General features: G+C 34.9%; 5 protein-coding genes across 15 annotated transcripts in view; all 5 read left to right on the top strand.

Annotated features, from left to right (window-relative positions):
- Positions 1–40652: 40652 nt before the first annotated feature.
- LOC107773719 (SNF1-related protein kinase regulatory subunit beta-2-like) lies at positions 40653–44842 on the top strand. Of its 3 annotated transcripts, none has more exons than XM_016593133.1 (5): positions 40653–40991; positions 41162–41346; positions 42884–43068; positions 43169–43331; positions 44204–44842. In XM_016593133.1, the coding sequence occupies exons 1-5, from the start codon at positions 40988–40990 to the stop codon at positions 44537–44539; spliced, it is 873 nt and encodes a 290-aa protein (XP_016448619.1). In that variant the 5' UTR covers positions 40653–40987; the 3' UTR covers positions 44540–44842. The 3 variants fall into 3 exon arrangements, with proteins under 3 accessions (XP_016448619.1, XP_075080302.1, NP_001312094.1); XM_075224201.1 differs by lacking the exon at positions 40653–40991 and adding an exon at positions 41021–41060; NM_001325165.1 differs by lacking the exon at positions 40653–40991 and having other exon boundaries at positions 41164–41346; positions 44204–44539.
- Positions 44843–46799: 1957 nt separating this feature from the next.
- On the top strand, positions 46800–51260 carry LOC107773720 (mediator of RNA polymerase II transcription subunit 11). Of its 9 annotated transcripts, none has more exons than XM_016593140.2 (6): positions 46800–46984; positions 49559–49581; positions 49684–49753; positions 49916–50032; positions 50416–50612; positions 50822–51260. In XM_016593140.2, the coding sequence occupies exons 3-6, from the start codon at positions 49700–49702 to the stop codon at positions 50823–50825; spliced, it is 372 nt and encodes a 123-aa protein (XP_016448626.1). In that variant the 5' UTR covers positions 46800–46984; positions 49559–49581; positions 49684–49699; the 3' UTR covers positions 50826–51260. The 9 variants fall into 9 exon arrangements, with proteins under 9 accessions (XP_016448626.1, XP_016448624.1, XP_016448627.1 ...); XM_016593138.2 differs by having other exon boundaries at positions 49559–49599; XM_016593142.2 differs by having other exon boundaries at positions 46802–46920; positions 49559–49599.
- A 1836-nt stretch (positions 51261–53096) lies between these two features.
- Positions 53097–55152, top strand: LOC107773722 (alpha-1,6-mannosyl-glycoprotein 2-beta-N-acetylglucosaminyltransferase-like). Its single transcript, XM_016593146.2, has one exon. The coding sequence runs from the start codon at positions 53634–53636 to the stop codon at positions 54918–54920; it is 1287 nt and encodes a 428-aa protein (XP_016448632.1). The 5' UTR covers positions 53097–53633; the 3' UTR covers positions 54921–55152.
- Positions 55153–61699: 6547 nt separating this feature from the next.
- LOC107773723 (phytochrome C) lies at positions 61700–70258 on the top strand. Its single transcript, XM_016593147.2, has 4 exons — positions 61700–64171; positions 64691–65507; positions 66802–67098; positions 68674–70258. Exons 1-4 carry the CDS (start codon positions 62131–62133, stop codon positions 68882–68884), a joined length of 3366 nt encoding a protein of 1121 aa, XP_016448633.1. The 5' UTR covers positions 61700–62130; the 3' UTR covers positions 68885–70258.
- Positions 70259–71274: 1016 nt separating this feature from the next.
- Positions 71275–72089, top strand: part of LOC107773724 (putative pentatricopeptide repeat-containing protein At5g09950) — a 4862-nt gene continuing 4047 nt past the window's right edge. The window contains exon 1 of the mRNA XM_016593148.2: positions 71275–72089. This exon is cut by the window's right edge and continues 3660 nt beyond it. Within this exon, the coding sequence (XP_016448634.1) occupies positions 71361–72089 (729 nt within the window). The 5' untranslated portion in view covers positions 71275–71360.

Raw genomic sequence — 72089 nt, 5'->3', positions numbered from 1 at the left:
CTAGGCATAAGATAATTTAATAAGTTAGAGATAACAACAAGTTATCTCGTGGTCACGTAAGGTACGGTAGGGTACGGGAAGAGCAGCATTACAAAGGGTACGACGCAGACCGTCAATACTAATGCAAGTATTAATGACTACTTTCACGATTTGAACACGTGGATTATAGGTCACACGGAGAACGACTTAATCGTTGATTTCCCTTAAACTTATGCTGGAATTTCAAATCCTGAACATTTGATGGATCCAATGGATATATCAATCTCAATCAAATTGTCTTCTTCATACACATCACTAATATCTGCCAAGAAATCCATTAGGCAATGTTGCTGAAAGATGGATTTTGGGGTTAAATCTGCAAATACCTTTTGGTTATATTGCTGAAAAGATAACTTAGGTGGATCTTTTACAAATTGGCCACTTGGTAATGCTATTTCAATTAGGCTTTCCTCATCAGAAATTGAACCATCTGAACATAATGGACTTTGTTCTAGCTCACCTGAGAATGGCCAATCAATATCAGAATCTTCACTTGAAGATGAATGCCTACCAAGACTTGAACCTTCTGAATATAAATCATGAATTTGAGCAACCCCATTTTCAAGTTCAGTTTTTTGGACTGCTAAAACTTCCTCAACCTGTCCAAAGTTTGCATTTTGAGGTTGTTGGTCTGATACAATTTGCTCAACTTGAGATGTTTGTTCCTCTAGCTGACTGTTGGGAACTGCTTCTTGTTCTTCTTTTTCTTGGACTGATTTCTTTTGGAGACAATGCCTTTGTTTTGAGAATGTGAAAGCTAAAGTAGATACAATTAAAACTGAAGTTGTGATAGAAATAGAAAGAACCCCATATCCTGAAAAACTGGCAAATAACAAGTATGGTGGAACCAGAATAGAAATCAAAGGTATTGAGTTTCTGAGTAGAGACATAGAAGAAGACATTTGTTCTGTAGTTCTCAAGATTTTGCAAAAGAAATAAGGGGGAAAAAAGGAAAAGTAGGAAAGTTATATATCCAATAAGGTGGCACTTGTAAAAGTTTATTGGATAAAGGCAAAGGGAAATATAGGAACTTTCTTCTCTTTACTTGAAAAAACTGTGATTTTTATGAATGTACTAATGGATAGAAGAAGCTTAGACATTAACAAAATGATTGACACTTTCAATCTTGATTGAAAAGAGTAGAGATTGCAAGAGAAAGAGATATTCAATACATTTTTCAACAGTCAGAGAGAGTGCAACTTAGATCAAGAAAGCAAATACAGCATATCTTTTTCAGCTGTGAAGTGCAAAAAAACTTAGTAAAAAAGGCAGTAAATGAAGTGAAAACTGCCAAAAGAAGAAGATTAAAAATGGAAGAAGAGAATAGACTATGGAGGTTTAAATAATGAGAATTTTTGCAAACAAGGAATTGAATTGCTGGGCTGTTTCCCTCTTCATTGACTCACATTTCCCAATCTCTTTTTTTACTGTACCTAGAAAAATGTTATTTTTGTTTTTTTAAAACACTAATCTGGTGGTCTTCCTCTGTAACTGATTCTCTTGAAATCCTCACTCTCCTACTACTGTTTCAAAAACTTAGAAATTTGAGAAAGCCATGTGCTTACCTCTGAGCTTACCACATGGCATTTCCCCCCTCCAATTTCCATGAAAAAGAGTCACTAAAAACAACCCCCTTAAATATAAGCAGTATAAAGAAATGGTTATTCTATTCTATGATTCAAAACTTTGCAACTTCAAGAAAACCTTTATATATCTCACAGCCATATATACCTGAAAGTCTTAGCAAGATTCAGATGGATAAGCTTCAATTGTGATATCCACTTTCTTTTTAGCCTTAAACTAAATGATGAAAAGCAGCTACTTTTGTTGTTTCACAACCAAAGAACCTTCCTTTCTCACTTATCTGTGCCATTGACTGAGTTTAAGTACCACCAGTTACTTTTTCTTTTTTCTCTTTGCAATTGTACCTAACTTTAGTAGTACAAAGAAAGCAGTTATACATATATATAAAATCCATTAAAATATGGGTTGAATGATTGAATTTTTAAAAAACGAGTCAAATATAAATAAGAATCATATTATCTATTTAGATAATGAATAACTAATGTGTTTAACTTTTACACTTACAAAGTTTCAAATTGGGTGTTCCTCAAAGTTTGGGTGACTAAGAATTCTCCCAAAAGTGATCATATTCAAGAAAACATTCATATTATCTGCCAGTTAACCCGTTTTTTTCCGTATTAAATATGGGTCGGATCGAATAATTTATCCGTTTTTATAATATCCGTTTTCGATCCGACCGGTCCGTTTGCCACCTTTGCCGCCTTATAAGCTAGTGAGGTCTAGCTTTCTCAGTGAGGAGCTGACAAAATTTTGGTCAAAATTTAAAGAAAATTTTGCCTTAGTGACATCAAAACATTATATTGACTAGGACTTGTAAGAAACCAAAGTGATACTGAATTGTGTTCACGGAAACATTATAACTTGGAACGGATTGTAGATATAGTGTCAGGTGATTTAAAATTTCTAGATGATAGGTGCACCATTGAAAAAAAAAAAAAAAAAGTGGGGATTGATCTTTATTTTTATGGGTAAATAATTCAGTATTCAACTAAGTGCATCATTCAACCTTTTGGAGTATAAAATTATTATACTAGTTCAAAAAAATATGTACATAAAATAACTAGTTTGGGAGAGACCATAAGATCACGTCCCTCATAATTTGGGATATAAATCCACTCGTGGATATAGTACAAAAAAACAAGGTTGATTCTCTTATATAAGTATTCTTGCTGCCAAGCCTTATATTTGTTACTTTAACTAGTTAAGTAAGGAGAGAGAGGAGGGAAATAAAATGAAAGTAGATGAATTCAAAATCTTTAGTGCCTACCATTTCTCAAGTCATTACTAAACCTCAAATTTTTATTTTTATTCTTAAATTACTATTTTTTTAAGGAGATCGTGGGAGCTATGTTCAAGTTGTGTCCGTGAGACTTTTATGTCACGAGTTCGAACAATAAAATTAATCATTAATATTTATATTAGGATAGACGGCTTATATCAAACTTTCTTGATACACTATCATACATACATAAAAAGACTGCAAATTAACCAAGAATGCATCTTTTTTTCCCTACTAATAATGATGTAGCTTTTTCTTTGTGCCTTTAATGATGGCTTTTTGCAGGCTTTTTAACATGTGGGACATTGTAATTTAGCATTTCTCCACCTAAAGCAATTTGGCTCTCCCATCGTCCAAGTAGTACCAACTTGCAAATTTAGAGAATAAAATTTTATTTTTCCTATCCCAAGGCACATAGTTGATAATTGGGTTATTCTTTTGTTTTGTTACCTAAAAGCAAAGTGGCTTGCCAATGTCTATGATTATACTAGCAAATCATTTGTAATTCAAATGGAAAATCTCCTTAGAACTTATTTCATATTGCATTGGCTTTTATATGAAGGAGAAAAGATTATATGCATTTGTTACGAAGGAGAAAAGATTATATGCATTTGTTACGAAGGAGAAAAGGTTATATGCATTTGTTTTTTAGTTCGCGCAGCTTAGGTGGAAGGTGAAGAAGGCTTCCTTTGGGAGGAGGGGGGAGCGAGGGGAGCCCGAGTCATCAATGAGATATCCCTTTAAAAGGACTAGAGTTATAACCTCGTGTCATGATAGGTAGATAGTTTCTATGGAACTTGTTAGTTATTTGTTCTGATTTTCTTACATCTCCAAATCTTCATCGCAAAATTTGTTTCAACGTGAGTAGTATTCCGATTAAATTTCTCAAACAAAAATTATGATTACCGTCAAATATGTTGCGGTTAGAAGCGTGTCCTCCCAAAAGGTAATGGAGGCATGAAAAAAAAAATTCGGACCGGATCGAGAGGGGTTCTCGAGTGTAAAGGAAGAAAGGAGCTTGAATTGACACTTAATGCGTCTTTGACATACTAACATAGAAAGCAACAACAACAATAACAATAACAACAATAACAACAACAACAATAATAATAATAATAATAATAATAATAATAATAATAATAATAATAATAATAATGATAATAATAATAATAATAATAATAATAATTCAATCGTTTAAACTAAAAATAGTGGGGGGTATAATATATGCATAATTTATGCATTATATGTGTATAATTATGTATAATCAATGTATAAACTATGTATATGAATAAAACAAATAAATAATGAATATGACCGGCTATTTATGTAAGGATCCCTAATAATAATTACGCCTCACTCGCAAGTAAATTGGGTTGAACATCGTGAATTGTCATGTTCATGTTGCTCCATTGGAGCGTATCACTGTTTCATATTAAAAGAAAAAAAATAAATTTTTACTTTTAATATATTATACTTCTACCAATTAGAGGTACTAATTACTAGAGTAAAATACAATCTAATAATCCAGTTAAAGTACAGCCAAAAATTACCACCAAAGTTATTGCTAAAACAGTATAACTTGAAAAGAAATGAAATCCACCTGTCGCCAAATTGCAAGTGCTACTTGTCGCAAACCGAAAGGAAGTTCACATGAAGTTGTAAACTTCAGCAACTCTTTTGCACAAGATTATGCCTACAACATCCTTAAAAGAGTCTTAAAATTCCTTAAATAACATTATTTACTCGGCTAATTGTCTTGAAAAAAGCAAGATAGACAAAGAAAACCGACCAGTATTTGGGATTTGTAGTGTAGCTTAAGTAGTGATTTTGGTTGACAAAACATCGATTAAGGAGAATTGGAGGGGACCATATCTTAATGTTGGTGAATGCTCTCATTATAATGGTAAAAATGTGGATAAAAGCAGTCTATGCTTAGAATAGAGAGCTTAGAGATTTTGTCCTATACTCTTTTTTATTTCTCTTTAATACTCCCTCCTTCTCAAATTATCTATAGTGATTTCTAAAAATACTTGTCTTAAATTATTTATTATTTTAGAAGTTCAAGAGTAAATTAATTATTTTATTCTCTATTCTTACCTTAATATTAATTATTCTTGAAGATTACAAATACATTCATTAGGTGTAAGTATTAAATGAAGAGAGATTATATCTTAAGACATAAATAAGGGTAAGATAGTCAAAAATATTTCTTATTTAATATTTTCTTAAGAGGCGTGTAAAAATGAAATACGACAGATAATTTGAGACGGAAGAAGTAGTTACTCTCTTTGTCCCATTGTATGTGGTGGTTTTGATTAGACTCGAAATTTAAGAAAGAAAAGAACTTTTTTTGAAACTTATGGTATTTGTTACGAAGATTTCTACGGCTATAAAATTATGTCACTAAGAATAAAATAAAAATTTAAATTTAAATTACTATTAAATATAAAATAAATTATTTTTGGGAGTGAAAAACTAAAAATGAAAGCGTGTCATGCAAAATGGGCTTGATGGAAGGTGTAAGCTAAAAAGCTTGCTTTAGGCAAATCACGTAACGGACTAGGAAGGAAAAATTAGCGGCCATATAAGCATAATTTTAAAATTAACTATGGGACATTTGCATCTATACCCAGTTTTTGGGTCAACTTTTAATTTATACTTGCTTTGCAAAAAAAAATTGCAAGCGTACCCACTTTTCGGGTAACTTCAGACATACGCACCTGAAGTAGCAAAAATTTATGTATGAAGTTTGAACTTCAGAATATTTTGCCTGAAGTGTAGCAAAACTTCAGTTATTTTTACCTGAAGTTTAGCGTGATTTGCAAAGGCAATCACGCAAACTTCAGTTCATAGTGCAATGGCAAATTTCAGCTCAATAAAACTACAACATGTTTTAACTGAAATTTTTATTTTGTAATTGCTGAACTTCAGCATTCTAGGAGCTAAAGTTTGTTTTGTAATTGCTAAACTTCAGCATTCTAGGAGCTGAAGTTTATTTTGTAATTGCTGAAATTCAGCATTCTAGGACTGAAGTTTGTTTTGTATTTGCTGAACTTCAACATTCTAGGAGTTGAAGTTTTTGTTTATATTTGCTGAACTTCAACATTCTTAGAGCTGAAGTTCTAAGTCTGCACACGAAAATAAGGAAGATAATCTTTCAAAAAAAAAAACTCAACAAAAGAACATATTGTACATAAACGAAATAGTACTAAACAACAATGAATTTAATAAATCATGATTAGCAGCGATTGATGTTGTTCATTTCAAGATTAAAGAATGAAAAATATTTTGACATGAAAACAAGTTACTACAGATAAATTAGATCAAAAACCAATGTGCATGTAAAGCTAAAATATCTAAGAGGTTAAATTATTGTGAATAAGACCAAACTAAACATAATGGTACAAACAAATATATATGAATCATCAGGCTAGAATGCATAACAATATCTCAAGTTTCAGCATTGAGAAAACGAAGGGGAGAAGAAAGAGGCCTGAAATTATTTAAAAAGTATGTACAAATTAAAAAAAAAAAATTAAAACGTGATATGTTAAATGGGGGCGACCAAATAGGGCGCCCCGTGCAATTTTTACTTTAACTATTGAGGCGTCTTTTGTAGTAAAGTCCAAAGACACAAAACGGTGATGCCTAAAAGCTCCGTATACACAAAAAAGTCAGGTCAAATCAGACAATACCTTTATTATTTGGCCTGGGTCGTTACATATAGTTAGCTGAACTAAATTTTTTAAAACTAAAATTAATAAAGTCTTACTTGTGGTCAACAATGATTAAATAAATTGTCTAATATCAATTGAAAAAAAATATTAGAATAAATTTATTATAAACTATTGTTAGTCCTAATGTGATGTAACAATCACATTAGTATTAAAAAATTCAATAAGGGCGTTCAAAATTTAAACATCCTTTGTTAGTGGTCTATGCAAGGGTGTTCAAAGGTCTATTTTTTAATCACTAACAAGTACTAATATTTTATCTTATACGTAGTATAATTTTTCGACGAAGGATGTTCAGTTGACCATCCTTGGGTCAACATAGCTTGCCCTGCATATATATATATATATATATATATATATATATATATATATATATATATATATATATATATATATATATATATATTGTCACGACCAGCCAACAATCAAATAAAAGAGTTTCACTGAAAATTTCAGGATAGAGTAAATTTCCTCGGCACAAGATGGTCCAACCTTTAAAAAAGTTAAAACAAAACTAACGTTCGTAGTTAAAACATTCTTGTTCCCTTTTTTACATTTTAAAGAATCCTATTCAGTAAAGCACTATATAAGGGGGCTCAAATATATATGTTTTTTAATTTTGTTATGGTCATATATAAAATATAAAAAAAAAATCAAGATAGTTTAGCAAAGTTACTCATGAATCTATTTGGGCTAAAAATCAGCTCAACTTTAGATGCGCTGAAATGAACGGGGGATTTACACTCGTACCCTATATTTGTGCCACCTTTTAACCTGTACCCTATTTTTAAAAATTATTAATTTAGTAGCCAGTTGATAAAAAATCCGTAATAATATGACAATTACACCCCTGATAGTAATAGCATTAGCATGCTACTTTGGAGATGACCTCATTCACATTAGCATACTCTAAAACAAGCCCCGATAAACGCAGCAACATGCTAACGTTTGGACTTTGGAGATGACGTTGTTTTACACTACCAGGGGTTATTCATTAGCATGCGAGATGATGTAAAACTTCAGCCAATTACAGTAGCAGCTGAAGTTGTTTTACATTGAAGCTAAAACTTTATGCTAATGCATGGTGAAGTTATTTATCCAGCAGTCAATAGTTTTGTCATAAGTTTTATCCAAAATTTCAGTCTAAATATGCTGAACTTATTTAGTTCATTTGCTAAAATTTCAGACTAAACGTGCTGAAATTATTTAGTTCAATTACTAAAACTACAGTTTAAACATGCTGAAGTTATTTAGTTCATTTGCGAAAACTTCAAACTAAACATGCTTAAGTTTTTGTCTTGCAATATGTAATTTTCTAATGAGTTTTTGCCAATGCATGCTTAAGTTATTTAGTTCATTTGCTAAAACTTCAGACTAAACATGCTTAAGTTATTTAGTTCATTTGCTAAAATTTTAGGCTAAACATGCTTAAGTTATTTAGTTCATTTGCTAAAATTTCAGACAAAACATGCTTAAGTTATTTAGTTCATTTGCGAAAACTTCAGACTAAACATGCTTAAGTTATTTAGTTCATTTGCTAAAATTTCAGACTAAATATACTGAAGTTATTTAGTTTATTTACGAAAATTTCAGACTAAACATGCTTAAATTTTTGTCTTGCAATATGTAATTTTCTAATGAGTTTTTGCTAGTGCATACTAAAGTTATTTAGTTCATTTGCTAAAACTTCAGACTAAACATGCTTAAGTTATTTAGTTCATTTGCTAAAACTCCAGACTTATCATGCTTAAAATATTTAGTTCATTTGCTAAAATTTCATACTAAATATGCTTAAGTTATTTAGTTCATTTGTTAAAACTTCATGTCAAAATATGTTGAAGTGTTGTCCTGCAATCTACAGTTTTGTCAATAGTCCTGAAGGGCAAAATCGTCTTTTTAAAATGCTTTTAACAAAAAATGGGTACGGATGCAAACGGAAAAATAAAACGGGTATAAGTTAAAAGGGAGCGACCAAATAGGGTGCCCCATGCAATTTTTACGAAATGAACTCTGTCAAGATGGGCTGAGCTCAACAAATAGACGGATCAATAAACCACCCAACCTTAGACGGGTCATATGAGTTTGGGCTCAAATTGCCATGCCTAGCCAGTATATATAGATTATACACGGTCATATATATATATATATATATATATATATATTATACATAAATTTTACATATATCATATATCCGTTGGTTATTTTTTTTAAGTGGCCGAGTGAGAAGCTATTTAAGTTAAAAGATTGCATGCAAAAAACAACAGATATTATCGCGATTCACTAAAAGCTCTATCAATATTGGATTATATGTCGGGTAAGATCCAATTAGTTGGGCTAATTTCTTTAGAAGATAAGATATAAGGTTAATTCTTCAATATATAATGCTTTAAACGTAGTCCAAGAGAGCAAGTTGGACTTTGAATCAGCCCATCTCAAGAAAGTGCATATTTCTATGGCATGAGTTCTGCTCTTACTGCAAAGTTAAATTAGTCTATCTTTTTTTCTTCTTTCTGAAAAACTAAATTTAATATATTTTTATCCAAAACTTGGAGGAAGAGTTTTTTTTTCTCCAAAACAACATATTTTACATATATAAAATAGTCGTTGTAAGAAGTCAACCATTTCGTCTCCTTAGAACATGATGTGAAGGATTATTAACATAAACGTCATATATAAATATATATATATATATATATATATATATATATATATATATATATATATATATATATATATATATATATATAAAATCAAACATTTTTATAACAGTTTCATTTGTTCTTATATTTTTCGGCTGCTATAAAGAAGTGTCGTTATAGAGTATAACATAACATAATATAAAAATTGATTCGAAAATAATTTAGTTTTTACAGTATATTGATTGTTAAATAAGGATATTATTATAAGTATAGCATAGTGCATACTACGTGAGATTTGCAATTGAGGTAAAGAGTTAACTATTTTCTTGTTTTATACACTTTGTTTCTTTTCCTACAAAACAGGCATATATCACCTAAATTCAGGAATATGACCTTGAATTTGACAATGGTCATAGCAAATTAAAATGTACTGCTATAAATTATTGACTCGTCTAAATCAGTGATTAAAACCTACGAAGAAACTAATGACAGAACACCAACTATCATTTGACTTTCAATAGTAGTAATTTCCTTAAAATTAAATGAGCCGTCAAACATCAGTGACCTTTAACTTTAATTTGTCGGCAATTTGAGATGAAAGCTAGCTTCACCTCGTGCGTTCATTTTAGGGTTACGTGAACCAAAGTTGTTCTCAAAAATATTTTAATTATTGTGCTTTTTTTCATAATGATGGAGACCATTAAGGATGATAATGTCCATAATTAAACATAATTAGCTTTTGTACTACTCACAATAAAAATTAAAAATGGCGGTGCTCATAATAGTTAAATATTTTTAAGTAGGGGGAGTGGTTTTAATGATGGCTTTCATTATGTAATCATACTTTTACTGCATGATTAAAAGGGCAGTCCGATCGCGTGTACGTGCATGATTCAGGGAAGGACCATATCCCAAGTGTGATGTCAACCTTAATGTAAGTGGTTGTTTCTATGAGTTAAACTACAAAACGAGAATTCTACCGTTGCTCCAATACTCTCCTTCAAACTTTTACGGTAGGATTTCCCTTGTTATTCCATGAACTAATACATTAGTTTATGCGCGGTATCCAAGAAGAGCCGGATCAAAAGAGTCTATTGTACGCCGCCTTAGCATATATTTCAGCAAGAGACTGTTTTTACAGCTTGAATCCGTGAACTCCTGGTCATATAACAACAACTTTGTCAGTTACGCCAAGCCTCCCCTTTTTTCAAAATGACTCGACTATTTGTTTATAATCATCAAATTAATCAATTAGGTTTAGCAACGTAATTAGCCAATAAACACTCAATTAAGTAATTTGCTATGAGTCTACCGTACAATATGTAAGATTTTGTCTTCTGATGTTCTATTTTCCCTTTTTTCATCTAACAAAAAATAATCATATGCTTATGAAATTAACCACTCGCTAACATTAATTAGGAAATTCTTAAAAAAGGTTTCGGCTCATAAATATAACTTGTACTAAAATTGACGTTCGTCTCCAATATTTCAAGAGCATTGTTTTTTTATCCTTTTCCGTTTTATTTACTATAATTCTTTTTTTTATTATATCATATCTATAATAATTGTATGACTAATCTATTCTGACTTGGTGACTAATAAATCCTAAAGTAATTGATAAATTAGTGCTTTGGGCCTTTATAATAAAACCATCTGTAAAATTTTCTACACCCTTTTGGTTGTTCCCCAAAAGAGAAGCAAGAAAACTGAGTCTTCTTTAATATGCCATTTTAAAAGCAGTGACGGAAAAAATTAAGAAAAATTGGCTATTTGATTAAATAAGAAATATTAGGTTCTGAACTTTCCTTTTCGGGATTCTTTCAGCTTTTAATATATTTCGAGTGTGGGGTAGTTAGTAGTTATATAGTAGTACAAATATATAAACAAAAAGTATGACCTGAAATTATTAATTAAACAGATTCACATGCATTGGAACCCTAGATATGGCCCATTTTATTTGAATTAAATGTGAAACTTTACCATAAATCAACCTTTGATTGCGCAACAAAGTTTTGTACTTCTACCCCTTCTGGCCCCAACAATGCCATTTTTCTGTATTTTGTACTACTTATATTAGATTAAGACAGTGTATAATATTTGGAAAGTAACCATGAAATCTCTTCTTAAATGAGTAGGTCTCACACACACACAGAGTGCACGGGGGGGGGGGGGGGGTTTGTTGTGGAGGTAGGGTGATATTCAAAGGAATATACCTAGCATATATGAAAGTTGAGTGTTTTGACATGAATTTTATTTGGAAAAAATATTGAAGGTTTGAGTATCAAAATTATTTCTCCTATTTCATGTGAGATTTTCTTTTACAGATTTTTCAATATTTCATCGGTATTTTAAATACTGAAGTTAGTTAATTGTAACAGTCTTATCCGCTAATGATATTATTCGTTTTGGGTTTAGGTCCGCACAACTGTAAAACATGTTACTAGGGTTAAGGTTTGTTTACTTATACACTAGACCGCCTGAGGTTTGCCATGCCATTATTCAAGGTTGCACGCGGAGTGGCTCTAATACCATATGTAATAGCTCAATCTACTAGTGATATTGTCCGCTTTGGACCTTGGCACGCACGACTTTAAAATGCATCACTAGAGTTTAAGGCTTGTTCACTTGTATACCAATATTTTTTTTGTGTTTTGTCGATGTGAAATTCGACTAAAATATCGCATAAATATTGACAATCAAATGAATATATACAAATATTGAATTATTATTTATGGCCAAAAATAATTATAACAGCTAGGAAACACACCCTTGGTCCAATTTCATAATTATAACAAGAATATAAAATCAAGACAAATTAGTCCAAACTCATGAACACATCCACCTGAGTTAACTTGATAGACTTGGATGCTTTAGAATTCCTAGTACATCAAATCTTGACATCATAATATACAGCAATAATTTGTTTTAAGATGCTTGATTTGAAAGCTCTAGAATGGTTGTATCCGAACCTAGAACTCTAATTCATTTTGGAAATTGATTTTAGTAGTATATTGATGTTCGGCCAAAATGCTATACTTTTAGAACATTACTCGCCCTATATTTTGTTGGTTTAGTGATTAATTATGCGACATTTTAACTAAATTGTGTTGTTTTATATGTAGGAGTATCGGAAGAAAGAGTCGAATGAATGTTGCACAAAAAGAGGACAAAAATACAACAAAATAGCACAAAAGTATCAAGTACCCAAACCGTGCTACAGACCAAGTAAAGCCAGCTCTATAACCAGCTTGACCGCGCTACAGGCCAGGCGGAGCCAGCTCTGTAGCCAGGCTGACCGCACTATACGCCTGGCTTCACGAGGTCTATAGCCTGGTAATTAAAAGTCGCGGGTTAAAAGACTCCAACCCGGATTTGGACTGAGGGATTTTGGCCCTAACATATAAATACTCCCCAAACGAGTTGAGGGAGGGTTGAACATTATTGGAGAGGCAAGAAGGCTACAAGAACACTTGGAAGCAACGAATCACAAGAGTTTTCTCTTCCTTTCTTTCTTAATATGTATTTTAATGCTTTCAATTATTATCATGATTGTAGTATGGCTATGAATAGCTAAACTTTCCCGTCTAGGGTTTGATGGAACCTTTTGAAGGATGATTTTTCTATTGCATTTAATAAAATTTTGCCGTTGGATTTTCTCTTCTTGTTCAACTACGTGATTATTTTATTTGATTAAAGAGCCCTCAATTGACTGTGCATTTAGTGTGTATTGCTTGAAAAAGAGTACATATTTAGGTAGTTATTGAACAACATCACTCCTAACGTATGTGAGGAATCAATACGGAGGGTTTAAAAGTGGGATTAGGAATAACGAAACCTTGGTGCGATCTTAGTGAGCGGTGAATTAGTGTCAGCTAGCGTTGTTCAGAAAAATATGTCTAGTAAATTGTAGTAGTTGCTCGGAAGAGGATTACGACACCCGAAGTACTCACGATCGGTAGAGAATACTTAGGCGAAATTATAGAAGGCGTATTGGGAAAGATTACGACAATTGGAGAAATCATAACTCTAGGCCTCCTTAGTCTTGTCTCCAATTTCATCCTTGTTAGTTGATAATTTTACTGCTTCATAATATTTATTTGTTAATTAGTAGAAATAAAAATTAAATTTTTATAACTAGAAAATTGTTTGAACTTGTGTTTCTTTACGACATTGAACAAATGTAGCTAAGCCTTAGTTCTCTATGAGATTCAACTCCGGATCTTTATACCGGATTATATTTACAGCGACCGCTTATCCTTTTTAGGACTAGAGTTGGACATGATCATATATCTTACAAAAATGTTTAGTTACAACATTTTTTTACGATCAAACTCTTTTATAATAGTCATTTTTTATAATAACACTTTATTATAATAGTCAATTTTTTTTTTGTAAATATCATTAATTAGTAGAAATAAAAATTAAATCTTTATAACTAGAAAATTGTTTGAACTTGTGTTTCTTTGCGATATTGAACAACTATAGGTAAGCTTTAGTTCTCGGTGGGATTTGACTCTGAACTTTTAGACCAAAGTATATATGCAGCGACCGCTTATCCATTTTAGGAATAGAGTTGGGCATGATCATATTTCTTACAAAAAATTCTAGTTACGACATTCTTTTACGGTCAAACTCTTTTAAAATAGTCATTTTTTTTACAATAACACTTTATATAACAATCATTTTTTTTTTTTAATATTTTCATATTATGTTATAATATTTGTTCTCTAGAACAGTACTGCACTATCGCAACAAAAAATACAGGAATAAACGAGGCTATTATAGAAAGAATTGACTGTATTTTTAAAGTTGGGACTGGCCACATATAATTGAGGTTGATCATATTCACTGAAAATACGTTTATCCCTCAGAAGAAAATGATTCCCATAGAACAACAATTTAATGGTGCGGAATATCGTGTGTCTTAATTTACCCTTGTCTTCAACTAATTAACTAAGTACTGTACTGCTGAATTTGACAAGATTAATGTGAACTAGTGTGAATATTTGAAGCCTCCTTTTAGGAAGAAATTGGTAGATATATTTTTTATGTATTTATATTGCATGATCACACTTAATATGATACCATGCATGACATTATTAAGGCCATTTCCCTTCTATAAATGGTAAGAGTTTTGTTCATTTGGAAAACATCTCTCACTTGCCTTCTTATCTCCTAAGGCACTTGAATCTTCTTTCTCTCTTGTAGTATTTCGCTTTATTTTTTGAGTGAAATAAATTTGAGTTGATTGTGTCCGAGGACCAGGCAAAAATCAAATTTTATCGAACCTCGTTAATTTCTAATGTTCTTTTTATTATTGTCTCATTTACTATTTATTAGCTATCTTTAGATATAGTAGTTATGATTTAATCACTCTCTATATATTCGGCTTCCGCAACAATTGGTATCAGAGCCAAGGTTCTAACTGAGTATGCCCTGTGGTTGCAACATAGTCTGAACTTCCACATCAGAAAAGAATTACTTTGGTGTTTTATACTGTCAGCAAGTAAATGGTATATGTAGCAAAAATGGGAGATAATAAAAATAAAGAGTCCACATCGGGTGTAAGTAATACGTCGTTGACATCTTCACTTATCACACGAATTATGTCAAATGCGAAATTTGCCGTTAAAATTTTTTACGGGTCGGGACATTTTAGGATGTGGCAAGTTAAGGTTGTTGATGTCTTTTTTCCACAAGGGCTAGATATTGCCATAGAAAAGAAACGAGACAATAGTGGAGAAGAAGAAGCATTGGTCGTCAGAGGTCGTTCTCAAAATCATATGAGAACAAAGAAAGGAAGATTCAAATCAAGATCCAGACCCAGCAAAGATGAATGCGCCTTTTGCCGAGAAAAGGGGCACTAAAAGAAAGACTGTCCAAAGTTGAAAAACAAGGCCAAACCTAATAATGAGAAGGTTGCCATGGATTCAAGTATAGCTGATTGTGACTACTCTGATTTCTCACTAGTTACAACTAATCCATTCAAACCATGTGACATATGGTTGATGGATTCAGCTTGTAACTATCATATGTGTCCCATCAGGGACTGGTTACGTTGATTTTTAAGAAGGAGAATGTGGAGTTATTCACACCATAAATAACAATCCTCTCACCGCATATGGTATTGGTTCAATCCGATTAAGGAACCATGATGGATTGATCATAATATTAACAGATATTTGATACGTACTGGAATTGAAGAAAATCTCATTTTTGTAGGAGCCCTAGAGTCAAAGGGACTCAAAGTCGTTGCAAAAAATGGGGTAATGAGAATATGCTCTGGTGCACTAGTGGTAATGAAGGTAATTCGGCGAAATAATAATATGTACCACTATCACGGTAGTACAATTTTTGGGAAAGCAACAGTGACATCCAGTGATGACAAGGAGGCAGAAGCAACCAAGCTATGGCACATGCGCTTGGGACATGCTGGAGGAAGATCCTTGAAGATTTTATCAGATCAAGGATTGTTCAAAGGAGTAAAGACTTACAATTTGGAGTTTTGTGAGCATTGTGTCAAGAAAAAACTTATAAGGGTTAAATTTGGAACATTTATCCAAAATACTAAAGTATTTTGGATTATGTTCACTCTGATGTTTGGGGTGCTTTCAAAGCACCTTTATTAGGTGGGAAACACTATTTTGTAACCTTATTCATGACTTTTTCCGGAGAGTATGGGTGTATACTATAAAAATCAAAGATGAGGTATTGGGAATTTTTCTCAAATGGAAGGTGATGATAGAGACTCAAACAGGGAGAAAGATAAAGTGTCTCCGCACAGATAACGGTGGAGAATATAAAAATAATCTTTACAATAAGATTTGTGAAGATGATGGCATTTTGAGACATTCCACCGTCATAAATACACCACAACAAAATGGAGTGGCAGAACGCACGAACCGGACTTTGCTAGAAAAGGTTCGGTGTATATTTTCCAATACTGGCTTGGGCAAAGAATTTGAGCTGAGGCAATAACATATCCATGCCACCTCATTAATTATCTACCATATGCTGCTATTGGAGGCAAGATACCATTTGAAAAATGGTACGAAAAACCTGCTGAAGATTATAATTTTTTGCATGTATTTGGTTCAATTGCATACTATCATGTGAAAGAGTCAAAATTGGATCTGAGAGCAAAGAAATCTATATTTATGGGGATTACTTCTGGAGTCAAAGGATATCGCTTGTGGTGTCCAGAGACAAGAAAAATTATATTCAGCTGAGATGTTACCTTTGATGAATCTGTCATAACAGATAAGGTGACAATTGAATATGTCAAACAAACTAATGGTGCTTCAAAGCAGGTGGAGTTTGAGGGAAAATTATTTTTCCCAACACAGGGAGAAAACGAGAAAACAATAGAAGATTTTCCCTTGGAAGAAGAGTCAGTAGAGAGGGAGATTCCAACTCAGGAACCTCAACAACAATTTGAACCAATAGCAACCACCAAGCCAAAAAGAACAATAAAGAAACATGTTCATCTCATAGAGACAGTGGCTTGTGCAGCCTCAATTGTAGCTGATGGTGTTCCTACCACTTATAAAGCCGCAGTCCAAAGTTCAGAAGAAGATAAGTGGAGGATTGCCATAAATGAAGAAATGCAGTCCCTTCATCAGAATCGTACATGGAAATTGGCCAATCTCCCGAAGGGCAAGAAAGCAATTGGGTGCAAATGGGTATTTGCAAAGAAAGAAGGATTTCCTAACCAAGAAGATGTTCGCTACAAAGCAAGATTGGTGGCCAAAGGGTACGCTCAAAAGGAGAAAATCTATTACAATGAGGTATTTTCTCCAGTCATGAAACACTCATCCATTAGAGTTTTATTGGCTTAGGTAGCACAGTTGGATTTGGAACTAGTTCAGTTAGATGTAAAAACTGTATTTTTACATGGAGACTTGGAAGAGAAAATCTATATGACTCAGCCAGAAGGATTCAAAGTTGCTGAAAAGGAAAATATAGTGTGCAAATTTGAAAAATCGTTGTACAGATTAAAACAATCTTCTTGACAATGGTACAAACGATTTGATAAGTTTAAGTTGCGTTAGAAGTACAGAAGAAGCAAATACGATCATTGTGTGTATTTACGCAAGCTTGAAGATGGATCCTTCATATATCTTCTCATATACGTTGATGATATGTTGATAGCTTCCAAAAGTCAAGAGGAAATTGAAAAGTTGAAGATTCAACTAAGAAAGGAGTTTGAGATGAAGGATTTTGGTGAGGCGAAGAAAACTCTTGGCATGGAGATAAAAAGAGATAGACATTCAAAGAAACTCTATCTATCTCAGAAAGAATATTTGAAGAGAGTAATAGATCTATTTGGCATGAATGAGAACACGAAGTCGATTAGCACTCATCTTGCTCCTCACTTTAAGCTTAGTGCTACTATATCGCCGAAGAATGAAGATGAACGAGAGTATATGTCAAAAGTGCCATATGTGAATGCCATTGGTCGCTTGATGTATGCAATGGTTTGCACAAGGCCTGATATTTCACATGCTATCGAAGTTGTAAGCAGGTATATGCATGATCTAGGAAAGGAGCATTGTCAAGCTGTGAAATGGATTCTATGGTATATTCATAATACTATAGACGTTGAATTGATTTTTGAGCAGGAAGATAGTCAGTATCTGGTTGTATATTGTGACTCGGATTATGCGAGTGATTTGGACAAGCATAGATCAACTACTGGTTATATTTTTACTTTTGCAAATGCACCATTTAGTTGGAAGTCTACTTTGCAATTAAAGGTTGCTTTGTCTACTACTGAGGCAGAGTACATGAAAATTACAGAGGTTGTAAAGGAGGCAATTTGGCTTCAAGGGTTGCTTAGAGAAATTGGTATTGGTCAAGAAAGCAGTCACACTATTTTGTGATAGTCAGATTGCTATTCATTTAGCAATGAACCAAGTTTATCATGTAAGGACGAAGCACATTAATGTCCGATATCACTTTGTACTAGATATTATAGAAGAAGGTGGAGTCATGGTGTAACAAATTCGGACTACAGACAACCCTACCGATATGCTAACAAAAGTAGTGAATGCGATAAAGTTTCAACATTGTTTGAGCTTGATCAACATTGTTGAACTTTGAAGATTGAAGTTGAAGACACAATCAAAATTTATCAGTGAGAGAAAATTAAAAAAGTGGAATCTTTCCAAGGTGGAGATTTGTTGAATTTGACAAGATTAATGTGAACTAGTATGAACATTTGAAGCCTCATTTTAGGAAGAAATTGGTAGATGCATTTTTTATGCATTTAAATTGCATGATCATACTTAATATGATGTCATGCATGACATTATTATGGCAATTTCCCTTCTATAAATAGCAAGGGTTTCGTTCATTTGGAAAACATCTCTCACATGCCTTCTTATCTCCTAAGGCATATGAATCTTTTTTCTCTCTTGTAGTATTTCACTTGTATTTTTGGAGTGAAATACATTTGAGTTGATTGTGTCCGAGGACTAGGCGAAAAAATAATTTTGCCGAACCTCGTTAATCTCTAGTGTTCTTTTTATTATTATCTCATTTATTATTTATTAGCTACCTTTAGATATAATAGTTGTGATTTAATCACTCTATATATATTCGGCTTCCGCAACATGTACTGCAAATCTACAATCTCAAACAAGTTGGAGTCGATTACATATAGCTTTATTGTCAAGTTTTGTTCCTACAAAGTTCGTTTTAATCCAATATTCCGAAAAAAAATCATTTACTCTTGACATAAAAAAATTCTTACATTGATGGTTCCTAGGGCCACATAAAGGGGAAAGTGTTGCGATAAATTAATATTAGTGTTAATTAATTTATTGTTATAAAATAATAAAAGAAGAAGAAGAGCATTACAGAGAAAAGTAGAGAGAGAGAATTCTTATTGATTTGGGATCAATTACAATGGAATAGAACCCTCTATTTATAGGAAAAAAGTGACTTAGCCACCAAGTAAAAAATCCTAAAATCTCTCTTAAATATAGATATTCACCATAAATAAAATACTATTTATAACACTCCCCCTGAATGTCTATTTAACAGATAATGTGCCTCGTTAAAACCTAAACTAAATTAAAACCTAGTGGGAAAAAATTCTAGAAAAGGAAAAAGAGTACACATGTTTAGAAATACGTCTTTTGGTTGTCTCATTAAAAACCTTGCAGGAAAAACCCAGTGGGACAAAATCTTGTAAGGAAAAAAGAGTACAACGCGTATTAACTCCCCCTGAAAAGAGCATCAATTCACATCCTTGAGCCTTCGCATCCCAATCTTGTGCACCATCTTCAAAATATCATTGGTAGAGATTTGATAAACAAATCAGTCATATTAACTTGAATGAACATCATTCTTGATAGATATATAAAGTCTTCATAAACTACCGTGGAATGGCCTTTTCAATGTCTCCATAGAGGTAAAAAATTCTTGCTATCACATTATCATGCTTATAGTTATAGCAAGATACATTTGTGCATAAATTGCACTAAGGAAGTGGTACTTCAAAATCAAGAATTGTATATGCTTCAAGCATTTGAAATCCTTCAGGGATTATCATATAAGTATAGTCAAATAAGCCATATAAATAGACTTCAGATGCATATCAAGTTTTCATGTCATGCTAGACATATAAAATAGATAAAAGTGATTGCACACACCATTGACTTTATACTTTCAAGTGTTTAAACTACATGTCCAAAACTACATGTCTTTCATATGAAACCAAATTCAACTTGAATTGTTTCTCCAGACTTAAGATCCTCATATATATATATTTAGCGTTATTATAGATGTCGTCGACAAACATTTTATATCGGTTCCAACCTCCTTATTTTTCATAAAGACATAACATAGAGATCTCTTCATTCATATATTCAGGTACTTGAATCTCTCATGAGATTTTATGAAGTTTTATGTCATGTAATCTTCTAGATCACTTGCCTCCTTTATGATCATTTTGTTCATTTTCTCATCTTCTTTATCAAGAAGTTTATTTGAAACCGATTTGTCTATATGCTTTAAGCGTACCATAGACTTTGTCCTTCCAGAACTTAATAGGAGCATTTTTAGTGAGAATATAGTTACTTTCTTTAGGTCAACAAATGTGTCTTGCATGATTTGAAATATATTGTAGATGAATTATTTTTTTATAAACTTCAAGTTCATATTATCTTATTCGAGGGTCTAGATATAGAAATGATAATTCATTCCACGTAACTTTTTCTCAACTGTTTATCCCGTCTCCCCCTCATGTTAGAAAAACTAACTTGCTTCCACAACTTTGGAAATTCATCTTTATACATTATGGTGTTAATCAAAATATACACAGCACATCAATAATAATAAGATGAAATTATTTGGTTCTTGACCCTAACCACTTGTGAGGGGAGAATGTAATATACTTTTGTGTATACCGTATATCAAACTAATGTAGATAGCTTTGTTCTCATAAGCAATAGTTTATCTATTAAGTGAATGCACTCAATAAATTATTTTGCAAAACCAGTTGTGATGTAAACCAACTTATCAAGATGAACTGTCTTGAATAGAAAATCTAAAAATTATGCTCTAAATTAAATTATTGAGCAAGTTACCTCACAAACACCAGGTTGCAGGATAATAATAATCGCACATATAACCATCTCATAGATGCATCTTTATAAGGTTTACATGGCAGGTGAATGAGCCCATATTCATCTTTGATAAATTTCATAATTCAAGGGATTCAATCCCAATTTTAGTTGGTATAATAATTGTGAGAACAACCAACATAAGAGAATTGATAAAGAATCTTCTTCAACACTTACCCATGTTAATTCTCATTTATTTTGTGCATCTAAATCAAGATTGCTCAATAGGTCATGCTTGATAAAATTGTTTGTATTAGTAAACTTTAGGTTTACATGATGACATGCACAATTGTTAATTAAACTTCTAGTTTACTGCGATATGGGTGTTATATCAATAAACATCCAGTTTACTGTGTCATGTAATTTCACCATATTTTTTATTTGTGTAATATAAATCAGGCAATAAAGCGGGTAGTATTCATTTTTACATATTACCCCACTACAATTGTAGTAATATAAAGATATTAAATCTTCATTATTTATAGTCTCAATATATCCAACCGTTTTTGCTAATACTTTAGAAATTCAATAAGTTCCTTTGAGACTTACTATGACACAAAATAGGATAATTTGCTCTTCCAGAGCTCTCAATTAATTTTGTACTACCACGTATTCATCAACATCTATATGGTGAATAAGCTTTTAAGGAGAAAGTTATACCATTATGGTCATGGTCAAACTTATATGCAAGATCTCTTTCTTGCATTACTGTTGTCTTTTAATAATCATATTGCCAAAATATTTTTGGCGTATAATAAGTATGTGATCAATGACCATTTATGCCATAATAATGACATTATTTTCTTATTTTCTCTCATACCTTTTTCTAGAGGTGAGTATGGTATATTCATTACCACTAACACGTTCATATTCTTCCAAAAATAAATAAGTATTCATAAATCACGTGTTGTTACATTCACATCATGAATGGACCATAATCATCTATATATGCTTTACAAAATCTCATGTCAAATTGATGACAAATATTACTTTCACATAGTGAAAGATTATTTTGAGAATACTTATTGTTCTCATTACCACAATGATGACGATTGTAATTTCGTCTATTGCCACGCCCACATCCACTGATACATTCATGGTAATAATTTTATCTTCTTTCAGACGTATCACATATTGCTATCACATTCTCTTAAGGGAATGAGAATGAAGCAAATTCAATGGGACGGATTTTTACTTCTTGTGCTCACAATCATATATGAATTTGATCATGGCAAGAAATAGAAATTTTACCACTTTTGGTGGTTATAATTTCTTACAAACTCTATTAGAGTTATAGTCAAAATTTATTGTCTTTGCTTGTATTTAAAATCAAATTATAGAATTTCAAGAATTCAAAAGAGAAAAATAAAGTAAAATACTTACTTTAAATCCAGAATTTAATCACGAAGGAAGTTCATGGAACAATTGGCAATCATTATGCTCAATCCCAAAGCTTATACTCAATTGGTTAGAGTCTTATACTGATAATGTGTTATAAAATAATAAAAGAATAAGAAGAGTTATAGAGAAAAGTAGAGAGAGAATTCTTATTGATTTGGGATTAATTAGAATGGAATAGAACCCTCTATTTATAGGGAAAAAGTGACTTAGCCACAAAGTAAAAAATCCTAAAATCTCTCTAAAATATAGACATTCACCATAAATAAAATACTATTTATAATTTTTAAATACATCATAAATTATATACATTAATTAATTTATGATGTATTTATAGTTCCGTTGTCCATAATTGTTTGCAACATTTTTTTTTAAAAAATTAAAAGTATTATTTGTTCATGGAATATGATCTATTTTTGAAAAATTTTGAAAAAAAATCTTAAGTTCCCAAAAACTGGTTTAGGCAGTTTTTGGGTAAAAAACTTTCTTCCACTCACAAAATTTTAATTTTTTTCAAATAAAATATATGTCCAAAGATAATTTTAATTTCTTAAAATTATATTTTAACACAACTTTAAAAACTCGTTTTCAAGTTTGAATCAAATATTTTCAAACGTCAATACACGTCAATTTTTCAAATGGAGGGCATACTTTTTATATCATATTTCCATATTGCCCACTGGAATATTAACTCGTTGCCATCAATGGTGGGGCTATGAAAGCAGACTAAAAAAAGATTCTCCTCCCACTGTCACAATTCCCCACTTTCTATATGCCGATGCAAACGTCTAACTACCAACTTATTTTTTAATTCTTTTATTTATAAAGCAAACATAAATTTACATTTTTTTGGATTTACTACTTGTTTTTTAACAATTGTCCTTTCTTCTTGCCAATGCTCTTCTAATTTAATTTTTTCTTAGTTCTTGGTAGTGGAGTCATAGGCGAGGCGGATCCAGAATTCCAAGAGTATGTGTGCACTAATATGAATAAGTGAATTTAGAATTTAGAGTTTATATTTAACTGGTTTAATTTTATATCTCTTACAATTACTCACTACACGTTTAAAATTATAGGTTCAAAATTATATTCTTTCTGAAATTTTAATAATTTTCACATATATATCTATAATTCATGCCGAAAACAAGACCGTTCAGAATGAGATTTGAACTGCTAATTCACTTGTAAATGTGCACCCAATAATAATTGCATCATAATAGTCTTTTAGCTTTGGTTCACACACATATATTTAAATAATTTTGAAAAAAATATAATATTGTTATATATGGTTTAGGGAGAGGAGTATGGGTTCACGTGAACTCATATCCCTCAACTTTGATACGTCTCTCCTTGGAGCAACAGTCAAGTCGTGAAATTATCTATTGATAATTGCATCAGAGTAGACTGCTTATATCACACCCCCTTGGGATGCGGCCTGGATCCTGTGTGAACGTATGATACTTTGTGCACCAGACGGACTGCCCTTTTTTTCTCTTGGTATTGGGGAATTGAAAATATAAATAAATTCATATTCTATTTGTATCCGTTTTGCATCAAATTTAGATTATGTCTTTAAGTGCTCACTCCTGTATAGAAGTCAGATTGTAGTAGATATTTGTTATTAAAATATGCAATCAAGGAACTTAAAGTTACAATGCAGTCAATTATTTGGATGTGTACAAGTAAAACAATTTGATTCTGCTTATTTAAGGGTTCAAAGAACAACTTTATTAAAATGTCATTTATGGCCAGAAGAGGATGCCAGATAGGTTGTGGTCACAAACTAAAACACCATCCTATTTTGCACAATGTTTTAGGCTCAAACCCTAGGAGGTGTAGCATGTTCTATTCTTACCGACGAATACTGAATTTAAATTTAATGGTTCAACTTTTAAGATATTTGTCTATGCCAAAATTATAAATTTATATTTAATATTTATTAAAATAGATCTTATATATATATATATATATATATATATATATATATATATATATATATATATATATATATTTATATTCTATATCAAAAGTTCTAAATTTATAGTCAAAGGGCTATATTCGTCTTTGTCCTTACCCTTTGGTGCATATAGTCGATATCAGAGTAAATTTTAGGGGTGATCATTCAATTTATGTTCATTTCGCAAAAGTCATTCTTCTTCTTTTTGTTAAGTAAAAATCATTCAACTTTGTGTTCATTATTCAAAAGTTATTTTTCTTTCTTTTGTTACACAAAAATTATTTTACTTTGCTCTATTTATCACAAAAGTCACCTTGGCCAAATTTTACAATACTTTTACTTGAAAAGTCTATTGTATCCTTGACATTAATCATCTCATTTATGTAATACCTTCTAAATTATATACTATATAATATATTTTTACCTAGGTATTTACTTATAATTAAATAACTTTAAATTATTTTATTTATTATTTGTATAATATATACATACATTTAATTTTTTTTCATGGAACTCAATTTGTTTAATCATATTCAAACACGAACATATTTTATATATAAAAATGATAAAAAAAAAAAATTATTTTTTAATATTTATTTAAAATAATAAAATAGATTTGTTTAACAAATGATATTTTTTATAGTCAATAAAAATTTAAAAAAACGTTTCAAAGATATTTGTATTTAACATTAAGTTTTTTTAAAGTTTTATCTGTTAATATTATTTATTTGAAAGTATAAATCTGATGTGTCATTTTGGTAGATATGGAGATTTTATTTATTAAATTAATGGGTATGGCTTGGATAAATCAATGAGCTTTGATTTTTTAATTTTTATTAAACATATTTCATTAATCAGGATTAATAACGTGAACTTGAGATTTGTTTACAGTAATGTTAGTGACAAATTTAATAATGCTACTTATACATTTTGAAAATTAATAGTAAGAAAAAATTTAAATATACAAATATATTACATAATGGGAGGACATAATAGACTTTTTAGGTGAAAGGTTTGTAAAATCTAGTCAAAGTAATTATTGTGATAATTAGAGAATAGTAAAATAATTTTTGTGTAACAAAAGAAAGAAAAGTGACTTTTGGGTAATGAACACAAAGTTGAATGACTTTTACGTAACAAAAGAAAGAAAAGTGACTTTTGAGTAATGAACAAAAAATTGAATGAACACCCGTAAAATTTACTCGCTATATCGATAGTAAGTGATAGATTATGTGTTTATGTGCATTTATATGTGATAATTATGAATTATGGATTATAATGGTGTTTGGATATGTCGGTTTAAGTGTCAAATAATATTTGGAATTTCTTGGAAATGGTTCACATTGGTTTTGAATTGATCGAGTGATGCTCGAACGCACATGAAAAATTAGTAAATTCTGGTGTAGGAACTTCGATAATGTTATTAAGTCGAGGGTCTACAAGTAACAACCGTTCTCGTCTCTACTTCCACATGAGGTAGGAGTAAACTCTGTATATATTCAATCCTCCCAGATTTTATATGCGGAATCACACAAAGTATGTTATTATTTTCAAACTTGCGATAACAGTCAAAGGTTAAAATAGTACGGGCTAGCCATTTTTCAGATTAGTAATCGAAAATAACCAACGTTTGCGAAGTCATTGTGTATACCGTCGTAATCGAGCTCGCCTACGACATGGCAAGTTAGGCTCGGAACATGACAACCAAAGACTGAAGATCGACCCTGAGTCCCACCGAGCTAGAACCCGGGGTCAGAATGCCTGTCTTCGAGAATATTGAGTCCGTAATCCCGGAGTCGACCTTAACCCCGATCGAACTCGAAAAAATATTGTTAGCATAACCAATAGAAGACCGAAATATCTGTGACCGGTCGGATATTACGGTGGGAATCTCGACGCGTATCAGTAAGGAATCAACAATTAGCTAATCAAGAGATTTTTTACCTTTTATAGAATTGTACCTAAAGTAGGACTAATCTACTATATAAAGGGGGTCTGTCAATTCATTGAACAAATGGTAACACACATCCCAAAGCAATACATTATTATTCACTTTAAGTTTTTATTCTTCTATCTTGATATCGATCGAAATATGTTCGTCTCGAGGGTGGCTAACCTTCAAAGGTTGAAACCATTCAATTCGTGTGGTTTGCATTTACTTTATCATTATTTATTTCAATTGCAATCTGATTTATTATTTTGTGTCAAGTTAATTCGCGTATCCTTAAAACTACTTACAAATTCAAATCTTATCCTATTTTGAGGGTAAACAGTTTGGCGCCCACTGTGGGGCTAAGGATAATAGTGGTTATTTGATACAAATCTCCATAACACATACTACTTTACACTTATTCTTTGAAGTGTCTCTAGTTTCAGGTCAAAACTCAAAATGCCGAACTCTCAATCAGCACCCCTACATGTTGATAACGAGTCTGGTCATCATGGTAAAAATAACAACATAGCGCCCGGTAACGAAGTACCGCCCGTTGATCCCATCGGAATTCCAGTCGTAGACTCAATTGATGCTAATTCACATGTGGCTATCGACATAAACCTCCCTATCGACCCTGAGAATAACATCTGTGATAGAGCCCGATCGGCAGTTCAAAATACACAAAACATTGGAGGAGACGGGATCAACTTACGAGTGATCTTCAAAATGCTGCAGGCTCAACAAGCGGTGATAACTCACTTACAGAATCAAAGTCGTGCACCGAGCAGAGTTGAACCCTGTCCACCCCGGGAAGTCACCCGCAGGGATGAACCGGTCGCAGAAAGGTCAAATGAAAATGAATCGGTGGCTAACCTCGAGATCATAAAGATGCTTGAAGAATTGACAAATGGGTAGAATTAGGGGAGAAGAAAATTGAAGCTAATGACAAAAAGGTAGAAATCTACAATTCCAGGGTCGATCAAATACTAGGAGCATCGCCGATATTGAAAGGCCTGGATTCCAAGAAGTTTGTGTAAAAACCTTTTCTTCCAAGCGCGGCTCCAAAGCCGATCCCAAAGAAATTCAGCATGCCCGAGATTGATAAGTATAACGGAACGACCGACCCAAATGAACATATAACCTCTTACACATATGCCATAAAAGGGAACAACTTAGAGGACGATGAGATCGAATTTGTCCTGTTGAAGAAGTTTGAAGAAACCATATCAAAAGGAGCTATGATATGGTATCACAACTTAACTCATAATTCTATTGACATATTTGCTATGCTTGCGGATTCTTACGTGAAAGCACACGTCGGGGCCATCAAGCTCGAGATTAGGAAATTAGACCTTTTCAAAGTAAAACGGAAGGAGAACTAGATGCTCAGAGAGTTCATGTCCCATTTTCAAATGGAACGAATGGACCTGCCACCGGTCGCTGATGATTGGGTCGTTCAGGCTTTCATCCAAGGGCTCAATGTTCGAAGCTCAGCGGCTTATAAATAGTTGAAACAAAACCTGATAGAATATCCGGTCGTTACTTGGGCTGACATGCATAACAAGTATCAATCGAAAATCAGAGTCGAAGATGATCAACTCGGGGCCCCTTCGGAGTCCGTTTACCCCATCAAAACCATCGACATAGGCAAGAGAGATATCGATCGTGAACCGAGATCAAACAGGGATTGATATCAGTAGTATAATGGAGACTGAAGAAGCAGTGGGTCCGGGCGAACCCTGTGCGAAATGAAAGGAGAAGTGATCGAGGTCAGAACAACCAGGGACTCATGAGAAAAAACAGCTTCGACAGACCCATCAGGCCAAAAGAAGCACCGAGGTTATCGAAATACAACTTTAACGTCGATGCTGCCACAATTGTATCAGCTATCGAACGCATCAAAGATACCAAATGGCCTCGACCTCTACAATACGATCCAACCCAAAGGGATCCTAACCATATGTGTAAATATCATGGCACTCACGGCCACAGAACGGAGGATTGCCGACAGGTAGCCCGACTATTCAACAACGGGTATCTTCGAGAATTCCTGAGCGACCAAGACACGAATCATTTAGGGAATAAAGATTCTAACAAACAAACCGAACAAGAAGAACCTCAACACGTCATTAACATGATCATTGGTGGGGTCGATGTCCCTCAGAGGCCGATGTTGAAGCGCACCAAAGTGTCCATCACGAGGGAGAAACGGACCCGAGATTACATACCGGAAGGAACCTTGTCTTTCAACAATGAGGACGCGGAAGGGATCGTGCATCCCCACAATGATGCACTGGTAATATTTGTACTCGTAAATAAAATTCGAGTTAAACTTGTGTTAATTGATCAAGGTAGCTCGGCCAACATCATTCGATCGAGGGTCGTGGAGCAGCTCAGTGTACAAGATCAAATCGTGCCTACAGTACGAGTCCTAAACGGATTCAACATGGCATGTGAAACCACTAAGGGTTAGATAATATTACCAGTGAACACTGCCGGGACCATCCAGGAAGCTAAGTTTTATGTGATCGAAGGAGACATGAGGTACAACGCTTTGTTCGAGAGGCCTTGGATCCCCAACATGAGAGCAATGCCCTCGACACTGCACCAGGTGATGAAATTCCTAACACCCAGCAGAGTCAAAACAATTTTTGGGGAACAACCGGCCGCCAAGGAAACATTCGCGATCAACGAAGTGATCCCAACATCCACAATCTCAACATTGGAGGATCCAAACCAGATGGTAAAAAATGGGGCCAAATAGCAATCACTAATACCGGCCTCAATAGAATTGGAGAAACAAGGGGTAGACGAGGACGATGACTATGGGGTCCCCAGATCTTTCATAGCCCCCGATGACTTCGACGCTACAAAATCAACGGTCGGGGAACTGGAACAAGTCGTATTGGGTGAACACCTACCCGATCGAAAGGTATACCTGGGCACGGGGTTAAGCCCCGAGCTCAGGAATAAACTCATTCAATTTCTTCACTACTAGAAATCGGCTAAACACCGACCAAAACAACCGACCAAAGTTGGTCGGTTATGGCCAATTACCGACCAAAACGCGACCATTTATTATGGACGGTCGGAAATTACTGACCAAAGATTTTTCGGTCAATTACCGACCAACTTTGGTCGGTCAATTAAATTTAAAAAGAAAAAAAATTGCAAAAAAAACCGACTAAAGTTGGTCAGTTTTTTAATTATGTAATTAAAAGATTCACCATCTGAAAATCGAACTGGGGTCTGTATTGTCACCATGGTCATTCATAAAGTGGGGAATGGATATCGTTGGCCCCCTTCTGTGGGTACCTGGTAAGTCTCAATTAATACTGCTTATGATTGACTATTTTTATAAGTGGGTGGAAGCCTAGGCATACAAAAAGGTCACGGAGAAGGAAGTCATCGATTTCATTTGGGACCACGTCATATGCCAGTTCGGAATGCCGCCCAAGATCATATGCGACAATAGGAAACAATTCATCTACAGCAAAGTTAGAAAATTTCTCGAACATCATAAGATTAAAAGGATCATATCAACACCTTACAACTCTAGTGGGAACGGACAAGCAGAATCGACCAACAAAACCATACTCCAAAACCTCAAGAAGAGATTGACCGATGCCAAACTAAAATGGAAGGAAATCATGTCCGAAATCATATGGGCATACCGTCGACCTTGAAATACAATATCGGGGCCACCCATTTCTCACTGGTTTACAACGCCGAAGCTCTAATACCCGTCGAAGTCGGAGAACCAAGTCTCGGGTTTCGATATGCAACCAGGGAATCGAACGACGAAGCTATGAACACAAGCCTATATCTATTATATGAAAGGCGCAAAGTAGCCCTTGTCCAGTTGGCCGCCCAAAAACAACGGATTGAGAGATATTACAATCGAAGGGCCAACCTTCGACACTTCAATATTGGGGACTTAGTGTTAAGGATGGTCACACTAAACACCTGGAACCCAAATGAAGGAAAGCTGGGACCGAACTGGAAAGGACCTTATCAAATTATCGAGATCACCGGTAAAGGATCGTACAAGCTTGGAACAATGAACGGTGAGCAACTACCGAACAACTGGAACATAACTCACTTGAAGCGATACTACTGTTAAGGTACGATCCCATTTATTTCCTTTTATTTATTTATATTACGAACTAACACTTGCGGGCAATCATCAAAGAACGATACAATCATTAGGCCCGAAAGCAAAAGTTGGACTCCTTTTCCCTTGAACCGGTTTTGTCCAAAATGGGTTTTCCGGCAAGGTTTTTAACGAGATAATAGTAAATTATGCTAACTTAGAATTGAAGGCTGGTTACGAATAAGTTTTGAAGATCACGACGATAGTATTCGAGGCCTCTCTAAGCTCAGCCCCAAAACATTGGGGGCATCACTCTCGGATAACGACTTTAGCAAGGAAGGAAACTTTATGATTGAATGGTCTCAGATTGATCAATAGGATTTATTGAAAGGGCTAAACGGTCAAATGAACTGTTCCCACATAGATTACTCGAGCCCTGGAACAAAACATTTACACATGTGTAACTATTACGCATAAGAATAAAAATAAGTTTCTACCTTGCGGATAAATATCTTGTCCCTTAAGAATTTCTCTTTATTTTTTCTTTTCCTCTTAAGGAATTTCTTACATTTGATCCCCTAAAAGTATCGAGCCCAAGGGCCGCCTTTATCCAGGTTCAAACGATCACTTCCAATCGGGGACTGCCATCCAAAAATAAACTCGGACGGCTCGGGTTATCGGAGCCCGGGGGCACGAGACCTATTAGGCAGTGCCCGAACCTTAAAGTCTACGGCCATCTCCATTCAGGGACTGTTATCTTAGGCAAGACCGAATAACTTGGGGTAATAAGCCCACTGGGCAACACCCGAACTATAGGCTACGACTATATTAAAATGGCTCGGAGACATCCGAGACCCGTAATAAAAAAACAAGGCCTTCAAGCTTTCATAACCGGTTCTAAAGGCTACCTTCATAATCTAAAAATCATAAGTACTTTGGGGGAAAAGATTTTTGGTCATACCGAACCCCCACGATGCCTTAAACAAAATAATGTAGAAGGCGAGGCCTATTCGAACCTCCGAACATGATCTAACTATTTTATGCTGAGGCATTTCGATCTTTGCAAACATAAAGAATAAGCAAAGGAAAACAAGATTCTTAAACTATCGAAGGGAAAAACAAGTCTTGTATATTATATACAGTATTTACAAAGGCCAAATGGCCTTGACAAAATGTGCAAAAATGCACAAGTACAAAAAAAAGCAAAACATCTACAAAAGCGCCTAAATAGCCTCGTCTTCTTCGCCCCCGGTTCTATTGGAACCCTCAGAGTCTTCTTCTTCTTCCTCGGGGTAAGCCAATTTCTTGGCCTCGGCCTCGAGCCCCATATCAATTTCAATCTTAGCCGATAGATCAAAACCTCGAGCATGAACCTCCTCGAGGACCTATCTTCGTGACTGACGTTTCTCATATTCAACAATGTATTTCAAGAGGTCCTGGGCTACCTTGGCATCAGCCTTATATTGGGCTACCATCCCGTCGGCATCAGCTTTAACCACCGCGGCCGCTGACTTGGCCGTTTCAAGTTCCTTGGCCATAATTCGATTAGAGGCAGCCGAACTTAGCCGAGACTGGAGCTCTTCAACTTTTTTGGACTGCACCTCGACCTTTTACTTTGTTACCTGAAGCTGGACCTCAGCCGAAGTCAGTTGCGCCCGATCAGCCTCCTTTTTTGAGGCCAAACGATCTATCATGCCCCTCCATTCATCGGTCTTGGCCTTGACAACATCCATACCATCTCGCAGTTGATCGATCTGATTGATTTTTTGTTGGACTTGCGGATTCCGACTGTTAGTCACCGAGCCTAGATCTTCGTCACTAACCTCAAATATTTTTACCTACTCGACCAAGTCGGCATGCTCCTTTCGATCCACCTCCAGCTCAGCTCGGAGGCTCTTAACCTCCCCCTCGCATTGCTCACTGAAAAATTTGTACATATCTCTCTTCTCAATAATCTCGTTGGCTTCGGCCTCGAGGAGACTTAGATCTTCTCGATATTGGAGGAAGGTCTCGTGGTGAAGCACCGAGGCCTGCGAATACAAGGAAAAATATTAAGATAATTAAGTAACCAAACCTGGAAAATGAAAAGGTTTGGTAACACCTTACCCGATTCAATGCATGCTGGACTTCGTTGAACAAGCATGGAGATTCTACCTCATTCATCTTTGACTGGACTTTTTCAGTCACCAGGCATCAGAGGTAACTACCTACACCACTAGGCGCAGAAAGGACCCGGGCATTATTTGGAACAGAGATAATGATCGACCGCTTCCGACTGGGATCGACACTCGGGGCAGGGAATCGATTGACCAATCTCGGGCTCGAGCTAGACCCACTTGTCACCGAGGGCGGACTTCTTCTTGGTACTTCTAAATCACCTAATCCAGTGATATCCTCCATGGCAATAGAATCCATATCATCAGAAAAGCTTTGGAGGGGATCGTTCTCTCCTTGGACCCCCTCATTTGAATGCTCCTTCGCCGCTTGAGCTTCACCAAACATTGAGTCCGTGAATGAAGGCGATCTCATTATATCGATGACACCGGGTGGATCAAAATCGGCGTCTTGAGGGTTCTCGACCCTCGCTGATGCATCGACCTCTTGAGTTTGGGAGGGATTGGCCTCTATCGTCCCCCCTTCGGTTGATGCCCGTTCTCCAGGGACTGATGGCTCCCGGGCCACTAAAATTTCATCCTCTCCAGACTCGTCGTTGAGCCGGTAGAGGCAATCTAATCAAGTATCTAGGAGTTGGAGGTTTCTTTTGGCTTGCGGATCGGCCTCCTCCTTGGTTTCTTATTCTCTGAGTTTGGAGAACTCAGAGCCCTTTTTCTCTTCTTCTCCTTACCCTGTTTCGGAGCTGGGGACTCGGTGGGGAAATCTTCACTACTGGATATGAGCCTCCTTTGGACATCCTTGGTAAACCCGCAAAAAGAAATAAAACAAGTAAGGACTTAATCATGCAAAAGGGAAACCAAGTATTACTCATAAAATAGATCTCACTGTGCGAACTGGCCTCCCATCGGCCCTTTGAAAACTCGCGCCACGAGCGCCCTAAATAAGGCCTTTGTGATACGATGCCCTCGACCCGCACCTTGAGCCGAGGAATTGCGTTCGAGATTCGAGCAACAACTGCACCATCATAGAACACCGATAAGAAGAGAGAAAAATGATGATAAATAAAATCTAGGAAGCAAAATTATATACTCACATGACATGTTACACTTCTCAGGGAACAACATGTGCTCAGCCGGGATCAAGTCTGAGGTCCTCACTCGGACGAAACGGCCTAGCCAACCTCGATCTCTATCTTCATAAATACTCAAGAACGGGGCCTTACTGGACCGACGGGCGAGCTCGATCAATCTCCCCCAGTAAAGTCGAGGACTGTATAAACGCATGAGGTGGTCGATGGTGAAGGGACACCCTTCGATCTTGCTTACAAAGAAACGGAGGAGGAATACTATCCTCCAGAAAGTAGGGTGAATTTGACCGAGGGTTACCTCGTATCTCTTGCAAAAATTGATGATAATCGAGTCTAAGGGGCCCAGCGTAAAGGGATAAGTGTAAACACTTAAAACTCCCTCGACGTGGGTGGTGATGGCTTCTTCAGGTTCGGGACCACCACATGTTTATCAACCCAGTTACAATTCTTTTTGACTTCGGAGAGAATATCCTCGGTGATCGAGCAGATGTACCTCGAGGCCTCCTCGCACCTGCCTCGTACGGAAGGAGGGCTTTTCAACCTTAAAGTCGGCATTGATCGGACACTCCCTAGGGATGAACATTTTTAAAGGAGGTTTCGGTACTGGTTCTTCGACAGCAATACACGAAATGATCTATTCAGTAACCGGCCGCGAGGTAAAAGGAGTTTCTTTTTGGGAAACGGTTTTTGAAGTCTTCCCCATTTCTTTGAAAATTAAGAAAAAGAGGAAGTATACTTGATGGTTTGGGATGAAGAAGAAACATAAGTTCTTATAAAAAGGTCTTAAATAACCAAAATATAAGTGTCTGAAAATAATTAAGATTGATAAGGTACGATGGTAGAAGGTTTGAATGTAAAGTTTGAATGAGCAAAGGAGGGGGTATTTATAGTTTTCCAGTGATGGTTCGCATCCTGGAGTGGCCGACCAGCAACTGACAAGCATTTAATGCCATTAAGACTTGACCGATGAGACGTTGCGACTGTTTTGTCGTTTCTATCGTGTGGTGTCGAAGAAAGAATCGAAAGGTCATGTCGTTTTTCATCGTCTACTCTACGAAAAACGAGGGAAATATCTGTATACGGTCGGAATCGAGCTCGCCCATGACATGAAAAGTTAGGCTCGGAACATGACAACCAAAGACTGAAGATCGACCCCGAGTCCCACCGAGCTAGAACCCGGGGTCAGAACGCCTGTCTTCGAGAACATTGAGTCTGTAATCCCGGAGTCGACCCTAGCCGCGATCGAGCTCGAAGAAATATTGTTAGCATAACCAACAGAAGACCGAAATATCCGTGACCGGCCGTGTATTAAGGCGGGAATCTCGGCGCGTATCAGTAAGGAACCAACAATCAGCTAATCAAGGGATTTTTACCTTTTATAGAATTGTATCTAAAGTAGAAATCCTCTACTATATAAAGGGGGATCTAATAATTCATTGAACATATGGTAACACGCATCTCAAAACAATACATTATTATTCTCTTTAAGTTCTTATTCCTCTATCTTGATATCGATCGAAATACGTTCGTCTCGAGGGTGGCTAACATTCCAAGGCTGAAACTGTTCAATTCGTGTGGTTTGCATTTACTTTATCGTTATTTACTACAATTGCAATCTGATTTATCATTTTGTGTCAAGTTAATCCAAGTATCCTTAAAACCACTTACAAATTCAATTGTTATCCGATTTTGAGGGTAAACACATTGAAAAATAGCCAATATTTTGCTGAAACATGAAAAGTTCTAGCATAATATGCGGGATTATGGAGCTCCTGCATATAAACTTCCAACATATTATGCTGGAACTCTAGGACACAGAAAGTTCCAGTATAATATGCGGGATTATGAAGCTCTTATATATAAACTTCCAGTATATTATGATGGAACTTCAACACATTATAAAATTCCAACATATTATGGTGGAAGTTCATGTGTAAAAAATTCGAATTCCAGCATAATATGCTGGAATATTTCCGGACTTTTAACAGTATTTTTGTCAGATTTTATCTTTACACAAAAAGTGTCTATATTTTAATTACTTTTGAAATTATAATTATTTTTTAATTACGAGTTAGGCTATTTTTTAATTTCACCGTAGTCAAAGGCATCGTTGTGGAGTAACTAACCTTGGAGGGATTAAAACACAAAAAGATTTCACGGTAACAAGCTTCAGATTCTTAGGTCATATAATTAGGCCCCATTAATAATGTGCATATGGACATGTGTAACCTTAGTCTATGACTTTCTAGCATCTGATATTAACTTTTTTTGAGCTTCTTGTTATGCTAGGATTGGACAAGAAAAAGGAAGAGATGCCCCAAATTATTTCCCCCGATGTTGCTTTATTTGTGTCAAATAGAATGTATAGGTTCCTTCGTGCAATTGGCACTTAAAAACCTTTCATATTATTGATTGGCCAAGGGTGGTACAAGTTGAAAATGACCATTAATTAGTGTGGAAGTCCATAAAGTAGCAAAACTGTTCAATTAACTCAGTAATGAAAGAGGGTGAAATTTTTCACTAATATTTTACTAAAAGCAAGAATATGAGTAACGAGTTAGGATGAAGTCAGTAATCTCGGTCTAAACTTTGTATTTATTTTAATAAATTTATTGTATAAGTTATAATAGAAGGTGTGAGAGGTTGGTGATAAAGGGTCTAAGAAGATATAGAGATAGACGGAAAAAGTATTAAGAAAAGGTAATTATGCAGTACACGACTCACCTTCAACTTACGAGGATATAGCTCTGAACAGGAGTACGTGTAACTCGTGAATTAGGGTTGTAATGATGCCACCAACACTTTCTTTTCCGTTCTTGAGTTATATGGTAAACGTTCTTTTAACACTCAACTTTTTTAACAGGTTATTATTGTTTGCACACGTGTTTCAACTCATTTTGCATCAGAAACCTTAAATTATGATGTCTTTCAATTCATCTTCTTCTTTTTTTAGTTTTGAAACTTATTTTTTTCGTGATTTGAATAACAGTTAAAGTGATTTAAGCAAATTTACATTACCTTACTTGCAAGGTTCCAAACCCTTATATCTTCCCAATCTTATCATTCACAGGCACATCTCTATTTCAAAAACATTCCAACAAAAAAAGAATCTATTAATTATATATCTATAATTATTTTATTATCGGGTCTTTTCAGCTCTTGTACTCATGAAACACAAGATATACACATAGCTAGACTAGACAAAGTGGAGGGCAAATCGCATGGATAGAGGGATTTGGAGCAGTAATCTTTCTTGAGAGGAGAACATGGTAAATTTGGCGGTGATAGTAATTAAAAATTTGTAGGGTATTTAAAAAGCGGAAGTAAAATTTTAACTTTATAAGTTTGAGATTGAAATTCTACAACAGTCATATTTGATTTACTAGGTTTGAAATATATTATTATTACTTATATATTTAGTGAAAAATTTTCACATATACAAGGTTGAACCCAAAGTTATTGGGTTCATTCAAACTCATAACTTCGCTGAGTTTGAAACTGATGATAGCTCGTTTGGTCAAACTGGAAAAATCAGCTTATTTTGAGAAGTATTTTTTTAAGTATTTTTCGAAAGAACACTTTTGAAGAAAAACAGTTTCTATTTGTGTAATCGATTTGAAAAGCACTTTTGAGCAACAACTTGTGTTTGGTCAAACTTTTCAAAAAGTGCCTTTAAGTGTCAAATTAGGAATAAGAACATGAAAAAATTTGTTTAATAGTTAATGTTATATAAGTCAGATAAATAATCACAAATATTTATTATTAAAGATAATAATTAAGTACTTTTATTTTATCTAAGTAAAATATAAAAATAAAATTAAAAAGTACTTTATTATTTGAAGACGATTTGAATATATCTAAAAACATTCAATGAATATGAAAGTTTATCCCAAAATTTATTATATATTACTTAATAGCTTAAACTAAGTAAGATTGTTTTGGTATATATAATATTTTGTTAAGGGTATTTTTGATAGGAAGAAAAGTCAAAACTGCTTCTGCCTCTGCTTATGGGGAGAAGCTACCTTTTTTGCTTCTTCAAAATTGCTTCTGCTTCTAGCCAAAAACACTTTTTTTTTCTCAAAAAAGCTTGGCCAAACACTTCAAATTGAGGGGAAAAAAAAAAATACTTTTTTGAATTGTAAATGGGTGTTTGGGCATAAAAATTGTAAAAATCCGAAAAAATAAAAAAAAATTCAAGTGAAAATGGTATTTGAAAATTAGAGTTGTATTTGGACATGAATATAATTTTAGATTGTTTTTGAATTTTTGTGAGCGATTTGAGTGAAAATTTTCAAATTGCAGTTTTTCAAATTTTCAAAAAATTTCAAAATTCATTTTCAAGTGAAAATCAAAAATTTTATGGCCAAACACTGATTTTAAAAAAAAAAGTAAAAAAAATTTCATGGCCAAACAAGCTCTTAGTATGGGACACTTTAATTTCTTAATAATTCTATATAATACAAATATAAATTATTCGAACCAATAAATTTTGAATACGTAATGATCAAATTTAAAAGAAAAATTGGTAAAAGCTGTCCTCCTCAGCACCCTAGATATATAGACTAGTTAGCATTTCACATGTAGACTACTCAATACTAAACACTTTTTTTTTGGCTATTTCAGCTTGGCTATCTTGTCACAGATTTTATAGGTAGCTCTTGTCCTTATAGAATCATAGACTACCACCACAAAACATGTGGTAAAAAGGATGAGATTGGTCTGTTGACGGCATGACTCAAGTTCGAGCTCTGGATATGAAAAAGTTATCGATAGTGAGCGTTTTTTTCGAAAGGGGCTTAAGCATCGCGAATCCGGATATAATCGAGTTTTAATGCGAATATCGAATATCAGACATCGGGTAAAAAACAAAAAAAAAATAAAAATATCATAGGCTACCTCTTCCAACCACACCGGCAAAGGATCGAAGAATTAAATTTGATTTTAAACTTTTAGTTTAGTTTCCTTTTCCAAGATTTGCAGATTACTATTTAAAATGTGTTTTTCCATCAACAGATGAAGGCCTTGTTTGGCCATAGATTTTGACTGATTTTTATTAGTTTTTTTCCTTTTAAAATACTGTTTGTTCATAGAATATGATCAGTTTTTGAAAATTTTTAAAAAAAATTAAGTTCTCAAAAATTTGTTTAGGATAGTTTATGGATGAAATTTTTTATTTCACTCATAAAATATTTAATTTTTTTCAAATAAAATGGATGTCTAAACATAAGTTCAACTTGCAAAATTTATGTTTTTCAATACAACTTTAATTTTTTTTTTTTAAGTTTCAACCAAATCTATATCCAAACCATTCGAAATGTCACGTAAATTTAATAGGTCATAATTGGCACAGGCCTATTAGAACTATAGGGGTGGTTGAAAAGTTTGCTTTTTCTTTAGATTTGGGAAATTGCGATGTAAACTAGTGGTTAAGATTATTAAGCTAAGTAATTAATCTTGTTAAGTAGGTACTAATAATTTGTATGAGATTAATTTGTGATCACTCATTATAAGGCAAGAAAAAGTGAAGAAACACAGGAATTAAGGAGAACCGACACAGTCTCCAAATTTTAATTTGCAATTGTCTCCAGGAAATACGTAAAAAGAAGCTCAATCTAGCAAGAATAGCTAATTTTGAAAATGGATCTAAGTTATATGCATGTAGAATTCTTTTTATACTGTTAATGCAATTTGACATGAGATAACATATTAGTTAGTATTATTTATGAGATAATAAATTTAATATTAATTTTTTTAAAAAGTTAAACCCATCAAATATAAAATTAAAATCTGTCCTTACGGAGGAAGCGCATAACGTCCATTTAGTATTACAAAAATAATATTCTATGCATGCTTAGGAACTAACATAAATCGCTAATCATGGAGTTAAAGTACATTTCTAAACCAATTTCAATAGTTAACTACCTTAGAGTCTACTCAATTCGAATCAGAATATGCGACATCACCACCATACCACCCAAAGAGAGATGAAATTAGAATTTAAAATTTATGTATATATATATATATATATATTATTTTATTTTTAAGACAAATTTAAAGTTTGAACTAAAATTTTTAGGTTCGAGTGAATCAGTTAGCTGTACTTTAGTTTTGCCAGTGTCGGCTTTAGGAAAAAGTCACTAAAGCGATTGTTTTAGGCCCCCTAGAATTGAAGGGCCCCAAAATTTTCAAATTATATACTATTATATATTATAAAGTTATTAATAAAAGATACTAAATTTTATACTTCTTTGTTTGGAATTAATGTGATAGAGATTATTCAAGTAAATAACTCGAATTTTATAATGAATATACAATATATGAAAATAAACAACTTGATAACGACTTTGATAATTAAAGAATGAAGTCTCTTGTAATATCTTTTAGAGTTGATTATTTCGTATAAAGAGTGGATAAATACATTTGTCACTTTGAAATAGACTTGAACTATTTAAATTCATGAAATTATACTAATATCTATTTAGTGGTATAAAATTGAGATCATTAGATTATGAGAATTTATAAAAAAAATATTATCTTAACCGTCAATATATGTTTCTCATAAAAATATTGTCTAAGCCTTAGTGAGTAGAATTACAAAATATTTGCAATGGTGAGAGCTAGCAAGTAAATGAATGAATGATCAAGATACGTACAAGATGATCGGTATACCACAAAAAAAAAACATAAAAATAATATAATAAATTTTATTAAATAAATTTAAGGCCTCTTATTGAAGTTTGGCTTTAGGCCACCAATATCGTTGAACCGCCCCTGAGTTCCGCCCCTGCACCCAAGTGTTACCCACAAGGGCGGAGCTAGAAGCTCGGTTATGGGTTCGGCCGAATCCAATAACTTTTGCTTAAATAACTTATTTTTGTTAGGAAATTCTTTAAATATGTACAAATATTAAATTTAGAAGCCACTTATATATGTAACACTTAAAGTTGTTCTAAAATTTAGAACTCATAAAGTTGAAATTCTGGGTCGACTTACCCACACCAATAGCTCAATAAGGTTACTTTCGAACTTTAATACTATGTAAGGTTCAAGGAGAAAAAAGTAATTTAACGGAAGCTATTGTGTGCAGTTTGCAAGATGTGATTGGGGAAGCTGCATGAACTGTAATAAGAAACAACCTGAGATGAAACTTTTTACCAAAATAATGGAACATTCCTTTATTTAAACAAAACATCATTAGTCCACTAAAGTATCTTCCAAACTCATTGGAGAATAAAACCACTTTCTTTCCCCATTATTTCAGTTGCCTTTTTTTTCTTTTTCTTTATTCAGAGAGATAGAGAAGAGTAGCAGTTGAAGTAAAAGAAAGAAGAGAGAGAAAAATGACAAAAAAAGCTTTCTATCAATCAATTATACACAAAGCTGCAGAAATCATGTTACCTTCCCTTTGAGTTAAAATTCTTGGTTTGCTTTCTGAGGCTGTTCTCAGAATACCCCTCTATTTTTATACATATAACCAGAATAATATAATACTACTAATGAGTAAGTTACCAAATCTCTCAAACTCTCTGAATAATATCTAGGTTTATCACTTTTTTTTTCTTAATACATGTAGGAATTTCTGTTTTTTTTTTTTTGTGTGTAAAATTTTAGACATGGTTTTTAGATGACTGTGTATGAAATATGAAGTGGTTTTTTTTTGTATTATGCAGTAATGGGAAATGTGAGTGGGAAAAAAGAAGAAGGTGAGACCTCTGGATTAATCAAGAATCAAGAAGATGAAGAGGAGGAATATATGGAGTATGCTCATGGTCATGGTCAGTTTCCAGATTCTATGGTTCAGTCTCCTCCTCATAGCCCTAAAGCTTATCAGTCTCCTTTGATTTTCACTCCACAGGTGAGGCTCAAAAAACAAGTCACTAGTATATTTTTTTGTCAGTTATGTTGGCATTATTGAAGTGGCTTGGCATAACTAGTATAGTTGCTGTCACGTGACCACGAGTTCACCGGTTCAAGCCGTGTAAACAAACTCTTGCAAAAATACAGGATAACATTGCGCATAATAGACCCTTGTGGTCCGGTCCTTTCCGTTGCTCGCACATAGCGGGAACTTAGTGAACTGTGTTGTCATTTTTTTAATTTTTTATGTTGGTATTATCAAGATAGAATTTTTCTTCCTTTAACCATATGTTATGGTATATTATTGGTATTCTTTTATTTGGGGTGAAGTATATTGTAGTATGTGGTTTTGTTTCAAGAAAAATTCTCCTTTTTTTTTTTTTTTTTTAATAACGGTGGTGTCTGAAACCGGCACAAGTACCGGACTACTCTACCTACCAGTGTTTAGACATACCGATAAAATAATCACCTAGTATTTTTTGTATCTGTTGGGATTTGAGTCAGAAAATTTCTTGTTCTCCCTTCACTTTATTGACCATTAGGCTATATTGACCATTAGGCTACGCCTTTCCGTGGCTATTTTAAGAAAATCAAAGTCTTCTAAAGAATGTTTTATTTCCGGCCACAGTGAGCTTAAATTAGAACCAAAAAGATAGTATCTCTTTAGAACCTTTTACTACTTTTTTTTTTTGATATGATACTTAAAAGAGAAACAGTCTCTTGCAGAAATGTAGGATAAAATTGTGTATAATAGACCGTTGTGGTCCGGCCTTTCCCGAACCTCGCACACGACAGGAGCTTAATGCACCGGACTGCCCTTTACTTAAAATGGAATGCTTAATTAAATTGTTAAAGCTTTTCTTGAACTATAATTGTGTGTGAAGAATGTATATGGTAGCTGGTTTTTTGCCTGAAATGGAGGAAGCTGTACATTTACTTTGGAGTTGGGAGACTTAAGAAGTATAATATTCCTGCCTGTTGTACAAATTATGTGGGGTTAATATGTTGTGTTTGGTACGTTTAAGGACACACAAGAAGATCATTTGGCCATTTGTTAGACACAAAAAAATTGAGGGGACCAACACATTAAATGTGTTGCATAAATCTATGCCCTTTATTTACAGCTCACTTATTTAAGTTCTTTCCGTGGAATTTTTGTAGTTTTCTCGGTGTTAGTCTTGTATATTCTTATTATTTGATTTCTGTTAGTATTATTTATTGTTTCTTTCGCTTCAGTTTTTTTTTTGGTTTACTGGTGTTGTTGCTTACTGTTACCCCTTCCTCTCTATCTTTCTGAGCCAAGGGTATCCCGTAAACAGCTTATCTACCTTCTTAAGGTAAGGGTAAGTTTTGCGTAGATTCTACCCTTCTTAGACCCCTGAGATTACACTGGGGTTGTTGTTGTTGTAGTGAAATTTTGGTAGAATTCAGGCACTGAAACTCCAATTTGAAAACTGATACTTCACTGTTCTACAAAGTAAAAGATTTTCAATAAAATTCCAACTATTCATCTTTGTAGAAACTTTAATGTACAGGTTCCAATTTTCCCTTTACAAAGGCCTGATGAAATATCAATGCAAAATCAAAGTGGAAACATAGTGCAAAAGACAATGGAATATGGAGAAATGCCTTGTGAAAATGGGATACCAACAATGATCACATGGAGTTATGGGGGAAATGAAGTTGCTATTGAGGGATCATGGGATGGTTGGAAGACAAGGTATGTTGATTGATTCTTGTTTCTTTTGTTGCATTTTTCAGTCCCTTAAAAAACTTAAGATTGTTAACAAAGTGATTTAATTTAACTTTTTTTGCAATAGAGATTTCCTACAAAGAACAGACAAGGACTTCAGTGTTATGAAGGTGTTGCCGTCAGGCGTGTATCATTACCGGTTTGTTGTTGATGGACAATGGAGATATGCTCCTGATTTGCCATTTGAACGCGACGATATGGGAAATGTGTTCAATGTCTTGGACTTGCAGGTAATCTTCAGGGAACCATTCTGATTTTAACTCAACATTGGATTCTCAGTGATTTTCCTCGTGCCGGGGGTCTACGTAAAACAACCTCCCTACATTCATTGTAGGGGTAAGGTCTGCGTACTATCTACCCTCCCTAGACTTCACTTGTGGGACTATACTATGTTTGTTGTTGTTGTTGTACTTGATTCTTAGTAATCTGTTTGATCTACTTTGTAGTAAAGCCATCATACATTGCATGTGTGAATATGACTGGTGAGACAGGTTAGTTGTGAAAGCATAAATTCTTATGTGTTAAAATGTTAAGGGAAAAAAATAGTAAAATATTTCATGTCAGGCAGTGAGAAAATTGAAATACTGGGATAATGTCTGAAAATAAAACCAGTAGCTGAAGATAAGGTTGCAGTTCTGCTTCCTGAAAATAAAATACTTTTTCCTCTGTGTCACTGCTATTAATGTTGCCTTGTTTTCTTTGTATAAACAAGTTTCTTTATAGCTACTATGTCTTAAAGCGCATAGTTCTTGACAAATTCAGCATAAGTAAAGGCAGCTCGATGCACTAAGCTCCCGCTATACGCGGGGTCGGGGGAAGTGTCGAACCACAAAAGTATATTGTAGCTCTGCAAGAGGGTGTTTTCACGGCTCGAACCCGTGACCTCCTGGTCACATGGGAATAACTTTACCAGTTACGCATAAGTACTCTTGTTAAATACTGTGGCCTCATACAGTCAGTTCTCGACTTTGCAACAGAAGAACAGATAATATGTAGTCTATTAAAAGTATATTGATGGTCTCTCGCGATTGCTCTGTCATTATCATTTTCCTATAATATAATCAAACACAATGATTATACTTACAACTAATGTGATATGCAGGATAGTGTTCCAGAGGTCCTAAATAACACGAGTTGTTCAGAAGCACCTCTTTCCCCTGCATCAAGCTACAACAGTATCCCTTTCAGTTCAGAAGATTTTAACGAAAAACTACCCAATTTGCCTCCTCTGCTACAACAGACACCTCTCGACCTACCATCTTCGTCTCGGAGTAGTATGGAGACAATGCAGAAGCCATTACCAGCAGTTTTGAACCATCTTTACATACAGAAAACGCGCAGCAGTCAATCAATGGTAGTACTAAGTTCAACACACAGATTTCGCACCAAATATGTGACAGCAGTACTTTATAAGTCCTTGAAAAACTTTAAAAAGTGAAATGCTTTCAAAAAGAAGGAATCTACCAATTGGTTTATATCGAATAGGAAAAAGTGTCTATGTAAGGAAAAGTAGCAAAGGTCTACTACATTTTGGAAGTGCTATCTTTTTTCCTTTTGACACTCATTTTCAGAAGCAAGCTTCTGAATCTTACCAAAGTTTTAGATGAAAACTTTAGGCTATGCAGATTTTTTTACTGCAAATTGTATCTTCATGTGATATTTACCAATATGTTGCTTTTGCGTATCTGTATGACCACTATGCCCGCGCTAGATTTATGAAAAAGTTTGCATCTTTACCAAATTTGCCTGTGTATTAAAATTTCCAGTAAACATCTTATTTGTATTAAGGCTGATTTGATTTACAAGTGCTGCTTTCTGTTTCCACTGGAAAGGATGAAGTCATAACTTCTTACATCTGTTATATAAATATTGCTATTTTGGTATTTTCAATAAGTTTTAGATTAATCATTAGCATATAGACAAGTCAATATTCAAGACTTCCTTTTTCTACAATTAAGAAACATCAGTGTTTTTACACATCTAAAATATAGAATCCAAGTTAGATGTATACAGGTGACCTTATTGCTTAATTATCCAATTTGCAACACATAGGAACAAAAGGGTAAATACAGAACAAAAGTGTTTTCTGGCTGTCTTATATCTTAATGCCTTATTCAGGATTGATAGTAGCATCACCTGACTGGATCCTTAAACCTTTATCCAGCCATTAGCAAAAAGCAATGGCCAAGCTTAAGGATCCGGCCATAGATTTTGCCAAAATATAGTTGTTTTTTTTTTTGGCAAATACATATTTGTTCATAAATTTTATCTATATTTTGGCAAATTCCCCAAACCCAAATCCCAATTACTATTACATTTTTAAAAAAATGCCCCAAACTTTTGTATTTTATAAAAGAGTCCACCATTTATTATTTTGTAACAATGTTGTTTCGTCTTTCTGCTCATCTGATAGTGTATTATGTAGTTCATTATAAAAATGATAATTTTATACCAAATTTATTTATGTTCAGGACTATGTTTGCGATAATATAATGAATGTTATTGATGAAGGTATTGCTGGGTATTTGTGATAGTTTTTAGAACTTGTGGGTATAAGACATGTTTCATGTTTTTTCAAAAAAAAAAAGTGAAATATGTTTTTAAAACTAATGTCCAAACACATTTTCATCTTCAAATCAAACTTCGCCCAAATCAGATTTTTCAAAATAAATTTAGAAATTTATGGCCAAACGCTAGTTAAAAGTGGTGTTGACATTCCAAATATGATAATATAGGGAAGAGGTGTATTCATGGGATTTTCCCCTTGCTTTTGTTAATAGTGGCGCTTTGGTAAATAAAATTTTAAAAGTAAAGAAGTTTGAAAAAAATCGAAATATCGGCACTAGTTGCATTTGGCGCGACATTTAGCATCACTTTGGTAAATAAAATTTTTTAAAAAAAGTAAAACAGTTGAAAATTTTAGAAATAGCCGGTGCTTTAGTTACATTTAATGGCGCTTTGGCAAATAAATTTTCTTAAAAAGAAAAATATTTAATTTTTTTTTGAAGCCTCAAAATTTGCTTTGTTAGCCTCCCCTTGAGCCACTTGTACACCCTTGACATTCTCGATATTAAAATAAGACAACAATTACAAAGAAAACTAAAGGTATTAAATGTGTCATTGAGTTACCAAATGTGAATGAAGTTGGTTGAACAACATCTTTGTAAGACAGTGATCTCAACGGAACCGGTGGCCTAAAACCAAAATATTTTAAAAGACCCTTAAACTTCTTTCTTAAAATCAATATAATAACGAGACACAAAAAAGCTTACATGGCTCTGATCTAGTGGTGAGAGTGCAACATATGATGTGTGGATTAGGCGCACATGATATATTGAACTATCCCCTATACAGAAATATGATATTAAGTGAAATTGGTAAAAGAGTGAACCCATTACTCATCGAGTTTTGAACCTTGTAACACTTGCCTCGGGAATTTCTTAGTAGAAAAAAATGAGACACAAAAGAACTAGCTTCCTGATGTATGGATCAATCAAATATAATAAAAGCAATAACAAATTTAGAGAATCTGAGTTAAAATTAAAAAGTAAAATGGTAAAAAATACTCCTATTAGAATAGACTATACATAAAAAAAATAAATAGATGAGAAGGTAAATATATTATTTAATTTAATAAGATTTTTTTTATTAATAATAATATAAATATAAATTATATGGAGTATATACTTCATAAGTTTGGGGCTTAAATATTTGGGGCCTAAGGCCGGGGCTTCACCCTAGAGCCGCCCTTTATCACTAGCTGCGACGAGGACGGACGATTGCTGGTCTTCCGCCACCTACTAATCGCCGCGACGGAAGGTGTGGAATGATTGGCTTCTCACTTCTATATGCCTGAACAGTAAACAGACGACTTGCCGTCTAGGTTCTTTTCAGTTCTTCCGTTTCCTTTTCCAGCTATACATTTCGAATTTCTCTTTTTCGGGAACAAAATTATGAAAAGTTATTGAGATGATCATTTGGAATAGTGGGGAGCGAGAGAGAGAGAGAGAAGAGAGATTGGGGGTGATTCCCCAGTTAAGAAGTGAGTGAGTGATGAACCACAAAAAAGTAGGAGTGATTAGTTAAATGGAATATGCAACTATAGATTTTCAGAGTCTAAATTGAGAAATTGGAAATTTGTAAGTGAAAAACACAATGATTAGGATACACATTTAAAAAAAAAAAAAAAACCTCTGTTAGTTTAACCATATGAGGGCCTCATCTGGTTCTTTTTGCAAGAATACAAGGGGAACACTGCATATGCATAGACAATTTCACCTACTAGGACCTTAAAACTCCCTCATCGCCTGGGGTATTGAGGTTTCAATAGATGAACCATTAATACCGTTGAGGTTAGCTACCCAAGGTTTCCTAGTGGGATAGTTGAAAATGCTGCTTTTCGGAAATCCTAGATTTCATTCATCATGTAGTAGCTAGTCAGGTTGACAAGAATCTGGTACTTGCAAGAGCACCTAACTTTCCAAGCTTTCCAGACTTTCCAGAAGGGGATGACTTTGTACTGAACCTGGAGGATTGTCTTTGGAGCTTTCAGCAACTACTAATCTATGCAAAAAAAGTATAACATCTTGTCTGTCATGTTTTAGTGATTGTGATAAAGAATTTCCATGCATCTTGTGCAATTTCACTCTCAACTAGAATGTGAGAGACAATCCTTTCCAACTCTGTCATCATTCTTTTCGGATTTTCCCTTCCATTCTTTTCCCAGGGACAAAAATTTAAAATAATAAGGATGTCTAAGTCGCTACGGATTTGCTTATACGCTGTCGTCCATCTGTTTTCCAACAAATGGATAAATATCCATTTATCTTTTGAAAAATTATATCATGGTTAAAATTTAGTTCGAAAGATATGTAATTCCCTTATTGAAGAGATGTGGGCATGTAGCTGCCTGTGCTGTTGATTCCCTATTGAAAAGAAGAATGGGCTAAAATGTGTAATTCACTGGCTAAGTTATTTTAGGTTAGAATCAACATTAATCCTTAATCATGGAGCTTAAGCAAAGAACATTATTCCTTATTTTAGAATACAAGCTAGTTGTCTAAAAGAATTTTATGTACCAAACTTAAAACTATATAAGTTTTAGTGTGCCCTTTTGATTTTGTGCAATAGGGTTCTATTTAATTGCTTTAAAATTTATAATGTTTAATTTTGTCTTTTCAAGAACTGTCCAACTGTTCTGGATATTTGATGTTTTACACAACTTTTAACTTCACAAAATTACTTGTTTATTTTCCTTGCCAAATAGAAATTTATCAATGTGGCCTCATACTTGGTGGGTGGGTGGGAATGGAGCTATATGACTTGCTCTCAGAATTCTCATTGGAAAATCTCTTTTACTCTTTGAGTTCTCTGGAGGAATCACCTATTGTCCATTCATTAAAGAAACATAAGTTCTTTTTCCAAAATCTCAACATTTGAAGTTTTATTGTCTATTCATGAAGAACCTTTTTTTTTTAATAAAACAATCTCTGAAATAGGAGTAGTTTTGTACTCTTGAAGAATACATGGGTGTGTGATAAGAAGGTGTCACCAAAACTTACTGGTAAGTTCAGACCGATTATGTCGTATGGTGTGAGTGTTGGCTAGTCAAGAGTTCCCTTGTCCGGAAGATGAAGGTAGCAGAAATAAAGATGGTGAGATGGATGTGTGAGCATACAAGGATAAATAGAATTAGGAATAAAGTTATTCAAGACAGACGTGGCGCTTGTGGAGGACAAGATGCAGGAAGCGAGACTTAAATGGTTCGGACATGTGAATAGAAGAGGCACAGATGCCTCAGTAAGCAGGTGTGAAAGGTTGGCCTTGGAGGGACTAAGGAGAGGTAGAGGTAGGCGAAGAAGTATTGGGGAGAGGTGATTAGCAAGACATGGCGATGCTCCATCTTACCGAGGACATGACCCTTGATAGGAAGGTGTGGAAGTCGAGGATTATGGTAGAAGGTTAGGTAGCCGAGTATTTTCCTTGTTCATACCAGTAGAATTAGTACGCACTCTTGTATTTTATTGGTCTTAGGTTTTTATTACTATCTATTATTTCTTTCATTTCGGTCACCTTATTATCTTGTTGTTATTAATGATTCTTTTCCATAGCTTTTTACTGTTGTTTCTTGCCGTTTTTCTTTTTATTACTGTTCTGCTTATGCTTTCCTAAGTTGAGGGTCTATTGAAAATAGCCTCTATATCTCCACAAGGTAGGAGTAAGGTCTGCGTACACACTATTCTCCCGGGACCCCACTATGTGGTATTATACTGGGTATGTTGTTGGTTACTGAATTTACGTAAAATTATTACAGGAGGTTCTTTTTCTATTTTAGGTTATTATGACTGAGAAATCCCGGAGGACTAGTAGCGCACTTATTAGAGGAAGTTTTCTCTTCTATTTTTCCCATTGATTACGGAAGGTTCCTCTGAACATCCCTTAATTATTTTGACTGCAGAGAGCTATGAACCAAAATACCCTGTGAGCTGCACTGAACTGGTTTTCCTAGATCCTGTTTCATTTCTCCACATCTAGCTCGATCTCTGTTTTTAATTCACTCATCTTTATCACCTGTCTCGACAGCTCCACTTAGAACAATATGGATTCACAAAGCCAGAATACTTCATTGCAGAGGCTGCAAAATGTTGAGAAGGTAAATGCTTTAGAGAACTATTGACTTAAAATGGGCTGATTTCTCATTTCAGTAACTGCATTTGCATCTTTGTTTTCAAAATACTTTTGAGTTCTGATTTCAGTAACTGCTACATTTTTAACATATACCGGCTGATTTTGTATCTTTCTCTGATGTTTGTAGAGGATAGTTAGAGTTCTGGAGCTAGCAGGAGGTGTAATGGATGAAATGGCAAATCCAAGCGGTCCAAGGAAGGAACTTATTAACAACCATTGCAGTGAATTTATGCAACTAATCAAGGTTTGGACATTCTTTACTACTTTGCTCCTGGATGTTCTAGAACCTTTGTATCTTGTAACAACACCATGTTATGTGTCATAAGAAGCCGTCAAGCTTTCGTGCTGTTACTCATCTGAATGTCTGACTGATAATTCTCTTGTTTGCTTACTGTTTTTTGTCCTTTTTGAATCTGCATTTATTTGCCATTTGGTATTGAATGTGAAATTTCTCTACGAGGTAAAAATGGAAACTTATTGTTCAAACTTTTACATTGGTAACTAGTTTGCTGTTGTCATGGGCAATTAGCATTATTTTTGTCTGGAACAACCGAGTCTGTTCTTGAGTTCTGATTGAACTAGATCAATTTGAGCACTAAATGGGTGATATTTTACCAATTACAACAGGACATCCAGGTCACACTGCGAGAAGAAATCAAAAGTGCATGTGAATATCGTCCTTTTGAGAAGTGTGACTATGTACCAAGAATATCAAATGAGATCTGTTGCAAGAAACTAGAATATGTCATTTCTCAGTTTGATGATATGAAGCGAACAATTGAGGGGTATCATGCTGCAGCGTTAGACCATATGGCCCTAGATTAGTAAGTATTTTACTCTGTGTTGCTTCCTGTTCATGTGGCAACATAAATATCTACTTCCACAACCACGCCTCAATTCCAAGCAAGTTGAGGTCCGCTTATCTGCGATGGTTTGTTTAATTAAAGAGTTGGAATGAGTGCTTCTCTATTACTACTTTGTGCGAGTAAGATTGCTGGTGGATCGCTACTGATTATTTAAAATCTTGTTTCAGTTGAAAATTTCTTCAAGCTGATGTTACATAGGTCTGTAAAAAACTTGGGTTTTTCTTTATTTGGTAGAGATGGATAAGGAACTGATATCCCAAAAAGCAAGAAGTACTTGGAATGTCAGTGAGAAGCTGTTATTTAAAAGTTTCTTTAGCTTACCATGGTTTTGATCATTCGGTAAGCAATGATGAGTTTGAAGTACTTGTGCCGAGGATCTATCGGAATCAGCCTCTCTATCTCCTCGAGGCAGGGGTAAGGCTGCGTGCACATTACCCTCCCCAGACCCCACCTATGGGATTACAGTGAGTTTATTGTTGTTGTTGTTGTTATTGGGTTCCTGGATCAAGACTTCTCTTTGAAACCATTCTTATATGTCCCTGTAATGCTGGATCTATATCTTATAATCTTATTCCATCAAAACTTAAGTTCATTATATGCGGTTGAAATATAGGCATGAAACATTGGTGCTTGCTTGTTTTTCGTTTATGTTGCAAAATTGCTCTCTTTGGTTGTGTGCGTTATCTACTGCATTTCTCGTTTGAATGTGAAATTACAGTTGGTAGGAGAATGGTTATTGGTTATGATTGAAATGCTGTGAAACTAAAAGAGCAGAGGATGAATATAGTTGGCAAATACATTTGACTTTGGATCTCAGTATTAATTGAAGTTTACTTTCTGTAAAGTGTATTGTTCTGGGCAGAGAAAATGACCATCTAATGCGTAGGGGTTGGGCTATTTTGGTCCTTGATGTATACCCTTAACAGAATGTATACAAAAAGTGGACATTTTTGGTCCTAAAGCCTAAAACTAATGGTAGATGTTAAAAAGTTAACAACAGGAAAAAATATTATTTCCAATTTAACGAATAATAATATTAAAGCAATTGTGATAATCTGATTTCCAGCTTAATTTTTTTTTTTTTTTTTTTCTTGCTTCAAGCATTTGGTGTTCGAAATTTACTAGCTCGGTGCCATAGAAAGCTCATTATGAGAGATTTTAACACTTCCAATCGAAGATAACTCCATAATCAGAGCTCGTGCCAAAGATCTCTAATTAATGATAAAGGACCCTTTACCATTTCAAACAAAATGGGATGTAGTCTTCTAACTGCAACTTTTTACATAATTGAGAAGGGCAGAGATTTATATTCCATAAAGTTGGGGTCCCAAGTCTCTCTGTTACTTAGTTCAATCAGAATAATTAAAATTTCTAACTCATCTTTAAGACTGATTCCTCAAACTTTCTCAAAATCAGCCACGTAACCAAACCAGCACGTCAAGATGACTTTTTGTGAAGTGATGTCACTTCTATCCTATATGTAAAAATTCGCATAGTATTAATACATGTTTTTAGTAATTTTTTTCCGACGAACTGGTATCACGTGACACCACCTTCGGTAAATGTGTGTCTGCCCCTGGGAGGGACGATCTCTCTTTTGGTCTAGTCTTAAAAGGGAATATATTTGCTATCCATTTGGAGGGATTTAAGTGTCACTCTCTTTATTATTCATAGTCATTATTTGATAATGACCTATATTAACATAAACAATTGAAACATAATCGATTTAAGAAATGACAGATAAACTTATTACAGGTTCTTAGAAATTGTAATCAATTGGCAAATGTGCAGGAATTCTTTAATTGTAAACGAGTATTAACTTTTGTTAAATAGCATGTAACATTCAGAATATTTAGTTGTCAATTATATCAACCAACGTAAGTGGAATATGAACGGCTTTTACTTGTTTTTAACGCAAAGTCTAAACCGTAATTTCTTCTTAATCTTTGCTCAACACAACACAATTTACAAGTTCTTGCTTCTATGTTAGAAAGCACCCTTTAATTTCCTTTTCATAACAGAAATAACCTCTATATTAAATGGGAATATTAGCGAGCATATATATTCAGAAGCGGAACTAGTGTATCATCTACAGGTTCGGGGCCGAACCCAATAACTTTGACCTATACCTTGTATTTTTATTAGAAAATTAATTAAATATATATAAATATTTAATTATGAACCTACGATTATGAGTTGATGATAAATTCAGAACCTATAAACTTCAAATCCAAGCTCCGCTTATAAATATATTAATTGTCTTAGTCACAAAGTTGTTGTTGAGCTAGAACAATCACTTTTAGATCAATTAGGTGATCTTTCAGTTAACTTAAAAAATACTTCAATTTATTCGATCATTTTTTTCCAGTCGTAGGTCACGTGACCGACCTAACCCCTTTGTACTTTTGTTGAAGTTTCCATTTTCCACATGAAAAATCAAAGTCATTGTAATTTTTCGTTATTTCTAGATTTCCCCCCAAAAGATCTAGTTCTTTTACTTCTGTCTCCTGACGACTTTTCTTACTGATAATTTTAGTCATTTCTGGACTGCACTCTGCACCCTTGGACTGTTCTTGAGCAATTTGGTAAATCTGAGCCTCCAAAATTCGATTTTTCTTATTACCCACTCAAAAAATCGAATCTTTCCTTAGTGGGGTTTTAATTTCAAATTGTTTTGATCAATCTTTGATCCCATTATTTGACTTTGGAATTGGTCAAACTTCAAAACCCTTGTAGTTTTCAGATTTTTAATTTGAAGGGTTTTGGCTATTTTGACCAGTACTGAAATTGTTGAAGTTCAGTTTACAATCCAACTTTGAAGACCATATTGTAGCTTCTTGATCCTCCTTTTGATCTGTAAGCTACTGTTTTTATGTCATTTCTTTGGAATTAACTGTTAGATTTAACAAGTTGGAATTATTTCTTGTTCTTGATAGAGTTGTTGTGTTATAGAAATAGTGCTGTTGTAGTAACTTAGTTATGGCTTCATGTAAAAAAGCAAGAATGAAAGATGCAGCTTTTAGGCGTTTAGTATCTTTAGCACTGATTACTGTATTTGGAGTAGTTTTGCTGTTAGTTCTTCTTAGGACCAATACAGTTTCTAATTTGATAAACAGTTACACTAATGAGAGTACTGAAAGTTTTGAAAGTATTGAAGAAGCTAAGGATACTATTACACATCTCACTAGGATTCCGAAACTCCCCTTACAAAATGAGTTGTCAATTATTTTGAGTAAGAGAAATCAGATGCCTCCAAGGAACTTGGATTTGTATCCAAAGTTAGCTAAGGATCATGTTGTTATTGTTTTGTATGTTCATAACCGACCTCAGTATCTTCAAATCGTGATCGATAGCCTGTCTCGGGTAGAAGGAATCAGTGAAACTCTGCTGATTGTTAGTCATGATGGTTACTTTGAAGAGATGAACAAGATTGTGGAAGGCATTAAGTTTTGCCAAGTAAAACAAATATTTGCTCCTTACTCGCCACACATCTTTTCCGATGGCTTTCCAGGTGTATCTCCTAAAGATTGCAAAGACAAAGATGATCCAGTTGAGAAACGCTGTGAGGGAACACCTGATCAGTATGGGAACCACCGGTCGCCAAAAATTGTCTCGTTGAAACATCATTGGTGGTGGATGATGAATACTGTGTGGGATGGGCTAGAGGAGACTCGTCATCACTCGGGTCATATTCTCTTCATAGAAGAAGATCATTTCATTTATCCCAATGCATATCGCAATATGCAGTTACTTGCAGAGTTGAAGTCAAAAAAATGCCCCGACTGTTATGCTGCCAATCTTGCGCCATCTGAAGTGAAGTCGAGGGGAGAAGGATGGGAATGTTTGGTAGCTGAAAGGATGGGGAATGTGGGTTATGCATTTAACCGGACAGTATGGAGAAAAATTCATAAAAAGGCAGCGGAATTTTGCTCATTTGATGATTACAATTGGGATATAACAATGTGGTCGACAGTTTATCCTTCGTTTGGTTCTCCAGTTTATACACTACGAGGGTCTAGGACCAGTGCCGTTCATTTTGGGAAATGTGGTTTGCATCAAGGTCATAATCGTAATGTAGCTTGTATTGACAATGGTGGTGTGAATATTGTTGATGAAATTGATAAAGTTGCAAATATCAAACCAGAATGGGAAGTTCGTAAATATGAGCACCAGGCAGGATATAAGGCTGGTTTCAAGGGATGGGGAGGCTGGGGAGATGTACGGGATCGTGAATTGTGTATGGAATTTGCAAAAATGTATATCTGAGGGTGGTCATCCGCTTTCTGAAGAATGGCACTCTGAGCTTCATGATCGTACTACTTTTAAGGTTTGGATCTTTGGGTTTCCCACGGAAATCATTCTTAATGTAACACGTGTGTAAAATTTTAGGAATTACTTATGTTATGTTCCTCAGTCACATGCTAGCTATTCTTGAATGCACACAAAATTTTGTTCTCTATTGTTTTGTGTTAAAGTTTGCAAATAGGTGAATTTATTATGCCTGGGTTGCATCTTTGGTGAAGAGAAGCTTCTTTCTTTTAAGGTTGTTATTTCGTTTAGGTCGGCAGGCAGTGCTAGAACACACACACACACACATATATTGGACACATACTAAAGAGCAGAAATCCTTGTTGCAGAAATTAAAAGAAAATTTTTGATGTAGGGCGAAGCATCTGCAGGGTTCTTTAGGTGATTTACTGTTCTTTTAAATGAGAGTGAAGCAATAGCATCTAAAGTTCTAAACTAAATTCTGTCTACAAAGCTAACTGTGCCTTTTCTTTCCATATACGTTAGTAAGGTTGTCTTAGTGCTATCAGAATATCTCATTGAACGATGAACACCTTCTTTTTGAAATTTCGATATATTTTTTCTATGGAAGTTCTGCAGAATCTCATGTTAACCATTACATCTGTTATGTTGATACCGTTCTGTTTCCCTTCTTCGTAATCTGTTCATGTGTTTTCCTAGGTCTTTAACGGTGACCTTTATAATCTGTTATTTATAGTAGGTTCCTTAACTATAATGAGAAAATACTTTCACCCTTCTCATATTGATTCTAGAATTAAAAGGGCAGCAAACTGTGAGTATACTATGTGATCTTTTAAACACCGGCTAATGTGCGTCAGGTTCCAGTCACTTATTCCCATCAGAAACTGCAAGTAACTCTCTGAAACAGATTTGGCTAAATATATCAGTAGTTTTTTAAAAGAAAAAACGTTTAAGATGAGCTATTTCTCACCTTGTTTCTTGTCGTACATTCATAAATGCTTAATTTTATGCTGTTAACAGCTTTCTGTAGTTGAAGTAGAGCCTGTTATGTATGCTCCGAGCAGGATATTATGACTGCTTAACTCTCAAGGATTGATGCAACAGCATTGATTGATTCTTTCTTCGATGAGAACAAAAGGGACATCTAGAGTAGAATATGGCCTTCTGGTGTGACAACCTTGGGAACCAAGGTTCAAATCCCAGTAGAGACGACGCTAGGTGAATTCTTCCCATCTGCCTAAGACATTGGTAGTTGCCTAGTACTTGTGTTGGTGGAAGGTAACAAGTATCCTGTGGATTAGTTGAGGTGCTACAAATTGACCCGGAAACCACCGTTATAGAAAAAGTCACTAGAATATGAAGTTGTGCCTGAAAAATGTAACAGAAGTGCATGACTTTATGCATGTCACAGAATTGAGAAGGATTTTAGCATCTAAGAAGGGGGTGAGTAGATTTAAATCATGGTGACGTTAGAGCAGATCAACCTTGAATGTTCCTCTGTGCATTCAGTGGTTGTCTTCGTGAATCTTTGATTTTGGAAATGTCTTGCATGTTACAGTCATCGATTTATCTCTCGTGTCAACTGAAATGAGAGACACATTCACTGTTCTCACTTGAAGGTTTTCGTTTTTCTTAGTTTCTTTCACTCTAATGCCAGTTGAGCCAACTGTTTCTTCGACCTGAAAGTTTGTTTATTATAGTAGCTTTAGGTATTCATTGCGAATGGGGTCCGAAAGTTTTGTTGTTTGTGAAGTTATTTCCATGTATGGCTTCTCAAAAGTTGCAGGGCATAGTGTGGTTGCATGCAAACAATTCCAGTATGTATATGAGCTTATATCTGAGAGGATGTGCTAAGGCAACCACATTTTATTGTTGTTGCATTGATAGTTAGAGTTTCATTGTTTGGTAGTAGAGTCTGTTTTTGTTTTGCTTATTGCAAAAGGATGTAGCAGTTTTTAATCCAAAAGGCATGACTTTCCATTGAAAATAGTGATCGGGTATGTAAAAACCCGTTTTTCGTTGTTCTTTTTATGTTTTTGTTTGTTGAGAAGAGATGGTGATTTCAACCTATTCTTTGTTTGGAGGAACCGAGTTGTACTATTTCTAGTGTCTGCTCCCCTACTCGGTTTCCCACTTTCCCTATGTAAATCAAACACCCCCAAGAATAGTACACAAATAGTCACTGTTTATTTTTTTCTAGTCGGTATTCATAGATTATATACTGATTATACACAGTTATGCACATATTATACATGAATAGTATATTTTGCGGCTATTTTTAGTTTAAGAGATTAGGTGGATAACTATTTGGGTTAAACATACTTTGTCCTTTTTTCTATATTTATCATTAGTTAACTGACCTGCTTAATATGGAAATAATTTATGGCACTCAATCATGTATTACTATCAAAAGGGTGGCCCTGTAAAGTCAGCAATATTCTAGAGATTTTTGTATATTTTCCTCAAAAAAAATTTAAAAACATTACAATCTCTAATGCGGATGTACATTTGTACCCACACAAGCGAAAATAGAAATACAAAGACATCATATAATAGCTTCTTAATCTTCCAGAATTTCCTTTTTATTCTTGAAAATAAATTTTTAATTTAGTATTTCGCAATTATGAATCCTTCTTATGGATATTAAAATGTTTTATTCCAAATTATACTCGTTTGTTCCTTTCAGTTTTCTTTAAAAAAATGTAAAACGCAACGGTGGATGTCTTCCATAATCCTCTCTTCTAATACGATCATTTCCCTTTTTATGTTAAGTTCTAGTTAATAGCTCTACAAAGAATGTGCCTATCCGAATTGATGTCCCATCAAGATCATCTACTAGCATGAGATCTAGTGAACCTAAAGCACGCCTGAAGCGTGGTAGGCCTTTGAGTTCTAAGGATCGAAATCTCAGAAAAAGAAAATCAACAAATGATCAAAATGAAACTATGAAGGAATCTCCTGAAGAAGATTCCTGAAGAAATCAATGAACCCGAGACTCAAGTGAGTGGAAAACTTTTAATAAGTTCTACTAGTGATGGGATTAATTTAAATCGATCTGAAATAGTGGTGGATAATATTTTTGCATATAATGCTGCACTTAACATTATGCAAGATAATGAGGATCTTGAACCCCGTTCTGTCAAAGAATGTCGACAAAGATCTGATTGGCCAAAATGGCAAGAGGCAATTCAATCAGAATTGAACTCACTTGCTAAAAGGGAGGTCTTTGGACCAGTAGTCCAAACACCTGCTGGTATAAAATCAGTTGGTCATAAATGAGTTTTTGTGCAAAAAATGAATGATACAAATAAAATTGAAAGATACAGGGCGTGGCGCGCCTTGTTGCACAAAGATTCTTACAACGACCTGGAATCGATTATGATAAAACATATTCACCTGTCATGGATGCCATAACATTTCGACATCTCATTAGTTTAACCCTATATGAAATGGATGTAGTTACAACTTATCTGTATGGTTCACTTAATAATGAAATTTACATGAAAATTCCTGAAGGATTTAAAATGCGTGAAGCATATTCAAAATCTCGAAAAATGTATTCAATTAGATTACAAAGATCTTTATGCGTTTTAAAGCAATCTGAGCGCAAGTGGTATAATCGCCTCAGTGAATATTTGTTGAAAGAAGGTTACATAAATGGTGTTATTTGTCCAAATCTTTTTATAAAGAAAATGATATCAGAATTTGTTATACTTACTGTTTATGTTGATGACATAAATCTTGTTAGAACTCCAGAAGATCTCCAAAAGGCAATTGAATATCTTAAGAAAGAATTTGAGATGTAAGATCTTGGAAAGATAAAACTTTGTCTTGGTCTGCAAATTGAACATTTTGCACATGAGATCTTTATCTATAAATCTGCCTATACAGAAAGGGTCTTAAAGCGCTTTTACATGGACAAAGCGCACCCATTGAGTACATCACCAATAGTTATTTGATCACTTGAAGTGAATAAGGATCTGTTCCGACCTCCAGAAGAGGATGGGGAACTCCTTGGTCCTGAAATACCCTATCTTAGTGCAATTGGTGCACTTATGCATCTTGTTAATGCTACAAGGTCTGATATAGCATTTTCTGTTAATTTACTAGCAAGATATAGTTTTTCTTCTATACGGAGATATTGGAACGGAATTAAGCATATATTGCGTTATTTAAAGGGAACTCTTGATATGAGTTTGTTTTATGCTAATAAAGGTAGTACAGATCTTGTTGGTTATGCATATGCAGATTATTTATCTGATCCACATAAAGCTCGATCTCAAACCGGGTACATGTTTATATGTGGAGGTACTGTTATATTACGGCGCTCCACAAAGCAATCTATTGTTGCTACTTTTTCAAATCATGCTGAGATAATAGCTGTTCATGAAGCAAGTAGGGAATGCGTATGGTTGAGATCGGTGATTTATTTTATTCGAGAAAATGTGGTTTGTAATGTGATAAAAGATTCACAATTTTATACGAAGATAATGTTGCATGCATAGCCCAATTGAATGGAGGATTTATAAAAGAAGATAGAACGAAGCACATTTCACCAAAATTATTCTACACACACGATCTTCAGAAAAATAGTGTCAGATGTGCAACAAATCTGTTCAAGTGACAATCCGGCAAATTTAATCACTAAATCTTTGCCAACTTCAACTTTTGAGAAGATGGTATACAAGATTAGAATGTGCAGACTCAAATATTTGAAACAAAGTTTTGGTCAGGGGAGTAAGATACGCGCTGTACTCTTTTTCCTTTAGCTAAGGTTTTATCCCACTGGATTTTCCTGGCACGTATTTGTATGCGCACATGAGCGCTCGGTATCAGCTGTGCATCACGACTTGTTATTTTATGAACAAGGTTCGAAATGTGTATTCCGTGTTTTGGTGATGGGCCAGTCTGGAGGACTTGAGGCCAGGATTAGACCGTTGCTTAGGCTCGGTAGTTTCAGTTGTATAAACTTGTATAATTGGACTCATATGTCCGGTGGTAGTGTCCCTATGAGTGGAATTTGTAGCTCGATAAATGGATGGATGACCATATGATGATTTTATTATGACCGCGGGATGTATTCAGATGGTTAAGGGATGTAAAAAGGGACTATTGGGTATTTGATTTCTGTCTCGATTTGACATAGAGCCTCGAGTTATGAATGTGTTGAAGAATCTTTTATGTGGTGTAATTGTGGAACAAATTGAATTTTCGTGTCTTGTTGATGAGTTCAAACTCATGAAGGTTAAGTGATTACGTAGGAGTTGTGGGAGTAAAAAGGGAATAGAAAGATGCCAGTTTGAGGCTAAACATGCGGGTTATCACTTTTTTAAAGAGGCAACAAACAATATGTATTACAAATATGTGTACTCTTTTTCCTTCGCTAAGAGTTTTTCCCACGTGATTGTTTTTAGTAAGGTTTTAACGAGGCACATTATCTGTTATTGGACATCCAAGGGGGAGTGTTATAAATCCTGCTTGCAACGGTGGATGTCTTCCATAACAGGTTTTGGATTAGTTATGTATTCATAGCACGTTCCGATTTGGTTATGTATTCATAACAGGTTTCAGATTGATTATATATTCATAACTGGTTTTGGATTAATTATAGATTGATTTTGTATTCATAACAGGTTTTGGATTGATTTTTGTAACAACAAATTATGTCTATAAATAGGTTTATCATCATTGATGAACCTATTTGTGACACTCTGAAAACGTGATGATGAACCTATTTGTGACACTCTGAAAACGTAGAAATTATCTCTTCTACTATGATCATTCCCTTCTTATATTAACTTTTAGTTAATTACATAATTCTTGCTTTAATGCTTTTAATTCATAACAAAATCTACTTACTAAGATTACTAGTACTAATTTTAATGTAACGCTTTTAATTCATAACAAAAACTACTTACTAAGATTACTAGTACTAATATTGAACGGGTACTAATATTCAACCACAGTTTTCACTTTTCAGTAAAGAAGAGTAGTTAAACTTTTGCAGAAACTGTTTTTCAACTTTTGAAGAAACACCATCTTATTTTTGTTGTCGGTAAAAAAAATTACTCCTATTTAAAAAGAAAAGGAAGTGAGTTCTATAAATTAACACTATCAATTAAATTTACTTATAATAAGTAACTTTTTATGATAAAGTTTAAAATAAAATAATAATCGCTATAATTAATAATATATAATTTATGCTAATACATACTCAATCAGTCATAAATTATCTGTCATGTTTCTCTTTTACCCGCTCCTTAAAAAATATTAATTAGAAGGGATATTGGAATATTTTACCCTTATTTATATCTTAAGATATAATATTTCCGTTGAATATTTACTTTATTTACATGTTATCTCCATTTTCAAGAATAATTATTAATTATTTTCGTCTCGAACTTCTAAAATGACAAATATTTTTTTAAAAAAAGACAAATAATTTGAGGTAACTATTTTTAAAAATTACGACTAATCAATTAATTCCTAAATTATATTATATGTCGTGTACAGTGGCGGAGCCACACGCACCCAATGACTAAAAATATAGTGTAGCTGGGTAATTTTTTTTATTTTTAAATAAAATAAAATAAAAATATATATATTATATATTGACACCTTGGATCAGTTTATTTTAGGAACCGAACGTTAATAAAAATACGCATAGTATTAGTTACAACATACTTCATTTGGTTCCTCGTGATTGGTCTTTAAAATTAACTGCTGCCAGTCTTGAGTATTTAAAGCTTATTTTGGTAAAGCACGAAAAATAATATATGTATAAAGACTCTACTTTTAGCTAACCATTTTGCTTCATTTGGCTGGTTCTGAGTGGTTGAGAATCAGAACCACAAGTTGGAAAACTGAACTCCTTCTTAGCTTTTGTCCTTCTCCACATGGGGTTCTAGAAAATCTTTAAAAAAAATGGAATCTTGGATTGGTATAAGGTAGTAAGAGTCCACAAGTGGGTATCACCTTTTTCCTTTTGTTCTTTTATGGTGTTTTCTTAACTATGGAAGATTCTATTTGATATAAAGATTATGTAAATTCCTTCAATTTTGGTTGTTTCATTTCAGATTCTTGATTCTTCTAGGCTTTTCTGCATATATTATTTGATTAGGGTACTCAGTACTAACATAGGAGAATTGAGGAATTCCATCTTTCAATATTGATGTTTTCTTGTTACTGAAACAAAAGAGGATTAGAAATGTCTTCTAAATCTACAACAAGCAAGACTAATTGCTCTAGGAGCAGTTCAGCTAGGTCTAGACATGGTGCTCGTGTTGTTGCTCAAACCCCAATTGATGCAAAGCTCCACGTGGAGTTTGAAGAGTCTGAGCAGCAATTTGATTACTCTAATTCAGTTAACTTATCAAATTCCACTAGCAATGTTCCATCTTCAACTGTATCTGCTTATCTCCAGGAAATGCAAAGGGGAAGTCTAATTCAGCCATTTGGTTGTATGATTGCTATTGATGAGCAAAACTTCACTGTCATTGCGTATAGCGAAAATGCACCAGAAATGTTGGACTTGATACCTCATGCCGTTCCGAGCATCGAACAGCAAGAGGCTTTGACCTTTGGAACTGATGTCAGGACACTTTTTCGATCTTCAGGTGCTTCCGCGCTTGAAAAAGCAGCTAGCTTTGGAGAACTTAGTTTGCTTAATCCTATTTTGGTTCATTGTAGAAACTTGGGTAAGCCTTTCTATGCGATTTTACACCGCATTGATGTTGGGTTAGTAATAGATTTGGAGGCTGTGAATCCAAATGATGTCCCTGTAACCGCAGCTGGAGCATTAAAATCTTATAAGCTAGCTGCTAAAGCTATTGGAAAATTACAATCTCTGCCGAGTGGAGATATATCGTTGTTATGTGATGTATTAGTTAGAGAAGTGAGTCATTTGACAGGCTATGATCGTGTTATGGTTTATAAATTCCATGAGGATGAACATGGGGAAGTTATTGCAGAATGTCGTAAGCCTGAATTAGAACCTTACCTTGGCTTGCATTACCCTGCTACAGATATACCACAAGCTTCGAGATTTCTCTTCATGAAGAATAAGGTTAGGATGATATGCGATTGCTTAGCTCCACCAATTAGGGTGATCCAAGACCCGAGACTGGCTCAGCCGCTGAGCCTTGGTGGATCCGCATTAAGAGCTCCTCACGGCTGTCATGCACAATACATGGCCAATATGGGTTCTATTGCATCTATAGTGATGTCTGTGATGATTAGCGAGGAAGATGACGAGTTGGATAGTGACAAGCAAATGGCAAGAAAACTGTGGGGTTTGGTAGTTTGCCATCACACTTGCCCTAGATTTCTTCCTTTTCCTTTGAGGTACGCGTGTGAGTTCTTGGTTCAAGTTTTCAGTGTTCAGATCAATAAGGAAGTGGAAGTGGCAGCTCAACTTAGGGAAAAGCATATATTGCGAACTCAGACTGTTCTTTGTGACATGCTTCTAAGAGATGCTCCATTGGGAATCGTTAACCAGTCTCCTAATGTTATGGACCTTGTAAGGTGTGACGGGGCTGCACTTTACTATAGGAACAAACTCTGGTTGCTTGGTGTTACGCCAACGGAGTCCCAAATCAGAGATATAGCTGAATGGCTTAATGAATCTCATGGTAGTAGTACAGGTTTAAGCACCGATAGTCTCATGGAAGCTGGCTACCCAAGTGCTGCTGTGCTCGGTGATGCGGTATGTGGAATGGCTGCTGTAAAAATAACTTCAAAAGATTTTCTCTTCTGGTTCCGCTCCCACACAGCTAAAGAGATCAAGTGGGGTGGTGAAAAACATGATCCTGGAGACAAGGGTGACGGAAGAAAGATGCACCCAAGGTCATCATTTAAAGCCTTTTTGGAGGTTGTTAAGCGGCGGAGCCTACCTTGGGAGGATGTGGAAATGGATGCAATCCATTCCCTGCAGCTGATATTGCGAGGGTCTTTGCAAGATGAGGTTGCTGATTGTTCTAAAATGATTGTGAATGTCCCTGCTGTAGATACCAGTATAGAGAGAGTGGATGAACTTCGTATTGTCACAAACGAAATGGTTCGACTCATTGAGACAGCATCAGTACCCATTTTGGCTGTTGATGCTTCAGGCCGTGTTAATGGATGGAACTCTAAAGTTTCTGACTTAACGGGATTGCTTATAGAGAAAGCAATAGGTGTACCCTTGGTTGATTTGGTTATTGATGATACAACAAGCGCAATTAAGGGTGTGCTCTTCCTGGCTTTGCAAGGTGATACTCTGATTATTCTTTGCTTTTACTTTGTTTATTCAATATTTGCAATGCATGTAGAGGATCATACAGTTTGAAAAACCTTTTTATTTATTTTTCCTTTCTTAAATTAAAATTAATGCACGAGCTGCATCAGCTATGTCAAATTGTTTATTTATCAAGCCGTGGCATATTTTGTCCCATTTTGAGTTTGTTTCCTCATGTATAAAGACCTCTGAAGTGAAGCTCTAAAAAGAACAAAAAGAAATGTCAGAAACTGAAGTGGAATTAGATGAACTGTTTTGGACATTGCCGTTGTCCATTGTTTGGTCTTTCGCTCTTTTTGGCCCCTTATGTTATCTGAAACTTGTTCTTTATTTCTTCCTCAACGCTGGACATTAGACATATTAGGATTCCAACCTCCCTTCCTGTCTTTTTCTCTGATATGCTGCTTGACTTCCATGCAATAACTTATGTACTTGTTTTGTTCTTTTGGTACTTTTGCCTGGAAAATGATCTACTTTGATATTTAAATTGCAGGCAAGGAGGAGAAAAATGTAGAAATCAAACTCAAGACATTTGGTCCCCAAGAAAATGTCGGACCAATTACGTTAGTGGCTAATGCCTGCTGTAGTCGAGATGTAAAACAAAATATTGTTGGAGTTTGCTTTATTGGGCAAGATGTTACTGGGCTAAAACTCATTGAGGACAAATATAGCCGCATTCAAGGTGATTATGTTGGAATTGTCCGCAATCCCTCTCCTCTGATTCCTCCAATTTTTGTGATGGATGAACATGGAAGATGCGTGGAATGGAATGATGCTATGCACAAATTGACTGGGTTGAAGAGGGACGAGGTCATTGATCAAATGCTTCTTGGTGAGGTTTTCACAGTCAATAATTTAGGTTGCAGGGTGAAAGATGAAAACACACTAACAAAGCTCAGGATATTATTGAATAGAGTAATTGCTGGCTGGGAAGGTGAGAAATTGGTTTTTGGGTTATTTGATAAACAGGGTAAGTATATTGAAGCCTTAATTTCTGCAAATAAAAGGATTGATGGTGATGGTAAGGTAACTGGGGTCTTGTGCTTTCTGCATATTCCTAGTCCAGAACTTCAATATGCAATGCATGTGCAAAAGATGTCAGAACAAGCTGCTGAAAGTAGTCTAAATAAGTTGGCTTATGTTCGTCTTGAACTAAAAAACCCTTTAAATGGGATCAAGTGCATTCAGAATCTGCTTAAATCTTCTGATTTAAGCAATGATCAAAGTCATTTGCTGAAGACAAGTACAATGTGTCAAGAACAACTAGCCAAGATCATTGATGACACCGATATTGATAGCATTGAGGAATGGTATGATAATTTGACCTCCATTTTGTCGTTGTACTATTTATTTAAAGAAGAAATATCTGCTTTATGTTCAGGCCATTGACTGGTATTTCTGCACATCAGGATCATAGAAGTAGGTTCTATGAACTTGCAAAGGGATATTCTCATTGCCTGTTTTTCACAAATTGTTCGCCTGACATTTCAGGAGATTGCTAAGGAAGCTTTTTTTTTTCTTTTGATAAGTGTTTGCCAAGACAAGAGGGGTTGCTCTGATGGTAAGCAACCTCCACTTCCAACCAAGAGGTTGTGAGTTCGAGTCACCCCAAGAGCAAGGTGGGGAGTTCTTGGAGGGAAGGATGCCGAGGGTCTATTGGAAACAGCCTCTCTACCTCATGGTAGGGGTAAGGTCTGCGTACACACTACCCTCCCCAGACCCCACTAGTGGGATTATACTGGGTTGTTGTTGTTGTTGATAAGTGTTTGCCAAGGAAGCTGATCTGTCAGTTCTTCAAATCTTTGATTTTCAGAAGTCTTTGATGTATTTCTCTCTTCTTGATGTTAGTTTATGTATCTCTATGGTGAAGGACAGAGATGGATTGAAACGAATGAAGAAACGAGTGCTTAGTTCCCTGATAATTTAAAAAGCAAACGATCCACAATTTATGCTATGTGGTCACTATTAGGCTGAAGGCTCTTACCCTATAGGGAAGAGAAGAGAAAAGAACAAGAAGGGAAATTAGGAAAGGAAATAGTGGGCCAGAAATGAAACTGATCTGCTCTCTAGTTTCCAAACAGAGAATTACAGTGGACAAAACTGTGAATTGAAAATTTGGTGTCAGGTCTTAAAAAATACATTTTCTCTCTTTTTAAGGAATCATGGGTGGCGATGCATCAGTTAAATAACTTGATTTAACATCACTTAGCAAAGGAAGAAAAGAGCAGGAGGAGTAAGCTCATGGGTTAACAAGAAGTTATAGAGTTGAGGGTGGAATATATAGTGTGACGGATCCATGACGTAAATTTGATGGATGATTGCTACCTTAAAATGTGAAATTTGTACTGTTAATCAGGAAAGTAATCTGAAGTAGCTGTTAGTAAACCATATACCCGCCGGAGTCTATGATTATCACACAAAGCAGTTTGTGATAATGTTTGCGCTCATTATTGCACTATGGCATCTTAAGGTCACACCAATTTGCATCTCTTGAATCATTTAGCACATATTAGATGTGATAGATCTGGTCCTGAAGAGGCATCAGATATTTGTTATCTTTATATATTTTTGGACCAGTCCTGATCATTGCAATATTTCTTTCAGCTATATGGAAATGAACTCTTGTGAGTTCAATCTTGGCGAAGTTGTTACAGTGGTCATCAATCAAGTTATGATTCTAAGTCAGGAGCGCAAGGTTCAGGTCACATGCGATTCACCTGTCGAACTATCAAACATGTACCTGATTGGTGACAGTTTGAGGCTTCAACAAGTCCTTTCTGACTTTTTGACCACAGTTATCCTCTTTACTGTTCCTTTTGAAGATTCCTCTGTGGTGCTCAGAGTAATTCCAAGAAAGGAACGTATAGGGACCAAGATGCATGTCATGCATCTTGAATTCCGGTAATCAGTTCTTATCTCTCAGATTTGGATTTATTGATTATCTTGCATGCAAGTCATTTAATAAAATGAAGTCTGCATGCCTGTTTTAGATTGTAAGGAAGTAATTACTGCTAATTATATTAATGTAGTCCTGGCTTGGTTGTCAGGGTGGTGATTGTACTCCATGATTCTTACTATGCATCTTTTGCTGTTTTATGGGAAAGCATAATTCGTGCTGCTTAAATTGTTTAAACAAAGTAAATTATATTAATTCGACTTTAACTTTTGTTGTGACAAAGTGGGCAAGTTCCACTCTTTTTTTTCCTCTCTCTTGAATTGGAGGTGACCGATGCATAAAAAGGCTAAATAATGCCTTTTGGCCTAGTGAAACAGCATTAAAATGCCGTATTGCACGTCAATCTTTTGACTCTCTTAACGTAATATGGTGTCAAATTAATAAGCATATTAAATAGGGGCAATCTGCCTCTAATTTCTTTTCGCTGATCGGTCAGTATTTACCTAGAAGTAGCAGATGCAGTGCTCGATTATGATTTATAGCAGTTTTCACTGATTGACCAGAGGTTTTGAATCTTGAAACTATCTGGAATGATCCTTTCGTCTCCCTTTAGTAAAATGGAATATATTACGTACATTATCATACTATCCAGCATTTTCTTCTAGTTAAAGAAAAGGGTATGGATAGAGGAGGAGGGGCAAGTTACCCATAGGGGTTAGATCAATTGGCAAAGCTTGAGGGACTTTGTGTCTTAGGTTGTAGGTTTGATGCGCCAAGCGAACTAACTCTGGTATTTAAGTGTCCCTGAGTTGTGAAAGCTGCGGGTTGGCCCAAAGGGTCGGCTGCTGATGGATTTCTCGGTCATAAAAACAACAACATACCCAGTATAATCCTATATAGTGGGGTCTAGGGAGGGTAGTGTGTACGCAGACCTTACCTTTACCTTGTGGAGATAGATAGGCTGTTTCCAATAGACCCTCGGCCAAAAAAAAAAAGGGAGAAGGGGCAAGTTGAGAGTACCCTCCATAAAAGAAAGAAGAAAGAAAAAAAATATAAAATCTCTCGATTTATCCAAATTTCATAGTGCTGCAATTTTTTTGATAACCAGCTGCAATTTATTATCTATATTCTTCCAAATTATTGTACTTTCGCATCCGTATGACCATTCTAACTATTTGAAGGGGAAAATTGATCACTTTGTGAAAATAAGAAAGAAGTATACAAGTAGACAAACAAAATTTCAACATTACGCATAAAACCAAGTGAGGGGACAAAATACAATCATTTAAACCCACAGCTTCCACGGTGCACTAAAAGAATTTAGATACATTACAAACTTTTCATCATAGGAGGTGGTTATATGTTCTTACCAAGGATACATAATATTATTATTTTTATTTTGGGTACGCTAGATTCTTAACTACTTGAACTTGTAATCTTTTTGTTTTATACCATGTTAAAATCTCACTTCAAATGATAAAAGTATCTCATCCCTCTTTCCTAATTCTTCAGATAAGGTTTCCTTTATAGTTTGATAGATTGATCTGATTCCATTTTACGTAAATCTAACTATATTGCAGAATCACTCATCCAGCCCCAGGCGTACCTGAAGAGCTAATTCAACAGATGTTCTACTACAGTCAGAGTATATCAAGGGAAGGTCTTGGCCTATACATCAGCCAGAAACTTGTTAAAATCATGAATGGAACCGTCCAGTATCTTCGGGAGGCGGAGAGATCCTCATTCATTATCTTCGTTGAATTTCCACTGACAGACCAGAGCAACCACTAGCATCAGCGTTCCCGACTATCCTGCTGCAGTCAACACATATTTACATGAAATTCTTAAGACAAGCTTGCCAAGATTTTCACAAACTGATAGCCAAAATCTGCTGATGGTCACATTTCATTATTTCTAGTGGTTCTTCTCTGTTTACCAAGGCTCTTGCAAATGGAATTCACTAGAACTGAGTGGAGAATTTCTTTGCTGATCTCTTTGCTTCATCAGGGGCATACTGGCTCAAGATTCCAGAAAAGGCTTATTTCAGAGAATCAGTTAATCTGTTGCTCGATGAGCCTTTTGCAGTGATGGTTTTAGAAGTGGAGAATTTCGATTCTCCTCCATGTTATCTACATAAAAGCTGCACATGCCAGTCTCTTCTCCTTCAGGACCATTAATTGCAAAAATCGCATTTCGAGGGCAGAGGATCTTCTTTTCTACTTTGACGGGGGCATCTTGATATTTATTTAGGCACATTGTTATATTACTGTCCCGGGTTTTTCTCTGCCAAGACTTGCATCAATTTCTGGTGGAGGAATTTCCATGGTTGAAGTGTTTCCAGTTTTCTCCATGGCTTCTCCAGTGTCAAATCCCACATCTGTTGAGGGGGTATGCGTTGTGATCTCCTTACATGGTCTTGCGCAATCATCCGAGCTAGGTTTTGGGGGGTTAAATTAGGCTCAAAGGCCATATCTTCACAGGGTATCAGAATCAGATTCATTGGTCACTGTTGTTGTGTTGCTCAATGTTTGGCCCTCGTAATCCACGCTCCAGTTGTCCAGTCTTGGGCGTGTGAGGGAGTGTCAAGTCCCACATTGGTTGATGGGGTATGGATTGTCGTCTTCTTATACGGTCTCAGGAAATCTTCCTCTCAGGAGCTAGCCTTTGGGGTTGACGATGTCTAAGTTCCACATCCAGAGAGTCCAGCATAACTTAGTTGTCAAAGAACATATCTTTCTTCTAACAAATTAACTGGCACAATGTAAAGGACACACATTAGATACTCCTATTTTCTTTAATTTATACAACATTGTGCAGTGAAATTTTCTTGGAATAGATCAAACTTCCAGATTGAGACCATTGATGAAGTTGAATGGTGAAGCAGATCTGGTTTTAGCTTATCAGCTGGAATACAAGATCAAGTGCTGCTAACTTGACTCGCTAATGTCAGCAACTGTTGGGTGCCTGAGCTATACCGTTATGTTGCAATACTATGGAAGAACTGTATTATTACTTTGTTTTGCAACTGTTGTATATTTAGTTTGGCTCATGTGAGATATCCCAGGTTTTTTTGGCCCAATCTCATTCTTTTTAGCTGAACTTATCAATTCAGGATGGTTTTCATATAGCAGTTCCGATTAAAGATAATGGAAAACATCTCTTTTTCGTCTTTTGTTCTTTCCCTTTTATAACGACAACAAAAAAATGAGTGAATTCTCACAAGTGGGTTTGGGAAGGCTAGTGTGTACGCAGACATTACCACTTCCATAGGAGCGCAGAGAGGCTTTCTTTCCCGTTTCTTTTTTATTGTCATTGGCTCAGAGTCATAGGCTGAATGTCCTGTTATCTGACATGTAGACTAGGTAACTTCTTGCGGTCATATTATAGCTAGTTCTTTTTCCTGGTTATTGTGGTGACAACAACAACAACAACAACCCAGTAAAATCTCACTAATGGGGTCTGGGGAGGGTAGTGTGTACGCAGACCTTACCCCTACCCGAAGGAATAGTGAAAATAAGATTTATTCTATTTTGCTAAAAGAATTATGCAGTAACTATGAAGTGCATTTATTCTATTATTATGTATCTTTCAAGACTGCATTTGTAAATGCTACCAATGGAAGAAGAGTGAGCTTTAATTTATAGGAGATTGTAGCCCTTCTTATGGCTAGTGGGAATTGATTCAACGGCCTCACAGAGGTTTTGAACCCCCTTAACTATTAAACTATGCTTTTGGACTATGTCAAGGAGATTTATAACATATAGAGGCATAAAATGGATTTTGCCTTATATGTGTAATTTTCCGACGAATGGGTTCGTGAACCCCCTTCTGCCTCCCTAAATCCGCCTCTGTCTCAATAGTCAGTACCATGACTTGCAGAACACCAAAGAGGAACTCTATTATTGTGCCCAGACTCGTCCTAACCTTTAACCTAATACTCTCTCGGTTCTAATTTATGTGGCACCCTTGGTCTGTCTAAAAAGAATGACACATTAATATATTTAAAATAATTTTACTTTAAAATTTTCATTTAACCCTTATAATAAAATAATTATTTATATTTTTTCAAACCACAAGTTTTAACGGTCAAATAGCTCTATGCTGTGATCTCTTTTGATTAATGGAATTAAGATGGTCCAACATTAATAAGGCTTGCTACCGTTTTTTAAAGTCATCAAATGAAATTCTTCAGAGCTGAAATGGCGCCAAGGTTAAAATGAGGCAGCAAAATATTTTTGAGCTCTATCAGCGGTGACCATTTTTCACCATGTTTATGGCAGCACTTATACAAACACGACACAAACTACTACTCCATCAAAATCCAAACCCCACTTATACTTTCAGCACATTTGCAGCTTCAGTTCTTCAGTCTTTTTCGAATGACTTTGCTTATCCCACCATCACTACAACAAAAGACAAAGCTTTTCATCCATACCAAAAGCCAACCTATTTTGTTCCTACAGTTTCAGACAAGTGCGAGTTTCTCGTCCAAAAATACTTGTTTTCTTGTTCTGAATTCAATGCGCAAAGACTCCATTTGGATATTATAAAAAATGGGGTTGATAAAGATTTGTATTTGTGTAACACCCTTATTAATTTGTACGTCAAAAGTGGTGATTTGGTCTCTGCCCATGATATGTTCGACAGAATGCTGGACAGAAATCTAGTTACCTGGGCGTGCTTGATTACGGGTTATTCGCGAAATGCGATGCCTGATGAGGCATGCCATGTTTTTCGTGAAATGGTTTCGTCGGGGTTTATTCCTAATCATTATGCTTGTAGTAGTGCTTTGAGGGCTTGTCAGGGTTTAGGTGCTTGTGGGCTTAGGTTGGGAATGCAAATTCATGGTTTGCTTTTGAAAACAGGACGTGCTTCTAATGAGGTTGTTTCCAATGTCTTGATCTCGATGTATGGAGGTTTTGCAGGTACTGGTGATTATCCATGGCGTGTTTTTGAAGAGATAGAGAATAAGAATTCAGCATCTTGCAATTCTATT

This window comes from Nicotiana tabacum, chromosome 2 (genome assembly GCF_000715075.1).
Source record: "Nicotiana tabacum cultivar K326 chromosome 2, ASM71507v2, whole genome shotgun sequence".
NCBI classification, from domain to species: Eukaryota; Viridiplantae; Streptophyta; class Magnoliopsida; order Solanales; family Solanaceae; genus Nicotiana; species Nicotiana tabacum.
Note: the sequence above shows the minus strand (reverse complement) of the source record. Positions and strands in the feature narration are given on the sequence as shown.

What these genes read in the sequence shown, in the direction of transcription:
- LOC107773719 (XM_016593133.1), top strand. An exon ending in TGGGATGGTTGGAAGACAAG is followed by an intron (nt 43,069 to 43,168) that starts GTATGTTGATTG and finishes TTTTTGCAATAG; the next exon opens with AGATTTCCTACAAAGAACAG. An exon ending in TCAATGTCTTGGACTTGCAG is followed by an intron (nt 43,332 to 44,203) that starts GTAATCTTCAGG and finishes TGTGATATGCAG; the next exon opens with GATAGTGTTCCAGAGGTCCT.
- LOC107773720 (XM_016593141.2), top strand. Translation starts at nt 49,700, where the DNA reads ATGGATTCACAAAGCCAGAATACTTCATTGCAGAGGCTGCAAAATGTT. An exon ending in GGCTGCAAAATGTTGAGAAG is followed by an intron (nt 49,754 to 49,915) that starts GTAAATGCTTTA and finishes TGATGTTTGTAG; the next exon opens with AGGATAGTTAGAGTTCTGGA. An exon ending in AATTTATGCAACTAATCAAG is followed by an intron (nt 50,033 to 50,415) that starts GTTTGGACATTC and finishes CAATTACAACAG; the next exon opens with GACATCCAGGTCACACTGCG.
- LOC107773722 (XM_016593146.2), top strand. Translation starts at nt 53,634, where the DNA reads ATGGCTTCATGTAAAAAAGCAAGAATGAAAGATGCAGCTTTTAGGCGT.
- LOC107773723 (XM_016593147.2), top strand. Translation starts at nt 62,131, where the DNA reads ATGTCTTCTAAATCTACAACAAGCAAGACTAATTGCTCTAGGAGCAGT. An exon ending in GCTCTTCCTGGCTTTGCAAG is followed by an intron (nt 64,172 to 64,690) that starts GTGATACTCTGA and finishes TTTAAATTGCAG; the next exon opens with GCAAGGAGGAGAAAAATGTA. An exon ending in ATTGATAGCATTGAGGAATG is followed by an intron (nt 65,508 to 66,801) that starts GTATGATAATTT and finishes TATTTCTTTCAG; the next exon opens with CTATATGGAAATGAACTCTT.